Raw genomic sequence first — 60948 nt, forward strand, 5'->3', positions numbered from 1 at the left:
TGAAAGCTGTGGCGAGTGGCAACAAATCTCTAAACAAGAAGGTTTAGCCGAACAAAATGAGGATATCGAGTGATAACAAAACAATAAACTTTTTAGATTGAAGATAATTTTGTGATCCTGAAAAGGACCCTTTTTAGCCTGCATGTGAATCCAACGAGCGAAGAAATCGTAATGAATGTATTTTTTTTGCGCTCCCTTTTAACGCTCATTCGTTCGCCTCGTTGGACTCGTCCCTCTGGCTAAGTCTACCGATTTGTCTCTATCCTGTGAGTGTGTACCGCTAGAGTATAAAACACGCGGACCCCAAAAAATATCTTATTTTCTTTCAAACCGTAAACCCGTGTGGTTGTACGGCATCGGCATCGTGGACGTAACAAAGGAGGACAAGTTAAGGGAAAGGCAAAGTCTCACTCGAACCGTGCAGGTCTCCAGTTCCCTGTTGGTCGCATTCACTGATTGCTCCGCAAGGGTAACTAGGCCGAACGGATTGGTGCCGGAGCACCAGTATACCTAACAGCGATTATAGAGTTTCGGCCGTCGGAGTGCTCGAGTTGGCTTGCAAAGCTGCTCACGACAATCAGAAAACCCGCATCAAGAACAGAGCAGCTTCGGTTCGGCGCTCATCAAGGCAACAATTAGTTTCAGTGAGTGGCAAAGTGTTTCTCCGGCACGTCGCATTAAATGTAATTTACTGAACAACATGTCACAAGCTGGATGGGAATAAATTTTCCAACTGTGAAAGCTGTGGCGAGTGGCAAACGCAATAGCTAAACAGGAAGGTTTAACCGAACAAGATGGGAATATCGAGTGATAACAAAAACACAACACCAAAGGTTCTTTTCAGAACCATCAACATATTCATAAAGAGTAAACAGTAAACTAATCCATTTTTCAGGTAGATAGGTAGGTATTCACGTAGGAGAAGAAAATAAAACAATATATTTAAAATATATATTTAACAAAAGCTGTCCCCTGTGTATAGTCCTACGTCACTCGGGTTATGTCCCCGACATTACCCACCCGTCTTTTTCAATCCAATCAGACACAGTGTATGATTTTTCCGGAGCAAAACACGATACGTGTTTCAATTGTGTTGATGTAGTGATTCGCAAATGGAGATGCGATCAATCAAATGTTTTTGATCAAATAATATGTAACCCATCCATTGCAGCGTTTTACGAAACCATTCTTCACCAGGTGCTAATGAACGGGAGTTTTAAATATTTCCGTAGTGAATCTGTATTGCAAAAATTACTTAATTAAAAAAGAGCATCGCTTTTAGGAACACATCTCCAGAGATATTTCCCATGCATCAAAGAATGTGTTGTTCGCTTTCTATTTTCGCAAACCTCAATAATTAGAAGCGAAGGAGCGGAAGCTGAATCGGAACCCCCACCAAAAAGATAATGTCATACTTTTAAAACATTCGACAAAAAAAATTAGATACAGAGTGTGAAGTCGAAATTTGTAAGTAATTTTTGAAATTACTTGAAAAATCAACGCTCATGCGTTATACACTAACACTATACAATAAATAGAAAAAACAGTTTATGGCACTTTTTAAAATCGATGCAAAAAAGACGGGTGGGTAATGTCGGGGACATAACCGGAGTGACGTAGGACTATGCAAAGGGGACAGCTTTTGTTAAATATATATTTTAAATATATTGTTTTATTTTCTTCACCTACGTGAATACCTACCTATCTACCTGAAAAATGGATTAGTTTACTGTTTACTCTTTATGAATATGTTAATGGTTCTGAAAAGAACCTTTGGTGTTGTGTTTTTGTTATCACTCGATATTCCCATCTTGTTTGGCTAAACCTTCCTGTTTAGCGATTTGTTGTCACTCGCCACAGCTTTCACAGTTGGAAAATTTCTCCCCATCCAGCTTGTGACATATTTTACAGTAAATTACATTCAATGGCACGTCGCATTACCACCACTCAGTGCCGGATTGGAGGTAATTTTAACCTGTAATTGAACATTTGCGATGACAGTGGTACAGTGTCGACTTTCAATGTGGGATCATAATTTGGATCTCTATGTTTACAAAAATGTCCAACTAAATAAGTCACATTACATGTCCGTCCAATTAGCTAAATGTCGAATTAATTGTAGATTACTGTACTTTCAATCTGGAAACAATTTAAGAATTGGTGAAAATTGAATAATCAGGAAAGTCCCCAACTATCAATAAGCTCAGAACAACTGCCAAATTCACATAAAGTCTGCTTCATTTAATATTGGAACACAAACAATTGCGTGTAGTTCAGTCATTTATTAACGAATTCATAATTTGTTTTTCATACAAATGTAGCATTTTCTTTACTCTTTTATAAAAAAAAATTTAAAAAAATATTAATTGCTGTTTCGAAGAAATTCTCGTACTTTTCCCGTAATACGGCACATTAGGCGGCGCACACCATTTTCGTCCACCGTTTTGGCGATTTGATTCCACCAGTTCTTCATTTGAGTCATGTTCCTAACAAGTTTTCCCTTTGCCTTAAGCCTCCGCTTCGTGATTGCCCAGTATTTCTCTATCGGCCGGAACTGGGGGCAGTTTGGGGGGTTGAGGTCCTTCGGTATTACGCTGACCCCGTTCGTTGCGTACCATTCCATAACCGTTTTGCTGTAATGGCAGCTTGCAAGGTCCGGCCAAAACATTACTGGACGGTCGTGGGCACGAATAAACGGCAGAATCCGTTTCTGTATGCACTCTTTTTTGTAGACTTCTGATGTCATTGTCTTGTCAGTGAGAAAGACTTTGGTTTTCTGTCAACAACTGCATATCCCCTGCCAAATCATGTACTTGCGGGCGAATTTATCCGCAAACACGAACTTAAATTTTGCAGGTACATCCCCCCGAGCCGTCGCCAAATAAAATTTTTGACCTGGGATTTGCCCAAAGTCCGCCTTCACGTAGGTCTCATCGTCCATCAGAATACATCCGTCGAACTTGGTCAGCACTTGGTCGTACAGCTTTCGAGCACGGATTCTGGCCACATTTTTCTGCTTCAGCGTCCGATTTGGCTGTTTGCTGGCTCGGAATGACCTTATTCCTTCCCGGAGACGAATTCGTCGCACCGTACTGTGAGCGGCCTGGAACTTATTGGCCAAATCGCGGACTGAAAGATTGGGATTCCTCTTGACGGCTCTGATGACTTTCCCACGCAGTTTCCGGTCGACAGTTCCACTCCGACGCTTCGAATGCGGCTTCCGAGCCGTCGTCAATGTTTCCTTGTACTGCTTGATAACACGCCATACGATATTTCTGGGCATTTTAAGCTGTTTAGCTAGCTTAGATGCCGACAACAATGGATTTTCAAGAAAACTGTGCACAATTTTATCTCTCCGTTCGGCTTCCATGGCGGTTGTTTACAAAATGCTATCGTTTGGTGTTATGACATAAATACATGGTGAAAGGTAATGAATTTCCCGACACGTGGGTGAAAAAAGTTTCCAAATCCGTCCACTAGGAGCGCCACAATGAGCAAAAGAATTTGTTCCAATATTAAATGAAGCAGACTTTACTCATCAAATCCTGGCAAACAAATTATGAAAACATCAATTTGTGTTTTATTATTATTTTGGATAATGTTTTAAAAAGCATTGAACTTTATTTCCTAAACTCTTTTTTGGAAGGTTTAATGGCCCTGAAAAGCGCTTTGTTTTATGGAATGGTTCCAATTTAGAAAACTTAGTACTCGTGGTTTTGAAAAAAAACCATTTCGAACGCCTTCGATGCCGCCTTGTTCTGGATTTGCCACCAAAGCAGTTTGTATAAAGAACAAACTTTTTTCTTCTGCTACCTGATGCCGATTTGCGATTGCGTTTGCCACTCGCCATTTGCTACAACTGCCTGTTGTCTTGATGTCCGCCGAACCGAATGTGTTATGTTCCGAACGCAGGTTTTCTTATCGTCGCGAGCAGCTTTGCCAGCTAACTCGATCACTCCGGCGGCCGAAACTATATAACGCCGGCTAGGTGGACTGGTACACAGGTACTAACGCGCTCGACCTAGCTACCTTTTCCGGTGCAATTGGCGGATACACCTACGGGAAATTGCAGACCACCACGGTTCGAGCGAGATTTTGCCTTTCCCTTCTCTTTTCCTCCTTTGTTGAGTACACGATGCCGATGCCGTACAACCACACGGGTTTACGGTTTGAAAGAAAATAAGATATTTTTTTGGGGTCCGCGTGTTTTATACTCTAGCGGTACACACTCACAGGATAGAGACAAATCGGCAGACTCAGCCAAAGGGGCGGGTCCAACGAGACGAACGAATGAGCGTTAAAAGGGAGCGATGGCAAAAAAAATACATTCATTACGATTTGTTCGCTCGTTGGATTCACATACAGACTAAAAAGGATCCTTTTCAGGATCACAAAAAGTCTAAAGAGTTTATTGTTTTGTTATCACTCGATATCCCCATCTTGTTCGACTAAACCTTCCTGTTTAGCGATTTGTTGTCACTCGCCACAGCTTTCACAGTTGGAAAATTTCTTCCCATCCAGCTTGTGACATATTTTACAGTATATTACATTCAATGACACGTCGCATTACCACTACTCAGTGTCGGGTTGGAGGTAATTTTAACCTGTAATTGAACATTTGCGATGACAGTGGTACAGTGTCGACTTTCAATGTGGGATCATAATTTGGATCTCTATGTTTACAAAAATGTCCAACTAAATAAGTCACATTACATGTCCGTCCAATTAGCTAAATGTCGAACTAATTGTAGATTACTGTACTTTCAATCTGGAAACAATTTAAGAATTGGTGAAAATTGAATAATCAGGAAAGTCCCCAACTATCAATAAGCTCAGAACAACTGCCAAATTCACATACTCATCAAATCCTGGCAAACAAATTATGAAAACATCAATTTGTGTTTTATTATTATTTTGGATAATGTTTTAGAAAGCATTGAACTTTATTTCCTAAACTCTTTTTTGGAAGGTTTAATGGCCCTGAAAAGCGCCTTGTTTTATGGAATGGTTCCAATTTAGAAAACTTAGTACTCGTGGTTTTGAAAAAAACCATTTCGAACGCCTTCGATGCCGTCTTGTTCTGGATTTGCCACCAAAGCAGTTTGTATAAAGAACAAACTTTTTTCTTCTGCTACCTGATGCCGTTTAGCGATTGCGTTTGTCACTCGCCATTCGCTGCAACTGCCTGTTGTCTTGATGTCCGCCGAACCGAATGTGTTATGTTCCGAGCGCAGGTTTTCTTATCGTCGCGAGCAGCTTTGCCAGCTAACTCGATCACTCCGGCGGCCGAAACTATATAACGCCGGCTAGGTGGACTGGTACACAGGTACTAACGCGCTCGACCTAGCTACCTTTTCCGGTGCAATTGGCGGATACACCTACGGGAAATTGCAGACCACCACGGTTCGAGCGAGATTTTGCCTTTCCCTTCTCTTTTCCTCCTTTGCCATATCCAACCATGGCTGCTTGTGTTGGTTTGTTGATGTGAGGTGATGCGAAACGATGTGGTGTACGGTTCGGATGAGAATGATCGTTACGGCAGCGGAGAGGGGATTTTTAAGCTGAATGGCTGGCTCGAGAATTACGCATGTGTGAGACTGCGACCAATGTTTCCCTCATTTTTTTCTTTTTCCTTTCCAATCGTGCTTCATTCTATTTCGCTGCTGCTCTGGTTGCCCGTTTTGGTCGGTACGATTTGAGGAGCACAAAATGGACCAATCAAAAATGGGCACATAGTGTATTTGGACAATGCTTGATATTTCACAATTATTCAATTATTTATCTCAAGAAAAATGAAATGTTATTCATTATGATAGATGCGTAGATATATTTCCTATCAATTGATGCAAAAACCTTTGCGATCTATTGAGAAATGCTCGAGTTATAAGCGTTCCAAATCTTGCATTTTTTCCTACTTGTTCAGTGCCTAGATTTCCATTTCACCCCCTATATCTTCCGGTTAGACGTAGTCCTACGTCAAAAAAATAAATAAAATTTCGTTTGTTTTTCGTCGAATTAACGAACTAACTTTGCACACAATTTATTGAAGTTTTCAAAACTGCCTATCGATTAGCAGTGCGTTCATCATTTTCAGTGCGTTCATCAACAATTATTAATCGTCAAAGACGATGGAGCACTTTTTCATTCAAACAAAAATAACTTTGTATTGAAAGGTCCCACAGGAAAGTACTTGGAATCCAATGGAAGCTACATTCACACACACCAAGATAACAATGGGTCCGTTGTATATTCCAAAACTTGAAGCTTTGAAATGTTGCAGTTGAAGCTCTGAAATGATGTATTATACTTATGACAGACATACAACTGTACTAGCGTTGTACTTCGAAAATTGTATGTCTGTCACCATGTACAGCGCTAGAACCATGCAAGCAACTCGGTACAATCGCTGTACCTGTACCGACCTATTTTACCGCTGTACATGGCTACAGTTGTACTGTGCGCAGCGCCATAGATGGTTAGTGGTGGGTAGCATGAACAAATCGAATCAAAACATTTGGTATACATTCTTTTCATTGACTTTCTCTTGAGTTAATAATACCAGGGACAGACATACAGCTGTACTTGCGTTGTAAGAGTACAGCGTTGTACAGGTACTATCGTACCATGACAGACATTGTGGCTGCAGGGTATCGTGCTGATTACGCTGGAGGAAAGATCCTCTCTGGAGCCACCAAATGTGGCTGCAGGGTATCGTGCTGATTACGCTGGAGGAAAGATCCTCTCTGGAGCCACCAAATGTGGCTGCAGTTCGAGATCGTGCTGATGACACGAAGGGAAAGCCCTTTACTGGACGCTATGTGGTAGGCCAGATCACGTAGAGCGCATAACGAGTATGCGCCTACTGGTGCGATCCGGTAGTACCGCGTCACTTGGGAGTTTGGCCGGGCGGAGCCAAGGGAAGGAAAAGGGAGAGGAAGGGTGGTTGGAATTTCGGATCTTTGGAGGAGGGGTGTTCAATACTTACCAGCGCTTGTTGCGCTGGGATCTGCCGGCGATGATGTCCAGGGTGCTCCCGATGGTGTCCAGGATGCTCGGGCGATGTCCAGGGTTGTGATACGTTTATGACAAAAAAGAGGGGTTCGGTACTTCGCCACGACGCTCCTACGTCCGTGGTATGGTTGAGAGTGTCCAGTTGAGAGTGCGTTTATTCTGTTCAAGTTTTCTCTTATATACAGACATTGCCTTCTTATCTACCCCAGAAGGGCGTAGCATAAGAGAGAGAAAATTACAATTATTTATTCTAAGCCAGACGGGCGAACGAGGGATGATTATTAACACGCTCGCAGGCGTGTTATCTTTTCCTCTCCGTTTTATTACTTATTGTCCTAGCTCGGAGATAGGCTCCGTTTATAGCACCCATAGTGCTCTCTTTTTGGGATTTCTCCCGTCCTTCGGTATTTACGATCGGAGATAGGCTCTGATCGTAAACACATTACGTCGTTTTGCTTATTTTTGTTTTGTTCTCCTTCCCGGCGGGTTATCGCTGGCCGGAGGAGTTTTATGATATTTAGGTTTTCAGCTAGCAATAATCGCACTTCGGAAAAACCTCATTAGTTACGATAAAGCCACTGCGCAAGCTATTCTGTGTATTTAGGATAGAGCGCGATCTAAGCATCCGCTCTATCGTTCTCGCCATGAATCACGCTCTAAAGGCATGATCCGTGCGGCGACATACCGGCCCTCGTAAATCGCGTAAGGCAGATTTACCAATTGAGCTACGCCGCATCTGTTTCTAATAATTTTTTCTTCTATGCTTCTGATGCTGTATCTTTTATTACTGTATAATTCGCAATTGTTTCATCTTATATTCTCTTTTCAATATTATGTTTTTCTTACATTCAATTTCCTAACCTGAAGTTATACAATGCAATTCGTTTGCTATGAGCGGATGACTTCCGTTTATTCTTCATACATGGTGTGTTATAAATTCATTCTTTGCTTCGTTACAATTTATTAGCCACTTTGCCTTCAGATTCATTTACAATGCAAATCCTATTCATTTTAGCTTTGTGTTACACTTCATTTTACTCTCGCAGGAGTATTCAATTTTCAAATTCAATACTTCTTCTATCCATAGAAGAGTCTTCAACTTTATGTACTTTAATAGCCATACAACGGCGCCTAATTGCTTCTTTCACTGAACAAATTATATTTTTTTTTTTACTATTACATTAGACGACATATCTTCTCGTCAGTTTATGCAACCCTTTGTTGCTTATATTTCTTATTCATTGTCAGATTCCTCATTTTGACTACAATTATTTCATATTCAATTATTTTCTTCTATTTTACATTTTGTGTACTTATGGTCTAACAGAGTTTTAAATCACTTTTTCTCTTCAATTCTTCGGCATGCCGCCTTGCTTCATTGAACGTCCCTCCAATGCTTGGTTTTAAAGCGCTGTGTCTTCTAATTGTTGCCGGTTCAATAGGTTGTCCATTCGGATATGGACATCGGGTCCTGCTGTGGCTCTGGATCTGGTGCAGCATCTTCGTCTGCAGCAACGTAGATAAATGATCCCGATTATAATCATTAGTATGCTTACGAAAAGGGCGGCGTTCCTCCAAAGATACTTCGATTTCGGATGGAAGGGATCCAAACTGTTGTACACGGTTATCATAGCGTTGTTATCGTAGGGATTATCGGGCTTCGGCTCCACCACATCTTTTACGGTGTCATTGAATTCGTCCAATAGGTGATCGGCCACCTGGTATTTAGATTTGAAGTATGTTGCAATCTTCTTGTTCATGCCATTTAAACTTGCATGTATCGTTTTGTTGTTGGATTGTATACGGCAATCTGGCTACTGCTGCCTCATAAGGTGGTGACATTACCACGTTGTCGCAATGTATAACTATTGCCTTTGTATCGGATGCATAGTATAAAACGGTATTAGGAGTGGACAGTGTCTCCATCATAGCGTAAGGCGTGGTTAACAGTTTTGTTGCACATTTGCGGGTACTTGCGATATGCAGTATGACAGCCGCTACGCAATCCACTTCCTTACTCAGTTCTGGTTGAACCGTAATTAAATGCGTATCATTCAGTTTTGTTAGTTCGATCGATGGGTAGAAGAAGTCTTGGTTGTGGCCTACCGCGATGCGATCATGTTCTGTTACAATAATTGAGCCATTCTCAGCCCGTGGGATCGGTATTATCTTAAATACCTCGAACTCAACTTTGTTGATGACAACACTCGTCATGGTAATTATGAGGGAGCCGTTGACTACACGCGTGTTGTATTTTACGGCTGATGGGTGATCCAGGACAATGTAACCAGTCGGCAACGCTTGTGAAATGTTTTTTCTGGTTTGGGCTAGTTCGTCGACGGACAAAGGAAACGTTCGAACTTTCCTATATCTATTCAATGTTCCATCGATAACTTCTCGTGCCAATATCGTGGTTTCTAACATCGTTGTTCGTAACCTTTGAACCTTATCCGCAGAATATAATTGTTTTAATTGAGTCATGTCTTTGTACAATTTATAGTATCTCTCGTTAAGCTGTTCTCCCATTTTGGACGCCTTGGTATTCATTTTTACCATTGACTCCGATATTTGGTGAATTTTTTCGTCTTCATGAACCCTCATTGCCTGTAGCTCGTTTTCCATATCGTCGCTACCAAATATTAAGTCCGCCAAAAAACCGAAGAACCCTTTGCTTCGTTTAGTTCTCGTTGTCTGCTTGATCTCATCAATCGCATCATCGCATAAACGTTCAACAGATGTTGCAATTTGCTCTAGGAGAGAGTCTTCGATGACAAACTCCATGTCTTTCATCGCTACTGTCACATTATTCCGTATCGAGTTAATTACTTCAATGTCTTCATCGGGCACTACGTTGGTTTGTATATTCGTTTGCCATATGCCTCTATGTAATAAGCACGTTCCTTCGTGGTCGAACATTAGACCGTCTTTGTTAACGGGTTTTATGGATATAGCGTTGATCAACGTGAACGACATTACGAACAACATCATTATTTTCAATATACGTGAGATGTTGAACCAAGATTTAGAAATGCCTTTTGTTGTAGTCTTATTTCTACGTCTTTTTTTTCGCGTTGATTTTTTTGATTTATCTTCGGTCGAGGTTATCAGCATTACGTTGTTAGAACTCGCGGTGGTATACTTGTTGACCGGTTCTAAGGGCAAGGGGTTGTCGTTGACTCTTATTGGTTGTCTGATGCTAAATTCATCGATTGAGAAGTGCGCAGCCATCATATCTCGTAGTTCTTTATCGTGTTGCAATAGTTCATGATCGTTTTGATAAATTGATCTGACATTACCGAAAATAAACCATCCAAGCTTACTTCGGACTGCTATTGGGTCATTGTCACTTCCCCTTCTTGTTTCCATGGCGGTAAGCAAATGGCTTTGATTCAGCCCTATGAGAATTGTTGGCCTTGCAAGCTCGTAGCTTTCGATCGGAAGGTTTTCCAAATGCGGATATTTTGTAGCCATTGCTTTGTAGTTCATTGTCTGAGTCGGAAGTTGTAAGTTTTTAATGGTTCTTACACCGTCAAGTCGGTACGACCTTCTGGACGACCCCTGAATGCGAACTTGTACTTTTCTACTGTTCAGCTCGTTTCGAGACACGTCCTGTGTCCATTTTAATTGTAGTGGTTCTTCTCTGCCGTATAGGTCCAAGGAGTTTGCCATTTCCTCATCTAGCAATGTCAGGGAAGACCCTGTGTCTAGGAAGGCATATGTATCGACTGAATGCCTTCCGTGTTGAAGTGTTACTGGAATCACCTGGTAGTATATCTCGTTTGCTGAGGACTTGTGAATATTGCAGTTGGCTTCAAGCGGAACTGTAGCGGACGTATTACGAGGTGTTGGTTCCATGTCTGGATTCGAGTGTAACATTCTGTGGTGGTGCTTGTTACATCCACTCAAGCCGCACCTCCTAGATCGTCTGCAATCTTTAACCATATGTCCGGTGCCTAGACATCCGAAACATATTTTACATTGTACTGCCAATCGACATCTTTTTTGGATGTTGGAGTTCTTAAATTCCGTGCAATCGAAGATTTTATGGTTATTCGAGCAAACCGGACATTTCATGCGTGGCATCTCTTGATGGACATGTATCTGGCTTCTAACTGTAGAAGGTAGAGGAGAAGCCATATTCCTCATTATTTTGGCGTGAGGTTTCAGCCAGTTACTCATTTCTTCTAAAGATGGGGCATCACCAGTCGTCGTTCTATGGCGTGTCCATTCTATTTGCAGGTTATAAGGTAGTCTCTTAACTAGGTCTTCTATTAACCTCGCATCTAGTAGGTAACCTCTTTGATTTATGATCGTCATGTTTGCCACCATATTTTCTAAAGCATCTGACATTTCGATTATTATTGATCTACTTTCTCTTTTAAGCTTCTGTAGATCGTGCAGTAGTTCCTCATATATGAATTTAGGGTTTCCGAAATTTTCCTCTAGTCTCTCTATTATACTCGGAACATTTTCCGAGTTTATAAATAGTTGCTGCACGCTTCTAGCTGCGCGTCCTTCAAGGGCAGCTTCAAGTCTGGAGAGATTTTCATGATTGGAAAACGCACATTCTCTCGTGCTGACTTCGTAGATCCTTTTGAATTTAGCCCAATCTTTGGGCGACCCGCTGAATTTTGGCAAGGGAGTCAAAGCTTGCCTCTTCATTAGAATCGTAAAATCTCCATGCTGTGGAGCTGGCATCATTGCACTCTGCTCCCAGCCAATTGATGGACCGGATCTCATTGGTAGTGGTGTTTGAATCGTTGCTCGGTCACGTTGTTGCCCGGAGATATTGATTAGGGGTTCAGTTGACTGCGCTTGCGCCGGAGAGCATGGTAATTCTGTTTGTCGCTGTGTTGCTATTGTCGTTGCGCCCACGACTAAAGCGTTGAGTGATGCCTGCATTGTTACTATTTCCTTTTTTAATGTGGTTATGTTGTTGCGTTCGCTAACATGCATCTCAGCTAGTTGTGTAACTAGATTCGTCAGCTCCTCTATCTGTTTTTGTTCCCTCGAATTAGTTGAGGGATGAGACGCTGCAGGTGCCTGTGCCTTTCCCTCACTTTCGTTTGTTTTGGTAGGGGAACAAAGCGAGCATACTAAATAGGTTTCCTCTTCAGTGGGTGTATGTCCTACACAGGAATGATGATAATTCCTTTTGCACTGTCTGCATTGGACCAGATTGTCTAGTTCAATTTTCTTGCCACATGCATCACAGCACGGGCGTGATGATCTCGTAAAGCTTGATATCATTATTCCTGAGTGAGGAGCCTGGTTGCCGTCACTCGATGTTTAAACTGTGTTATAATGCGCAAGTGGCGAGGCGCCTGGTTGCCTTCGCCTTGTCTTAAACCAAGCGTGGCGCCTAGTTGCCTACGCTGATTTCAAACGTTGCACAATATTCGTCTTCCGGCCCTCGTGACCGGATTACAGTTGATGTTGACGAGGCGCCTGGTTGCCTTCGTCCAACTATGCCTGACTGGCGATCGGTCTGTTTATAAAGCTGGACTTGTTTCAACAAGATGCCGATTTCTACGGCCTAATTTGTCCGTCTTTCAGGACCTAATTTCTGTTTCTTGAAATGCGCAATTTGCCTCTTGGCTAAATGGTGATGTCCACAGACAACCTCACCTTGTTCGTCTTTACAAGACCGAACCTCTCCGTTCAACGACGGGCGCAAATCAATTTAACAGGATTCTCAACTCAACCGAGCGTGTTGTGAGTTCGTACAGTGTCTTTAGGAAAAGACTCCTCTCTGGAGCCACCAAATGTGGCTGCAGGGTATCGTGCTGATTACGCTGGAGGAAAGATCCTCTCTGGAGCCACCAAATGTGGCTGCAGGGTATCGTGCTGATTACGCTGGAGGAAAGATCCTCTCTGGAGCCACCAAATGTGGCTGCAGTTCGAGATCGTGCTGATGACACGAAGGGAAAGCCCTTTACTGGACGCTATGTGGTAGGCCAGATCACGTAGAGCGCATAACGAGTATGCGCCTACTGGTGCGATCCGGTAGTACCGCGTCACTTGGGAGTTTGGCCGGGCGGAGCCAAGGGAAGGAAAAGGGAGAGGAAGGGTGGTTGGAATTTCGGATCTTTGGAGGAGGGGTGTTCAATACTTACCAGCGCTTGTTGCGCTGGGATCTGCCGGCGATGATGTCCAGGGTGCTCCCGATGGTGTCCAGGATGCTCGGGCGATGTCCAGGGTTGTGATACGTTTATGACAAAAAAGAGGGGTTCGGTACTTCGCCACGACGCTCCTACGTCCGTGGTATGGTTGAGAGTGTCCAGTTGAGAGTGCGTTTATTCTGTTCAAGTTTTCTCTTATATACAGACATTGCCTTCTTATCTACCCCAGAAGGGCGTAGCATAAGAGAGAGAAAATTACAATTATTTATTCTAAGCCAGACGGGCGAACGAGGGATGATTATTAACACGCTCGCAGGCGTGTTATCTTTTCCTCTCCGTTTTATTACTTATTGTCCTAGCTCGGAGATAGGCTCCGTTTATAGCACCCATAGTGCTCTCTTTTTGGGATTTCTCCCGTCCTTCGGTATTTACGATCGGAGATAGGCTCTGATCGTAAACACATTACGTCGTTTTGCTTATTTTTGTTTTGTTCTCCTTCCCGGCGGGTTATCGCTGGCCGGAGGAGTTTTATGATATTTAGGTTTTCAGCTAGCAATAATCGCACTTCGGAAAAACCTCATTAGTTACGATAAAGCCACTGCGCAAGCTATTCTGTGTATTTAGGATAGAGCGCGATCTAAGCATCCGCTCTATCGTTCTCGCCATGAATCACGCTCTAAAGGCATGATCCGTGCGGCGACAGACATACTTTGGTTGTACATTGTACCGTATGTCAAACTGACAATCAGAATTTTTCCAATTTTCACCACATATTTCAATGAAAAAGGTTTTTATTTAGTGTCTAAACTATCAAACACAACAAGCAAATTTCCATTCTGAGTTATTAACTCAAGAGAAAGTCATGTTTGCCAAGTGTTTTGATACGATTTGTTCATCCTACCCACCACTAACCGTCTATGGCGCTGCGCACAGTACAACTGTAGCCATGTACAGCGGTAAAATAGGTCGGTACAGGTACAGCGATTGTACCGAGTTGCTTGCATGGTTCTAGCGCTGTACATGGTGACAGACATACAATTTTCGAAGTACAACGCAAGTACAGCTGTATGTCTGTCATAAGTATAACTCAGAGTGGAAACATATTTGTTGTGTTCGATAGTTTAGACGCTAAATAAAAACCTTTTTCATCGAAATATTGGTGAAAATACAATGCAATAAATTCAAACTTCTATTTGTCAGTCTGACATGCGGTACAATGTACAACCAAAGTACAACCATGCTATCGTGGTACCTGTACTAGAGGTGTGCAATCCAGCTCATCATGATGAACAGCTCAGATCAGCTCAGCTCATCTAGAAGAGCTGTTCTTTATGAACAGCTCTTCAGCTCAGTTGTCAGAGTCGACATCTGGTGGCGACTTTCAATTTGGTCTATACATTTCCGATATTTTTACTGAGACTTTTCATTATAATATAAAATTGTCTTCAAGAAGAATTTTTTGAGATTTTTTCACCGCCTACAAACAAAGTGTTTTAGACTAATTTAATACACAGATTTTAATTTTCATTCATAATTTGAATTTTAAAAACGTGCTCATTCTGCCTGAAAGTCAATTATTATTTTTGGCGCCCCCTAAAACAAAGCCCAATTCCGTCAACCCGAATATAACAGTTGAAAAGACAAGGAACAAATGAAACTGAACTGATATCATAACACGGAGAGCGAGAGACGGTCAGTTCATTTGAATATTACAGCTCACACACTCTCTTCAATTCTACAGCTCTTTTCTCTCCTTCATCATCATCAAAGTGAGCTGAAGAGCTGTTTGATTTTTTTTGCGAGCTGTTCCGCGTCAACTCACTTCAAAGAGTCGATTCTTCGGAACAGCTCATGAGCGGATGGCACGTCTCTAACCTGTACAACGCTGTACACGTACAGCGCTAGTACAGTTGTATGTCTGTCCATGGTATTAGGTAGGGGAAAAAGTTATCCATTATTTTATCGTTGGCTGGCTGCAGCGATCAATACCGATCAATATCGATCATTCAATCATACAGTGTTTGCCAAATGATCCACTCATTGAAAAAATCGCTTTCGTTCGTTCAAATATGATCTTTCAGGAAACATTTCCCCCAGCGGTATTCTATTGTTGTTATGTGCTGCAAATCACGACACAAAAGAGAACGAGACAACTCTGCATAGGCTCGCACTTCATTGCACACCAGCATGCAAGCAAAGCTATCATATACGCTTTCGGTGCAGAAAGCTTATTTTCTTCTTTGCATCTAACATATGCATACCGACCTCTCCATGCATCATGAAACAGCAGGATCGTACGGACAACGCAAAGCGAAAGATTCATATTCAGCTAATGTAGCAGATCCTGATTTTTAAGTCTCAGAGAGTGCAAACTATATGATTATTTAGCTCGATAGAGGCTAAGGGAAGGGTAGTCAGATTATATTTTCCTTTTTCACGCCTCTATCCCTTGAAATGTGTATATTCATATAGACCGCATAGTTTTACTAGCAACACCGCTCTCTTTCCCTATTTGTTGCTCTCCGGAAATGGTGACCGAATGATGACGTAATTTTTCTTGTATCATTTATTGCTTTGCACTTGCCTGTGCAGTAAGTTTCGCTATAGTAGAGCGGGACGATATATGCGGTTCAAACTTGTATCTTCTTCTTCTTCAATGGCACTAACGTTCCTAGAGGAACTTCGCCGTCTCAACGTAGTATTACTTGCGTCATTTTTATTAGTACTTAGTTAAGATTTCTATGCCAAATAACACGCCTTGAATGCATTCTGAGTGGCAAGCTCTAGAATACGCGTGATCACAGTGCAAGTCGGAGGAAATTTCTTTGACGAAAAATTCCCCCGACCAGAACGGGAATCGAACCCGAACACCCGGCATGTTAGTTATGACGCTAACCACTCGGCCACGGGTGCACTGACTTGTATGCAGGCTTCGAAAATGGTATGCGATGTTTGATACAGATCGGATATGCAATCAATAGTCTTCTTTCCTCTCTCAGTTTAATCACTAAATATTACACAAGTGATTACTGATAGCTGATTTACACATTGACCAGTAATTGGCGCCAGTTACTTGAACGTCAACGGCACGCCATATTTACAACACCAGTTGACTGGTGCTGTGCGTTTATACACATTTTCAGCAACTGGACAGCTTGGCTGTCACTTTATCCTCGATGACGAATGACAGTGGCGACATCTGGTGGCGATTACCATTTTGGGAGGCAAATTAATCTTTATCGGTTTTGTAGGCCCGGGGGCAGTTTTAAATTGTCAAAATTTGATTAAAAAATTTTACTTCTTGTTAGTTTACTAATTAAAACACGTCGTAATGAACCTTCATCAGCTGTTTTTATATAAATTTCCTGATATTTCCATGATTTCATTGTCTATTATCATTTTCGCTTCACAAATCGAACACATGAAGAACAATGCCGTCAACGCGAATGGAGATTCTACCATGTATACGTTGAGGGAATTGAATTTGATGTTCCTTGTACCGTCGAACCATCCAGTGTTGGCAAATGTACAGATTTATCCGGAAAGGTATATTTTTTCAGTTTTTTTTTGTTTTGTTCTGTACAGTAAGAACACAGATTTTTCTCATAAACATAGCACAGATAGGAACTGTTTTTAAACGGTTTTATTTAGCTTGCCCTGTAATTTGTATGTTTGTATGTTTGCACGTTTATATGTTTGTAACATGTTTGTCTGTAGCGCATTACCACATCGATAGAAATTTGAGCCCCTTCCTGTTGACCGATTGATCTGAAATTTGGAACACACCTTTATCTCTGCAGTCATTATAAAACTGGGAATTTCATGATTTTAAAACCCCAAGATGGCTGCCGCTACAAAATGGCGGATTACATGTTCTCCCAAACTCCTTCAATATGGATATCAAATGAAAGGGCTTGGCTAGTAGAACACAATTATTCATGAGAAATGCAAATCCAAAATGGCCGCCACCACAAAATGACGGATTACATATTTTCTCAAAACTCCATCAATATGGGTATCAAATGAAAGGGCTTGACTAGTAGTTATTCATGAGAAATGCAAATCCAAAATGGCCGCCACCACAAAATTACGGATTACATATTTTCTTAAAACCCCATCAATATGGGTATCAAATGAAAGGGCTTGACTAGTAGAACACAGTTATTCATGAGAAATGCAAATCCAAAATGGTTGCCACCACAAAATGGTGGATTACATATTTTCTTTAAACCCGATAAATGTGGGTATCAAATGAAAGGGATTGATAATTATTTATGAAAAATGCGAATCAAAAATGGCTGCCACCACAAAATGGCGGATTACATATTTTCTTTAAACCCGATCAAAATGGATATCAAATGAAAGGGATTGACTAGTAGAACACATTTATTTATAAAAAATGCGAATCAAAAATGGCCGCCACCACAAAATGACTGATTACACGTTGTCTCAAAACCCCATCAATATGGGTATCAGATAAAAGAGCTTAACTAGTAGAACACAGTTATACATGAGAAATGCAAATCCAAGATGGCGACCACTACAAAATGGCAGATTACACATTTTATCAGAACCCCATCAATATGTATATCAAATGAAAGGGATTGACTAGTAGAAGACAGTAATTTATGAAAAATGCAAATCCAAAATGACCGCAGTCCCCAAACAACTAATTACTTTTTAAATGGTTTCATTCAGCTTGACCTGTATGTATGTTTGAATGTTTGTAGGGTTGTCCCATATTAATAGAAAATTGCCCCGTTCCTATTGACTGATTGATCTGAAATATGGAACATACTTTTAATTCTACTGCCATTATCAAACTACGTATTCTATGACCTTGAAAAATTTATTTTGGCCTTCGCTAAAAATGGCTGAATGACTTGGCATGAAGAACACGAAACATAATAAACAACATAAATTCAAAAAGGTCGCCGCCACTAAATGGTCGACTATGTATTTTGCGCAATTCCCTCAATATCGGTATCAAATAAAATGATTTGACTAATAGAATACAATACATCATGAGAATATTCCGAAGAAAATTAGGTAAGAAATAAACGTTGGATTTCCATTATCCACAGTTAGTTGTTTCATCATGTACCCCACGATGTTATTTTCGTTTCATCATTGCCCTAGATCAATGAAAGAACGGATGTGATAATTACTAACAGCTACTTGTCCAATTATTTTCTAGCTCTTAGTACATTTAACCGTTTAACTTAAAAAGGTTTTTTTTACTTATTTTATTTCCTAGTTTCTCTACATTAAAAACATTTAAGAAAATTGTGTTTTTTCAATTTTTGTTTCTTACTTAACTTTCTTCGGAATATTTCGATGGTGTACTGTATTCTATTAGTGAAATCATTTCATTTGATACTAATATTGAGGGGATTGCAAAAAATACATCGTGGAACATTTTATGGCGGTGACCTTTTCGAAATTATGTTGTTCATAGTGTAGTGTATTCTCCAAGTCAAGCCATTCAGCATTTTTTAGCGGCGGCCAAATCAAATTTTCCATGAACATGGAATACGCAGTTTTATAATGACAGTAGAATTAAAAGTATGTTTCGATGTTTGTTGGGATTTTTCATGATCTACTGTGTTCTACCAGTCGAGCATCTTCATTTGATACCCATATTGATGGGCTTTGAGAAAAACATGGCGCCATTTTATGATGGCGGTCATTTTGGATTTGCATTTTTCATAATTTTCCATAAATTTCTGAAAATATGTAATCCCCCATTTTGTAGTGGCCGCCATTTTAGATTTGCATTTTTCATAAATAACTGTATTCTACTAGTCAAGCCCTTTCCTTTGATACCCATATTAAAAGGGTTTTGAGAAAATATGTGAACCACCGTTTTGTGGTGGCGGCCATTCTGGATTTGCATTTCTCATGAATAACTATGTTCTACTAGTCAAGCCCTTTCATTTGATACCCATATTGATGGGGTTCTGAGAAAATATGTAATCCGCCATTTTGTAGTGGCCGCCATCTTGGATTTGCATTTTTCATGAATAACTGTGTTCTACTAGTCAAGCCCTTTCATTTGATACTCATATTAAAAGGGTTTTGAGAAAATATGTGATCCGTCAATTTGTGGTGGCGGCCATTTCGGATTTGCATTTCTCATGAATAATTGTGTTCTACTAGTCAAGCCCTTTCATTTGATACCCATATTGATAGGGTTTTGAGAAAATATGTGATCCGCCATTTTGTGGTGGCGGCCATTTTGGATTTGTATTTCTCATGAATAACTATGTTCTACTAGTTAAGCTCTTTCATTTGATACCCTTGTTGATGGGATTTTGAGAAAATATGTAATCCGCCATTCTGTGGTGGCGGCCATTTTGAATTTGCATTTCTCATGGATAACTGTGTTCTACTAGTCAAGTCCTTTCATTTGATACCCACATTGATCGGGTTTAAAGAAAATATGTAATCCGCCATTTTGTGGTGGCGGCCATTTTGTATTTGCATTTCTCATGAAAAACTGTGTTCTACTAGTCAAGCCCTTTCCTTTGATACCCATGTTGATGGGATTTTGAGAAAATATGTGAACCGCCATTTTATGGTGGCGGCCATTTTGGATTTGCATTTCTCATGAATAACTGTGTTCTACTAGTCAAGGCCTTTCATTTGATACCCATATTAAAAGGGTTTTGAGAAAATATATGATCCGTCATTTTGTGGTGGCGGCCATTTTGGATTTGCATTTCTCATCCACCATTCTGTGGTGGCGGCCATTTTGAATTTGCATTTCTTATGGATAAATGTGTTCTACTAGTCAAGTCCTTTCATTTGATATCCATATTGATAGGGTTTTAAGAAAATTTGTGATCCGTCATTTTGTGGTGGCGGCCATTTTGGATTTGTATTTCTCATGAATAACTGTGTTCTACTAGTTAAGCTCTTTCATTTGATACCCTTGTTGATGGGATTTTGAGAAAATATGTAAAAAATATGTAATGTGTGTTCCAAATTTCAGACCAATCGGTCAACAGGAAGGGGGTTAAATTTCTTTTAATGTGGTAAAGCGCTACAAACAAACATGTTACAAACATACAAACATACAAATTACAGAGCAAGCCAAATAACACCGTTTAATAATTGTCTTCACCATAGCCGAAAAAGATTTTTCCCCTTCCAGTACAAATAAATATATGGCACCACTGAAACTGCCTGGCATTTCGATTTCACACAAATGTCTAAAATGACGCACTGTTTGGAAGAAATTGTCATTTATCTATTGGCGCCAGTATCTAGAAAATTTTCTATTCGCTGGCGTGGCCAATTACTTGTGCGATACTTGCGCAAGTAACTGGAGCCGGGTGTTTACATGGCTCTAATAACTAGACTCTAGTGATTGGATTCTACTAGCGCGTTGACTGGCACCGTCTAAATCAGCCTTGACATTCATACAAGTATCTGAATGATCCTCTCATATTTGGTTATATGTTCGTGAGAGTTTACTTGCATGACACATTGTGTATCATTCGATTTTGATCGAAATCCAAACACTGCAATCATACATACAAGTTTAGGCTCGATGTAAAGGTGACATTTCACACTAAAACAATTCTCTTGTTGTTTTTTATTTGTTTCATTCAGTTGTGAGTTACAGGGTGTTATCAATAGAGGTCACCAACGAGAAAATTCGATATATTTTACACTTTTTATTCTATAAATGCGGAAATGCAAGCCAGGTCGCTGAAATTGTGATTGATGTCTTTGGTGTCGATACTGCAACAGTAAAATACGTACAATTTATTTTATTTTCTAATTTTTATAATTTTTTTTTAAGATCTCTTCTGTCAACAAATTGACCGTTTGAAGCTAACTTTTTCTCGCATTGGAACATTCACAGAGTGATAAGAAATCCAGATCAAGAAAAGATTGTAAAAATCTATTGCTGTGGTTTTTTGCTAATAAGTTTTGAATTTCACCCAAAAATAATGGATTACTTTTTTCCCAACCTAATATGTAGGATTTTCAACAAGTTACAGCATTTCAGCTTAACACTCTGTGCTTCTAATTTTTTTGTCGAGTGTATTATAAAATTGTAATATTCTTCGATTGTGTCTTCATCCTAGTGGAATGTGTGATTCTCTCCTATCAATGGAAATAAGTCGATCGCTCTCAGTTCATATGGACGAATTTCAGGATACACATTCCAAGGAAGAAGTTCAGCCACATGACAAAATATGGATGTTTGGCGCACTCAAGCAGCTCAACCCTTTTTATAAACACAGAATACTAAGAGTGGGCGGAAAGTCCAACAATTCTTGAAAATACAGTGCATCATCGAAAAAATATGTATCCTGTCCACGTGGATATTATGTAAACCCCCTCCTACCCCACCGTGGACAACCGTGGACATTTTCACAACAATAAAAGTGGCTCCAAATTGTTTCTAAATACATACGAAAGGTTGATAATTCGATTGCAAAGTGGCAATATTTGGGTCGATCGTTGATATTATATTCGACCTAATTTTGGCAGGCAAAACGGAATTTGGATCGTCATTTTCTGCTGTACTAATAAACATATACAGTAAGTTACATCTAATTCGACATACCGAGGAACGGTCAGTGTCGCATTAGAGACGATTTTGACCTGTAATTGGACATTCCCAATGACAGTGGCACAATGTCAATAACGACTGGGATATAATTTGGGTCCCAAATTTGATGTTTACAAAAATGTCTGAAATGAGCCGAAAATGTCCAATTATTCGTGTCGCATTACAGCTCTGTCCTATTAGCTAGATGTCGAATTAGATAACTTGATAACTTGAATGGGTTTTTTCTCGTCAGTTTATTTTATTAGGCTCATTAGCAATTTTGAATAAGTTATCGAATAAAATATAGCAGGTGTGGGAAACCGGCCGACAGTTTTTCAGGCACAGCTGGTACATCTGCAATAATAGAATTTTTAACCCTCCTATACTTGCTTGCAAAGTCATAACACGTATACTCGCGCACGGTGACACAGACCGAAAATTGAACTTCTCTGTAATGTTGCCATTGTGTATTTTTCAGGCTTTATTGCCATTTATTTGACGAAGGTATGACTGAATGAAAAAACTCAAAAAATATGTTTTCTTCGTCTTTATTATGTTTTCATAGTCATCTAATTCAGCCTCCTCAAAATAGAGTATTTTTTGATACTCCAAAACAAATAACGAAATTCGATTTTTTACTGTTATTAATCAAAAGTAAGCCACTGAATATAATTCATGGAAGTATGAAAAGCTATAAAATAACATAAAAACGTATTAATCGATTGTGGTTTCATTGGAGTAAGAATCAGAACATAGCATAACTGCATGCTCGAAACAAACAATTTTTTATTCATTCAATGCAGTTGTTGCGTGTTTTTCGGGTCTTTTATCGAAGAGAAGAATGTATAACGACCTTCTAAATAATTACCAGATGGTAAAAGTTCTGGAATTTAAAGTTTGCATATTTCTAATATTCTTTATCTCTGTTTTCTTGGTAAACTAAGAATTAATGCCTTTTTTAGATGGGGCATAAAAAGATGACATAAAAGGATTTCTAGGAACTTCCTTTTCTTTTTCTTGTTTTCTTGTCAATAGTTTCAAGTTTTTTTTTCGGATATGCTACTATAGGAATCCGTCATACGCCAGCGGAGTTTTTTTTATTTCATATTCTTCGTGAGTGCGAAAAAGATAGCAGTGAAGATGGTAAAAAAACACAAACACAAAAAAAACAAATGTCTAAACTCGAGAAGGGAAAGAACAGAAGATTAGCTAAGTTTTGAGGCAGTGATCTATAACCAGAAACCGTGTATGTCAATTAATCATATTGTCGAGCAAAACAGTAGGAGATTTTTCAAGTGTTATCCAAATAAAACCGTATTTTCTAGAGATTCTAGAAGAAAAGATCCTCAAACATTGTTTCACAGTAATGTTTGAGTGGAAGGAAACGTCATTTGATCTGTTCGAATGGTTTATTAATGGTTTATTTTGCTATTTTCTGAACTACATATAAATACTATATGAAGCTTCGAAGGAGATAATATTTCTCAAACATTGGAATAAGCAATAAATCAAAGCAGAACTTCTTAAAATAAAACGATTTCACATGATCCAGTTTTCTTCCAGTTTTTTTAAGAGCAAACTTCCAGTTTTTTGAAAAATATTATTGGCAACCCTGCATGCGATATGCTAAACGATGACGAACGACGAATAACGAAGCTAGAGAGAATCGCAGATTCGTAATGTTGGTATTTTCTGATAAATTAACGAATTATTGATTTCTCGGTCTGACAGACCAATGCGCGAGTATAGGAGTGTTAAATGTTGTGCACCCGTGGCCGAGTGGTTGGCGTCGCACATTATCATGCCGGGTGTTCGGGTTCGATTCCTGTTCTCGCCGGGGGATTTTTCGTCAGAAAAATTTCCTTCGACTTGCACTGTGGTCACGCATATTCTAGGGCAAGCTCGGAATACATTCAGGGCGTGTTATTTGGCTTTGTATTAATAAATGACGCTAGTTAATGCATACGTTGAGACGACTAGTTAATGCATACGTTGAAACGGCAAAAGCTCCACATGGAACGTAAACGCCATTCAAGAAGTAGAAGAAATGTCTGCCTCAAAAGAAAATATAGACATGCTTACATGTGCATATTCTCAGACAGTCAAGGGGCACTTAAAGCTCTTTTACGGCAACTAAGTCAGATAAGTTCAGTACAACTGTACTGGATTCCTGGCCATTGCAGTATAGAGGGAAACAAGCGAACACTTGAACTTGCCAGGAACGGCTCAAGCTCACCTTTCACTGGTCCAGAACCATTCTGTGGAATTTCTGACTATGTGTTTAAAAGTGAGCTGAAGAAATGAGAAGGCAAAAAAATATTACGCCGAATATTAAAATAACTCAACAATTGCTAAGCCTTAATATGAAAGACTTCAGCACATTCATTGGTCTTATAACAGGACACTGTCCGAATAAAAAAAACATAGATTTAGCACGAGATGATATTAGTCACTTTTGTAACGCCGAATGCGAAAACTCGGAACATTTGCTCTGTAAATGCAGAGCTCCAACAAGACACAGACTTCAACACCTTGATAAAGTTATTCTGGAGCCCAATGAATTTTGGTCTGCGTCGCCGATCAGGATTATAAAAGCGACAGGGAAAGTGAAGTTGATCTCAAACGTCTCATATTCTGCATTTTCTCAATAATTTTGGTGATATTCGAGGTTCTGCAGCCACATGACCGCAGGAATTTCGACGTGTTGACTCATCTGATAGTACTCTTTCCCAAAGTGCCTCGCTTACTATAACAATTTCAAAAGCGCATACATATACACTAATACTCTCACAAAACCGTTGCGGCTGATCGTCTCCATCGAGCCACCGCAGCGAATTTGGAACGTTCAACAGTGACTTTGGAACCGTACACAGCTGTCCCGCTCTGTGTTTTTTTATCACACATATCCTTCTCGAGCCTTCTCGGCGGCCTGTCATTGCAAATTCCACGCGAGAGTCACCGCTTAGTGTATATGCGCTTTTGAAGGTTGCATATTATGCAAGGCGTGAAGTTGCCGGCCTACAATAGCACTTCGGTTCTTGGTCCCTGTCCCAGTCGTAGAACGCGTCTAATCGGGTGACAACGCGAGTAAGGGCGCGGTAAAGGGGATAGCTTTCTGCAATACAGGAAATCTAAGCTAGTTGAATCTGAGGAACTCTACGAGTACATTAAGCCTCACAGTAACGTTCACGTTGTCATAGGGACCTTGACGATTAAAATCAAATCGGCACTTGGCATCCGAACGCGAACAACAATTCAGGAGACCGCTACAACATATGCTGAGATTTTGCGAAAAGTAAAAGGGGATCCGTCCCTGAAAAATCTCGGAGAAAACGTGGCCAAAGTAAGGCGAACCCAAATAGGAGAATTGTTGTTCGAACTGAAGAAGGACCCATAGATTAAATGCTCAACTTATAAAGAGCTTGTCGAGAAATCGTTGGGCGAAACAGTGAAAGTGAGAGCTTTGTACCAAGAAACAGTGGTAGACTATAGAAACCTGAACGAGATCACTACAGAGACCGAGTTGAAAGAAGTCCTGAATGAACAGTTTGAGCTGGGAGAAGCCTTCATAACTATCCGATTGAGGAAAACATATGGAAGTATTCAAATAGCAACCTTAAGACTACTAAGAATCGCAGCACACAAGTTGTTGGAGGTTGGTAAGATGAAAGTCGGATGGAAGATGTGCTCCCTTAGAGCTACCTGGCAAGTGTCTAGGTGCTTCAAGTGCATGGATTTTGGCCACCCAGCAAAGTACTGCAAAGCACCTGATATATCGGATGTATAGGATGCGGCGGGAAGGGGCATTTGACAAAGAATTGTACTAAGCCTCCAAGCTGCATGCTCTGCGCGACGGAGGAAAAAACAGATCACGCTATGGATGGATCGAGATGCCCGGTCTTTGAAAGGCGCAATAACCAAATGGAGATAACACAAATAAACTTAAATCACTGCGACACGGCACAACAATTGCTACGGCAAGCTGCATCAGAAACCAAACGCGATGTGGCGATCATAATACCTCCAGATAACAGAAATTGGTTGACCGATAAAGCTAGAATGGCTGCAGATGATGAACGATAGAGCAGTTTGATCAGATGCTCCCCAGTCTGACATAAGAACTCATTGGAAGGAGCCCCATAGTCATCGGCGGGGACTTCAATGCCTGGGCAGTGGAGTGGGGTATCAGATTTACCAACGCGAGGGGCTTTAGTCTGCTGAAGCTCTGGCAAAACTGAATGTAAGACTGTTCAACGAAGGTTCCACTAGTACTTTCCGATGGTCGGGAGTTCATTATTGATGTCACCTTCTGCAGCCCTACCTTGACATCGAGTATCAACTGGAGAGTGTGTGATGACTATACCCATAGTAGCCACTTTAAAGCACTTCGAGAAGAACGATCAGTCAATATTATGGTGCCAGCAGTCTTGCTAATGGTCACCATAGTATGACTGTTCATGGAGACGTATGTGCTGTGTCACTAATGAACATCATAAAATGAACAGTAAAAAAAATGTCAAATGACATTAAAACTATAGTCATATTAGCCCGTATTAAAGGATGGTTATGAAGGAATCCTTTGCAACGGATGTGCGCGGCGGAGTACAACGGATTCGTAAATGAGATATACAGAGAAAAAGGGAAGGATCAACGCTAGTTAGCGTTGAAAACTCGTGAAGTGCATGAGCACAGCCGCCCCCTGAAGTAGTCGCCTAGATGTGGTCCCGGGGGGAATGAGGCTACGAGTAGAGGGCTTGGTTTTTGTGGGTGCGATCCCCACTCGACGTCTGGGTTATCCCTTCCCAGATAAGGCTGGAAGAGCGTTCCTCACCTCTATATAAAAAAAAAGGATGGTTATGAGCACGAATGGTAGAATGGGAATAGCATATTTTCACCGCTCTTCTGGGTACGTTCGACAGAAAGAGAGAACATATAAACGTTTATTTGATGGTCGTGTTTGCCGCTGTGCATTTACTTCTGATGTGACTGTTGGAACCGAGCAATGCATACTTGGTCACATTCGCAATACATATTGAGCCGAAACTCTTGAGCAAGATCAGTATGTGATGGTTGAGAGAAATGTCGACCGTTTACAACACTGAGTGCCAGTGAACTGACAAATATTATGGTGAGAGCATGTGACGTCATCATGCCGTGGAACAAAATACCGAAAACGAACGCTGCCCAGTTTTTTGGTGGAACAAGGTGTTAAGTCTCTTCGCTCGAATTGTCTTGTCTATCATGAATTGTCTTCGAGCGAGAAGGAAGCAGAGGGCTAGAACTACTTGCGAAAGAATAGAGCGTAGGGAATTCAAAACGGCAAAAGCCGCCCTTAACCCTTTCGTTACGAGCGTCGTCCATAGACGACATCCGTGCGACAACCTGTGTGTACGAGTATCGTCTATAGACGACATCCGCGCGATGAACTGTGTGTACGAGCGTCGTCGTTAGACGACATGAGAGTGATACTGCACATTGATCACATCAGCGCGATGTGCATACTTTTCGTGCATACAGTGCTCCGTACAGCGGTAGCACTCCGGCGGAGCACACTGCAGACTGCTTCAAATAGTTATACCGTGATGCCGATGCGAACCCTGGGGCACAGCAAATAGGGTAGTATGGCCAAAATCAGGAGCTCATCGATGCTCCGTGAAAGCTGTCCGGATAAGTTTAACAATATCGAAGAAAGGCTCTTCCAGAAGCATGAACGCGTCGAGAGAATGTCCTCCTCTATTGACAGCGAAAAAATTGAAAAATTAACAAAACACCTATCCCCGACGGAATCCCTAAGGTGGCTGTAGAAGCCGCGATACAAGCGAACTCAGATATTTTCAGAGCAACGCTGCAAAAGTGCCTGGATGAATTTTGAAAATAGAAATTTGACTGGTAAAAAGGGGAAATTCGTTTTCAAATCAAGGGTTGAAGGGATAACAAATTATCACTTTGAATATATTAATCCTAATTTGTATAATTATACACACTATTATATTACATTTATTCAAATAATGTCTTTGTTTATCATACTCATACTGATATAACCCTCTTATATTTTCTATTAGCAGCATTTGTTCTTCTTTTTGATATTTCCTCCTTTGCGTAAATGTACAGTGTCATTATTTTGATCTGATTGTACCTGTATAGTAAAAAGATGGGAAACGTATTTTGTATATGATTATTTGTCTATAGACGAATTTAGTTACACAAGCAGAGTGTACAAATCAATTCACTTCTTTAGAGTTCGTGTACATAGTACGCAACGCTAAAAATCAGAATTTTCTTCCCCCTCTCATAACGTAACGCAAAACATTACCCATAGTACTACGTTGTTTGTACACGAAGTCTTATGAATAAAATACCAAAGACTATACTATGCTTATGTACCCATGGTTACCTGTTTTTGCGTTTGTTTTTTATGTCTCAAAACTTGCTCGGTGATTGCTATAAACAGCTCCTCTACATTAATGTTGTCTTTGGCTGATGTTTCGAATAACTGAATATCCATTTGATTAGCAAAACGTTGTGCGTCCTCAGTTATTACCACTTTTCGATTGGGGTCATCATTTTTGTTACCAACTGGAATAAGGAGATAATATAATGCATAGAAAAAATAACTGTATCCCATATATAAATGTGAAGCTATCTTACAAATAATGTGTATTTTTCCAAATTATAGTTATATAATCATCCTTGAGCCTCAGTGAACTGAGCCATCGTAAGAAAATCACAAACATATGGTTCCGAATAGAGGCGAATGAACTGCAAAGTTTAAAGCCTCTTAAAAACAAAGAAACGTGAAAATATGGTTCCGAAAACGGAGGTGTCCCCAGATGTCCCCAGCAAATTGAGCCTGGCTTACGCTGATAAGTTTGCCAGTAACTTATTGATCTGACAAGGGATTTGCAGTTCTGGACAGAAAACCAAGGTTCTCGTCACAAACGAGACGATGGACTCGAAAATGTATAGGGAAGAGTGCCTACAGAAACGTCTCCTTAGATATATTCAAAGGATTCGGTGAAGTTTTGGCCAGATTTGACTGCCACTACAGTCGAGAGGTGCTTCAGTGGTACGGTGGCAATGGTGTCGATTACATTGAAAAATACCTCAATCCTTCCAAATGCCCCCAATTTCGTCCAATGGAAAAATAAAAATAATCCATCGGATGATAATGTAGACAAAAAGTAAAATTCCAACTAATCTACCGGTACCAGATAATTCGTCTGCGAGAACGTTATCGTGCCAACAAACAACCAAATGAAATGACAAAAACACGAACTTGGAATTTATTCAGCAATGTTCTGAACAAGCCATATGGACGCTCACTCAATTTATTAGAAAATGAAATTGTATATTGTAAAAAAAAACTGTGTATATATTTTCCTTTAGTTGCATTCCGTTTTATTTGTGTTCACTTCACATTCATCATTGTATTTTGCTGGGCGAATAAAGTTGTACAAATCCAAAAATATTAACTAGTTTTTTTAAGCAAATCATCACCATGATTCCACCTGTGAATCAATGACCATCCAAAAGAAGTGTTACAGGCCACTTGCGATGGAGTTGTTGCTGTTAACGGGCTTGTGGAACTAATTCGTCCTTTAAGGACACTAAGGGTGGGTTTAGACTAGGGATATATTCATGTGAAGAAATATGATGAGATTTATAGAAATCGCATCAATCGTTTACACTAGCGTGAACTTCTATAATGAATATATTCATATTTTCGGTGAATTTATTCACCTGAAGTAGAACTGCATCCAACTTTAGTGATTTCTCACCAGTGAGAAATTCACAAGCGTTTACATATGTTGAATTTATTCATGTTATATATACCTCGAATAAGTGTATCATATTTATTCTCACCCGTTTACACCTATTTTCAGGTGAATAAATCCATCTATAGCTATAGATCTCCCTAGTGTAAACCCGCCATAAAGCTAGTGATTTTCCACAAGTGCCTGAGTGGAACACTGTGAATGAGTCGATGGAACAAAATATAAAATCGTGATAGAAGAGGCGACTACATTACCAAAAGCATTACCGGCGTTCCAACAGTCCAGAAATTGCAAACATCACATAACATTGCTATGGATCAGGGGTTTCCAGATTTTTTTATGGCAGAGCACTTTTATAGCAAAAATATTTGAAGGAGCACCTGATTTTTTTGAATTAATAAAACAAATCCTATTTGCATTGACATTATCCAACTGGGAACAACTCTATTTCGGTTGCGCGTCGCAGTTAACGATTTCTGACTCGAAGTAAATAATATAAATCACTATGTGAAATTAAATTAAAGAATGTTTTATTTAAATTTTATTTCATGTGGGAAAATTTGCTATAGAATCGCGGAGCATCATTTGAAAACCCCTGCTATAGATAATGCGGCAAAAAATTACAACCTAGGAAACATCCGAAATACAATAACCGCTTACCACCTCCAATAATTGTGAAAAATCAAAATATTTTCTTCTTATATACAGAAAAATTACTTGCCTAATACTTTATTGACAACATCACAGTTGGATTCAATCTCTTGCAACCAACGTTTAACATTGGCAAATGATTCACCATTCGTCACATCGTATACCACTATGACACCGTGGGTTCCCCGGTAATAGCTGCAAATGAACACAATACATTAAACAATTCTGTTCGGGCAGGAATAAAAACGCACGTGTTGGTTATAGTTCTAAACCGTTCTTGTCCTGCTGTGTCCCAAATTTGCAACTTCACACGTTCCCCGTTGACTAGTACGGTTCGTATTTTAAAGTCCACTCCTATAGTTGTGATATAACTGCCAGAGAACGTGTTATCCGAAAAACGAATCAAAAGTGAAGACTTCCCAACACCTGTAAAATATTTTTTATGTAGAAATTGAAGAAAACACGAAAAAGAAAATAAAAGTATGGTAGTATTGTAACACAATATACATTTTTATGGGCAGTTTTTTCTTTTGAACATCACGTCACATTGAGAATCAATTTCGTACTAGCTGACCCGGCGAACTTCATCCGGCCTAAAGTTATTGTTTTGATATCAATTTTTAAGAACAAATTTCCCAACTTTCCTTCATAATAACATTGTTCTATGGGCAGAATACAACAAATACAACAAAATAAAGACGGCTTAAAAGGGACCTTTCCTTCTTCGGATTTTGCAATTAGCAACACATTTGGGCTTATATATATATATATATATATATAGATATATATATATATATATATATATATATATATATATATATATATATATATATATATATATATATATATATATATATATATATATATATATATATATATATATATATATATATATATATATATATATATATATATATATATATATATATATATATATAGATATATATATATATAGATATATATATATATATATATATATATATATATATATATATATATATATATAATGCGTTAATTCCCCCTGAAAATACATTTCCACCTTCAAACAAACATCAATTTCGTTAGCGCAAACATCGAATGGACTAACAACGCTTATCATGATGTAATTTTCGAACATATGGGTATTCAATTTACCGAATTTTCCGAACGTTCTTCAGAGCTTCCCGAGAATTTTCCGATTTTGCTATCCGCCAAATTGATCTATGTGCCAAGACAAATACAACAAAATAAAGATGACTCAAATCGGACCATTCCTTCTTCGGGTTTTGCACTTAGCAACACATTTGGCCTTACATTTTTATTTATATAGATATAGAACAGCTATACACAACCTGCGTCCCACCGGGCTCTTTTGGTTGGCCTACATGAGCTGAGGATTCTGTCGGCTAGTGACCATTCTATCCTGGATTACTCGAGTCGGGGAAGACGCACCACGCTAGATGGGGTACAAACTAGGTGGGCGTTGCTGATTAATGGTCAGCTGCATCCCAATAGGACGTATCCTGTGTCAGGTGCACGCAGAGAGAATTGCAGACTGCAACATCCCAATTATGAGAACACTTGTAATACTAACCTCGAGCCAATGGCAAGTAATCGGTTACATATTACTAACATAGTTGTAAGGCAAACATTGAAATATTGAATTCCTGGCCCTGTCGGGCTGACGCCATATGAGCCTTAATAAAAATATTTATTTTGGAAAAAAAAATCTTGCTTCAACTATCAGATAGCAGTCTTTCCCAATGCTAATGTCACACACAGTATTTTTGCTCCATTCTAAGGAAGAATGAAAGATTGATATTGCAATATCGGGCAATTTTGTTCGGTGGGGGCACCGAGTCGATTAGCATGCCGTCTGGTGAAGAGTGTCTCTGTGTTTTAGCATCACATCATAATTGAATCTGTATTGGGATAATAGTTGGAAATTTCTGGATCTTTTCGGTTGGGTTGCAAAGATTTGAGCGTCAATACCTCTTTGTCGGTTGAATAAAGTGTTATGTCAATCACTTCATTCGAATGACAAAAGATGTATGACCAGCATTTACCAGCATTTACTTATTGGCCCAAGAACTTTTACAATAATTCAAAACTGTTTCTAAAGCAAACAATTGAAAGCACAAAAATCTATAAATATGAATGTCTGACTAAGAACAAGAATGAATCATGAATCAACCATCTTCAGCTGCAAACGGCCGCTGTCGTTTTTGAAATTTCGATGCATTTTGAAAATCTATTTTATATTTATTTGAAGCTGAAGGGAGCTTCTATAGATTCAGTCGTATGTTTGGATTTTTATTGTTGGTATGATGTTGTTTTGAATTATACACTCTATCCAACTTCTATAAGACCAGGTGATGATCTTGCTGCTTTGTGTCATTGTAAACAAACAATGCTTCAATTTATATTCTAGTGTGTAGGTATTGGTGACTACGCTACACTGCATGATTTTCATATATGTGTGTAGCCGTGGAGTTGCCGGCCTAGAATAGCACTTCGGGTCTTGGTCCCTGTCCCTGTCGTATGAGGCGACTAATCGGGTGACAACGCGAGTAAGGGCGCGGTAAAGCCTATTGGAGATTGTACGGGGGAAATACCGTGTACAGGAGCCACGAAAGGAGTGCCAAGCACATCAGGATTGACGCCAGTAAGATCCTGATTACGACATACTGGTTACGACATAGAAAACGGACACGATACGGAAACGATTTCAACACGACGCTAAAGGCTGACAGTCGTACTATCCTGTTCCCTGAGTAAGGAAGGGTGACACCTTCCTGAAACGGCGTGTAGGCTAATAGTGCGATTGCCCCCGTCCCGGTAATAACTTGGCAAGTCTTCGGGTACGTTCGATGCTCGTCTAGGCTCAGGCACTAGGTACTAGGCGTCAGATGTCACATTCCTGACTTGCGCTGATCTGGCTCTGAACACGGTCCCTATGAAGGACCGTGTCAACCCATGCATGGCCTCACTGCTTGCATAGACAACCATGGGATCACTGATAGCGACTATGTACAACGAGCGGAGATAGCGGCCCGAAGTTGGGACCCAACAGACATGAATACCATCGAACAATTTAACAGACGAAACGACGGTAATGAAGACACACCAACGGGAGAGGCGAGCGTGTTCGCAAGGAGCGGTAAGCTCCAGAGATCACCAATTCGCAACCAGACAGCCATAGCGAATCCTATAGGACACCAACAGCATCCACAACAAGGAGAGACTAGCCTGATACAAGTGCTAACGCATAAAGCCAACACCACCACTTCTTTAGAAGGGCTGCAGGTCGGGAGGTCAAGCTTGATGGAGGTCAAGAAAAAAGTGAACGAGCTCTACGAGTTCATTAAGGACAAAAACAATGTCCATACTAAGATCAAACATTTAGTCACAAGCATCAAATCCGCCGTTACGGCTGCTGACCGCGAACAGAAGGAGATGATCACGCGAGCAGAGGTTGTTGAAAAAGCACTCGCTGAAGCAAGGGAGAAGATGTCCGTCGAGATACAGGAGACGCCTAAGACGCCACGAAACCCACGATCGGACAAAAGGAAGAGGGATACCCCAGGGGATGAAGAAGACCTGAAGAAGGTTAAAAATGACAACCTGGGAAACAAAAAGGAAGGTGAAGGCAGTGGATGGCGAACTGTCGAAAAACAGACGGAGAAACGGAAGAAGAAAGAAGAAAAGAAGAAAGGTGTGCAGGAGACAAAAAAAACAGGCCCAGACGCGAGCGAAGTAAGGGAGATGCTCTGATCGTCGAGGTGAAGGAAGGAGCGACTTACGCATCACTCCTGCGGAAAGTGAGAGACGATCCGGAGTTGAAAGAACTGGGAGAGAATGTGGTGAAAACCAGGCGCACCCAGAAAGGAGAGATGCTCTTCGAGCTCAAGAGGGATCCGGCGGTCAAAAGTTCAGCCTTCAAGGAACTGGTTGCGAAGTCGCTCGGTGAGGAGCCGAAGGTGAGGGCTCTATCCCAGGAATCAGTGGTCGAATGCAGAAATCTCGACGAAATCACGACAGACGAGGAGTTAAGGCGCGAGTTAATAGAACAGTGTAAGCTGGACAATACACCAATGACGATCCGTATGAGGAAGGCGTATGGTGGCACGCAGACGGCGTCGATACGGCTCTCAACAGTCGCAGCCAATAAGATGGTAGAAACGACCAAAATAAAAGTTGGCTGGTCGGTTTGCTCGCTGAAGATGGTGCCCCGGGTGGCCAAGCGGATGGAGAGATGCTTCCAGTGCATGGGCTTTGGACATCAGGCAAGAAGCTGCACAGGCCCCGACTGAACTGTGCAGGAGATGCGGTGAGAAAGGGCATGTTGCGAGAGACTGCACGAAGCAACCGAAATGCCTGCTCTGCAAACCAGAGAACGGCAGCGACCATGCGACAGGAAGCTTCAAGTGTCCCTCGTATAAGAAGGTGTTAGCAGAATCGCAGTAACGGAGATAATTCAGATCAATCTGAACCATTGCAACACAGCTCAGCAACTGTTGTGGCAGTCGACAACAGAGACAAAATGCGACGTTGCAATCATAGCGGAGCCGTACCGAGTACCCCGTGATAATGGCAGCTGGGCGACGGATAGCTTAGGGATTGCTACAATACAGGTGATGGGCAGATATCCTATCCAGGAAGTGGTTGGAGGTTCACATGAAGGTTTCGTAATCGCTAAAATAATGGAATCTTCATGTGTAGTTGCTACGCACCCCCGAGATGGACAACTGAGCAATTCCACCAGATGCTAGACGCAATGACCGAGGAACTAATCGGTAGAACACCGATCGTCATTGGAGGCGACTTCAACGCCTGGGCGGTGGAGTGGGGAAGTAGATGCACCAACATCAGAGGGTACAGTCTACTGGAAGCTCTAGCAAAGCTGGATGTAACGTTACTGAACGAAGGTACCACCAGCACTTTCCGGAAAGATGGGCGCGAATCCATCATAGACGTTACTTTTTGCAGTCCGTCGCTGTTGGCGAGTACGGAGTGGAAAGTGTGCGAGTCGTATATGCACAGTGATCACCAGGCGATCCGGTACAGAATCGGTCAACGAAACCACGTGCTAGTTCGGAGGACAACAAGCGGTGAGCGGAAGTGGAAGACGAATGCTTTCGACAATGACCTTTTCGTCTAGCTAGCGGAGCTTCAGATTGGAACGCAGAAAAGTTGACAGATCTACTGGTGAGAGCATGCGACACTACCATGCCGAGGAAAGTTGTACCAAAAAATGGAAGACGCCCAGCTTACTGGTGGAACGACTCTCTTCGCAACCTTCGCGCTAGCTGTCTTCAAGCCAGAAGACGCGTTCAGAGAGCACGAAATAGCGCTGATAGAGAGGAACGTAAAACGGTGTACCGAGCAGCTAGAGCCGCCTTGAAACGGGGAATTACACTGAGCAAAGCGAACTGTTTCAAGGAGCTGTGCCGAGATGCAGATGCCAACCCATGGGCAACGCGTATCGAGTCGTGATGGCGAAGATCAGAGAACCTGTGACGCCCGTCGAATCGTGTCCCGAGAAGCTGAAGGTCATTGTGGAGGGTTTATTTCCGATGCATGATCCTACGATATGGCCACCGACACCGTACGCCGAAATAGCTACCGAACGTTCTCAAGTTTCCAGTGAAGAACTGGTAGCAGTGGCGAAGAGACTGCAGGTAAACAAAGCGCCCGGCCCCGACGGAATCCCCAACGCGGCCTTGAAAACGGCGATTCAGGCGTTCCCGGACATTTTCAGGATAGTGCTACAGAAATGCCTGGATGATGGTCACTTTCCTAAGAAATGGAAGATCCAAAAGTTAGTGTTGCTGCCAAAACCAGGAAAGCCCCCGGGGGTACCAACATCCTATAGGCCTATATGCCTGCTGGATACTCTTGGGAAACTCTTGGAAAGGATTATCCTCAACAGACTGACGAAATGTACGGAGAGTGACCATGGTCTGTCAAAGATGCAGTTTGGATTCCGGAAAGGCAGGTCCACCGTTGATTCTATCCGGACAGTGGTTGAAAAAGCAGAGAAGGCATCACAGCAAAAGCGGAGGGGCGACCGACACTGTGCTGTAGTAACGATCGACGTGAGGAATGCTTTCAACAGCGCTAGCTGGGAAGCCATTGCCGAGTCCCTACACCGTATGAAGGTTCCTGGGTACCTGTGCAGAATTCTAGGAAGCTACTTCCAGAACCGCGTCCTAGTCTACGAGACGAGCACGGGGCAGACAACGTTGAATATAACGGCCGGAGTACCACAAGGCTCTATCCTGGGCCCAACGCTCTGGAACGTAATGTATAACGGAGTACTGAATCTGAAGCTTCCCAAAGGCGTGGAGATCGTGGGCTTCGCGGATGATATCGCTCTCACAGTGGCAGGCGAGACACTCGAAGAGGTGAAGATGCTTGCAACCGAGTCCATCGTCTCAGTAGGGAACTGGATGCAAGCAGCGAAACTGCAGATTGCTCATAATAAAACGGAAGTATTGTTGGTGAGTAACTGCAAAGCCGTGCAGCGAGCGGAAATCACAGTCGGGGAACACGTGATAACTTCTGAGCGTAGGTTGAAATACTTGGGAGTTATGATCGACGACCGGCTGAATTTCAACAACCACGTCGACTACGTCTGCGAGAAAGCAGAGAAGTCCATTAGCGCGATAGCGAGAATAATGCCGAATAACGCAGGACCTAAAAGGCGTCTCCTGGCTGCTGTATCCTCGTCCATACTGCGGTACGGAGCACCAGCCTGGTCGGCGGCTCTCGAAACCCACCGGAATCGTAGAAAACTGGACCGTACGTTTCGGCTCATGGCGATGCGAGTTGCGAGCGCGTATAGGACGATCTCGTTGGAGGCAGTCTGCGTTATCGCCGGCATGATCCCTATTGGCATCACTCTGGCGGAAGACAGAGAGTGCTACAGACGAAAGGAAATCAGGGGTATCCGGAAAACAGCGAGAGTAGAATCACTCTTGAAGTGGCAGCAGGAATGGGACACGGCGGAGAAAGGCAGGTGGACGTATGGGCTCATACCGGTACTATCGACCTGGCTGAACAGGAAGCACGGGGAGGTGAATTTTCATCTGACACAGTTCCTGTCTGGACATGGCTGCTTCAGGCAATATTTGCACCGGTTCGGGCACGCAACGTCGCCACTCTGTCCGGAGTGTGAAGATGTGGAGGAAACACCAGAACACGTGGTATTTGTGTGTCCCAGGTTCACCGCAAGACGCGAGGGGCTGCCTGCCCTTCATGCCGGGAACATAGTAGAGAAAATGTGTCGCGACGAGGGCACCTGGAACGCTGTGAACAGTGTAATCATACACATCATGTCCGAGCTACAGCGGAAGTGGAGGGCCGACCAGCGTAGTAATAACCCCTGACCATAGAAGAGGAACTAATGCGAGGGCTGTTGCAAAGTGTAGTACCCCACGAGAGTCGTTGTGACGGAGTGCGCGTTATGTTGGAGGGCACTGCCTAATCGGCGCTCCGTTGGGAAGAGAAATCCTGCGAGGGTGGCTGTGACGGGGCGCGCGTCAAGTTGGAGGGCGCTTCCTAATCGGTTCACGTCTCGACAGGTGAGAAACCCCGCGAGGGTGACTGTGACGGGTTGCGCGTCAAGCTGGAGGGCAATTCCTAATCGGTACACGTCTCGACGGGTAAGCGGAATCTGGAGAGCAGGGTCAAGAAAATGCTGGCAATGCCTGTTGGTGGATTGAGAGAGGAACATTGCGAGGGTCGTTTCGGCGGAGCGAGAGCCTAGGAGAGCATCATCAAATCGGTGGGTACCCCCACGAGAGTTGCTGTGACGGAGTGCGCGTTATGTTGGAGGGCACTGCCTAATCGGCGCTCCGTTGGGAAGAGAAATCCTGCGAGGGTGGCTGTGACGGGGCGCGCGTCAAGATGGAGGGCGCTTCCTAATCGGTTCACGTCTCGACAGGTGAGAAACCCCGCGAGGGTGACTGTGTCGGGTTTCGCGTCATGTTGGAGGGCAATTCCTAATCGGTACACGTCTCGACGGGTAAAAGGAAGCCTGTGCTGCGGATGTGCGTGGCGGAGTACAACGGAAACGTAAATCAGATGTATAGAGAAAAAGGGAAGGATCAACGCTAGTTAGCGTTGAAAACTCGTGAAGTGCATGAGCACAGCCGCCCCCTGAAGTAGTCGCCTAGATGTGGTCCCGGGGGGAATGAGGCTACGAGTAGAGGGCTTGGTTTTTGTGGGTGCGATCCCCACTCGACGTCTGGGTTATCCCTTCCCAGATAAGGCTGGAAGAGCGTTCCTCACCGCTATAATAAAAAAAAAAAAAAAAAATATATATATATATATATATATATATATATATATATATATATATATATATATATATATATATATATATATATATATATATATATATATATATATATATATATATATATATATTTATATATATATATGTGTGTGTGTGTGCAAGCGCTGAGCGTAAACGACTGTTTTTGTATTTATGAAGTGTCAAGTTTCTATAAGACCAGTTACATTTTCCATTGTTTTAGTTGTTTTGATCAATTAAATCTGGAAAATGCCGAAGAGAAAAATGCTCACGGAGAGAGAAGAAAGACAAATCGATGCATTTCACCAAGAAAATGTTGGTATTAGAGAAATTGCTCATCGGATTGAACGATTCCATCAAGTAGTGCTCAATTATTTGGCGAATCCTCAAGGATACTGTATGAAGGAGAGACCTCCATGTAAATCGAAGCTCTCTGACCGGAATAAGCGGGAAATAAGTAGAACAGCTACTCGTGCAAATAAAGCAATATTTCAATTTAAATGTGACTCGGGTGACAAAGTTTCGGTGAAAAAAAAATAACATAAAGAGGGCTTAAAAGGTTAAAGTTTCCCATCATACACCATCTCACATCGGAAGACGTTTGCGTTCCAAAGCTCATATGAACCGACAGTGGGACATGGCATGTTGTGACAAAGAATGTTTCCGAAAGAATACATCTTGCTATATACCATAGCGAACAGTTCTTCAATGTATAGGTTATCTTAACTGACGAAAAAAAGTTCAATTCGGATGGTCCTGATAGTTTCAACGGGTACTGGCGTGATTTACGGAAGAAGAAACAGTATTCTTCAACCAGAAATTTTGGTGGAGGCCCGTGCATGGTTTGGTCGGAATTTAGTGCAACCGGAAAGCTCAAGATAGCTTTTTCATCATTGAAGGATTACATACGTGTTCTGGAATCCTCTCTCCTACCGTTTTTGCGTGGATATCGTCACAAAAAATTCACATCTTAGCAAAACAATGTTACTATTCATTCTAGTAAAGAAAGTAAGCAATGGATTAAGGACAAAAACTTATTTTTTTGGACCGGCCGGCTCGCTCTCCAGACTTCAATCCTGTTGAAAATCTTAGGGGGATCATTGTACGCAGAACCTACACTGAGGGATAAAAGGTGCACAACGATTGAAAGCTCAAGGTAGCAATTTCGTAAACATGGAAAAATATCGAGAAATCTGTTCAGCAGAATTTGGAAAATAGTATTCCAACACGAATTTTCCAGGTTATTAGCCGAAATGGCAAGGTTGCCAATTATTGACATGTAAATCAGATCGATTTAAATTTTTCATTGATAATACTTATGAATTTTGAAATGATCTTATAGAAACTGGACAGCTGGAATTATCATATTTAAGCACAATAAATAAACAAACAACTCTTTTGAGCGAAATTGACGTTAAATATACTTTATTCTAAGTACTCAACAATGTATGAATGTATCTTGTTGAAATTCTAACTGTTTGTGTTGCAACGAAATAGAATCAGGGTGGTCTCATAGAAGTTGGACAGAGTGTAGATGCTTTAAGCTTTCTCAATTAATTCACTTCTAGCATAGGGCAAAAAAAAAGAAAAACTCAACTAAACAACGCCTTGAGAAATACCATTTGGAAAGATTTGCTGCCGTCCGGTCGCTAGCAAACAACTCTTTTGAGCGAAAAAAATTCTGATAAATCGTTAATTTGTGATTTTTCTTCAATCGTTCATTAAATTTTGGAGATTTTAATTATTGTTTCCGGGTTGAAAGTTGTGTTCTTCGGTAGAGAACTGAAGATGAAATTTTTTTTTTAATGCTATTGCTTTCGTCTCCGCTGCCACCACACAATAGATTCGGTTCGGATTTTCTGTTGCTGTTCTGCGTCTTCTAAGATGTTTCGTTCTGCGTTGGAGATGTAATTTGGCTAAGAGATACTGAAAAACTACTTGGATATTCATCGAAACATATATTTAGAGAATTCTCTACAGTATATATTTTATTTTTTTGGCTTATTTCTTGTGTGTCGTTCGTTACGTGGTTGCAAAGCCCATGGTCATGGAAAACACGAATTCTCTACACAATGATATTCAATAATCTTGACTGCGCAAATTGGTTGGCAATTTTAATGTGTTACCACATAAAATGAAAATGCGAAATGTACAAAAAATAGAATATGTAACAAAAGATGAAAGTCTTCTAATGCTTTTAGCTCGACCGATAGATTGTAATAATGTTTGCATCCATCGATTGGAAATATTACAGTTGCTACAACAAGGAAGTCATAAAAAAAAAGATGTTGAAATCGATGGTGTCATCACCGACCCTAGTCTAACGTGTGATGAAATTTTACACGAAGAAAGAGCTCGATACAAGGATGCCAATATTGATCCTCTTAAGATACTCGCTTACAAGAAATTGCATTCGATATCTCATTCTGAAAAAGGGAAACAGTACTTCGAAACAGGTTCGTTTCGAGTCACCTTTTCCAGAAAAGCTCTTCCACAATCCGTGGAAATTGAAAAAGTTTTGCTTCCGGTGCGCCTTTACGTACCTAAAGTGATGAGTTGTATGAAATACAAGCAATTGGGGCAGACTCCCACTGCAGCAACAAGATACGTTGTGCAAAATGTGGGGGGATGCATGATGATAAATCATGCTCTGAAGATGCCGATAACTGCATTTTTTTCAAAGGAGAGATTCACGATCTTTCTGCGTGTCCAGAGTTTTAATCGCGGGAGGCAAAAGTTAAAAACTCTTTCAAACAACGATCCAAGACGACTTATGCTGAAATTCTCTGTTGTATCGTTGGCGCCTCAGGGTTGGGATTTCCGGCTTCGATAGCTTGGGTTGGGCCAATTTACAACACTGCGTTTATTCAAATCCACACTGGACGAAACCAATTTCCGTTTCCGTTTATTCGGTTACTCAACACAAAATTATAACTCGCAAATTTTATAAGACAAACTCTACACAAAACTACATTTATTCTCTTACAAAACTATACAAATTTATTGGACTTAAGACTAACAATTATTTCTCGACCATTTTTGCGCAACACAATTACTTCCTTTTTAGTAGGATTCTGGCTTTTATATCTCGGCATACAAAGGTCCCTTGTTCGATTATCGTCGGTAATAGTGTAGGTGATGACGATGACGGTTCATTCAGTGAGGACACTCACTCTCTACTCCGTTCTCTCCGTTCGCTGTGTAACAACCGCAGGAGCGCGTTTAGGGGTGCGTTTCTACCAAACATTCCCACCCACCCTGAAATTCCACAATTTCTGCAAAGAATCCTCCTCATTTGGATGGGAATACTGGAAAGAAATGTAAACAGTCTTCGACTACATATGTTCTTGTGCTGAATCGGCATTGCAGTCAACTATCGGAAGCATACATATTTTCTCTACCGGTCGCTTCAAAATTCCTGTGGCAGTTTTTAATGTCACTACTCGAACAACACCATCTGGGCCTGGGTGAGTGGCGATGATTCTGCCCATTTTCCACCGCATGGGTGGCTGATTGTCATCTTGAATGACCACTAGTTTGTCAACATCGATTTTCAATGGAGGTTTCCATCGTTTGTTTCTCCCTTGAAGTTGACAAAGGTATTCTCTGCGCCACCGTTTCCAGAAATCCTCGAGTTGTCGTTGTACCAACTGCCATCTATTAAGCCGGTTGATGGGAATATTTTCGGTGCTTGGTTCCGGCAGTGCTTGGAGTGAGGAACCAATTAAAAAATGCGCTGGCGTTAGAGGATCTAAATCGGTTGGATCATCACTTAATGGAGTCAATGGACGTGAGTTGAGACAGCCTTCCACCTGAACCAGTAACGTTGACAAATTTTCTACCAACACCGGATGTTCTCCAACGACCTTCAGAAGATGTTTTTTCGCAGAACGGACCGCTGCCTCCCATAAACCTCCGAAATGGGGAGCACGTGGAGGATTAAAATGCCATTGGATACCATATTTGGTGCATTCCTTGGAAATCGTATCACGGTAATCGTTGCTCTTCATTCTTATGAAAATTTCTTTTATTTTATTCCAGGCTCCGACAAAATTTGTCCCGTTGTCAGAATAGATGTGTGCACATAGCCCCCTTCTTGATATAAACCGGCGTAGAGCTTGAAGGAATCGGTCAGTCGACAGGTCAGACACCAACTCTAGATGCACGGCCTTTGTGCATAGGCAAATGAAAATGGCAACATATGCCATCGTTGTGGTACGTCGAGGAGCTACTCGTACGTAAAGAGGTCCGAAGTAATCAACTCCGGTATTCAGGAATGGACGAGATGGCGTGACGCGTGCTGCTGGCAGTTCCCCCATAAACAACTGACGCTTTGCTCGAAAACATTTCAAGCATTGGTGAACTACATTTCGGGCGACACTCCTTCCTCCTAATGGCCAAAATTTCAACCTGACTGTTCCCAACAACAACTGTGGACCAGCATGCAATAGTCTTTCGTGATAATATCGCATCAGCATACGAGTAAATACGTGTCGAGCCGGCAACACCGCTGGATGTTTTGTATCCTCTGTTTCGTTCGAATTCGATAGTCTACCTCCTATTCTAATCAAATTTTCTTTGCAGATGTATGGATTATACCAACGCAACGCTGATTTTCTCGACACCGGTTCTCCTTTGGATAGGCTCTTCCACTCATCAATGAACGTTTCCTGATGAACTCGACGAATTATTGTGTTTTCTGCTTGTCGTAGCTCTGCAGTGGTAAGGAATGTGTTTGGCTCCTTAGTCTTGCATGTTGATTGAAGACGATTGATCAACCTCAGCCAATATGCGGTGCTTCTTATTAATTTAGTGTAAGTGGAAAATTTTTCAATGTACCACTCACTGAACTCCTTGATTGCGGAACTGGTGTTACTCATGATTTTTCTAGGACGTAGTTCCTCTTCTAGTTCAGCAATGCTGTTTAAGTTGAAATCGGGCCAGGTACTTTCTTCTTGTTCCAACCATCTTGGTCCATGCCACCAAATCTTGGACATTGTGATTTCATGGGGTGAAATTCCTCTGGAAATCATATCTGCTGGATTGTTGATACCTGGAACATGTTTCCATTGACAACCTTCAGAAACAGCTTGTATTTTTGCCACTCTATTGGCCACGAAGGTGGTCCATGTCGTTGGAGTTGCTCTTATCCAACGCAGTACACATGTGGAGTCCGTCCAAAAATAACCTTTTGATTTAAATCGCGTTGATTCGCGTACCTTCTCGTACAGTTGTACTGCCAAAAGTGCGATGTGGAATCTCGAGCCAACCTCCTCTCAATTCCCTGAAGACGCCGGAATGCGATGTCCCTTGACTCGCCCAACCGTGGATAAACGCCTTCATCTTTCGGTAGTGACACTATGTACCGTCCATTTGCTTCTCGCCGAACAGTCTGCTGGTAAAATAGTTCACAGCGTGTTTCTTCCGGTGAATATTTCGTTGATCCAATTTCCTCGCAGAACCAAAATCGAGCAATTAAATCGTCCAGTTTTTCGGAAGCAGAAACGTTGCAGTTGATGTGGATGCCATGGTTTGGAACGGATATTCCTCCACACACTATCCACCCAAAAACGGATTCGGTGAGTATTGGTAAATTTTCTCCTAATGTTTCTCTTTTTCCAGATTCAAAAAATTCAAAAAATGCCTCAATGCCAAGAACCAGGTCCATCGCCTTGGATTCGAAAAATGCAGGATCCGCCAACTTAATTCCATTTGGGATGGACCAACCTTTGGTATTTACCGTTGCTGTAGGAAGATTGACCGTGACCTTGGGTAGGACTAGGAAATTCATCTCCCGCATGTAGTTTGAAATCCGAGACTTAACAGCTGTATGTATCCTATGGTGAACCTTGGTTGCAGCTTGCCCAATTCCAAGAACTGAAATATCCACTTCGTCTCGTTTCAGTTTCAACCTTTGACATAGCCGCTCGGAAATGAAATTACTTTCGGAACCAGAATCTAAAAGTGCGCGAGCTGGATACCAACTGCCTTCACAGTTCTCTATCAGCACCACCGCCGTTGCCAATAAAATCGATGATGAAAATCGCTGCGCACTTCCAGACAGTTGAACATCGCTTGCTGCAGTGTTTGACACACGGGAGGAATTCGAACCTGATGAACAGCCAGCGTCTTCGGAGTTACAATCATTTCTCGCGACTGATGCTATTTTGACATTCGAATCCTTACCAGGTTTAAAACACACAAGCGTATGATGACGACCCTTGCAGTTTCTACAGCTATATTTGGATTCGCAAGTTCTTGCTTGATGTCCGGTTTTAAAGCAATTTCTGCAAAGCGAATGCGTTTTTAGCAAAGTATCCCTTTCTGATACTAACATAGACCGAAATCTCGAACATTGGTATAAAAGATGATTCTCCTTGCAGGCAACACATCGTATCGTGGCAGTTGGGAAACTATTGAAATTAGCCTTTCCCGTGCCGAATTTCTGCTTGTTTTGGGTTGGGAATTGTGGCACACCTCTAGTGTCCACCGGTTTTGGCGGCAATGATTCCAATACTCCTATGCGTCGATGCAGGAAATCAGTCAGGTCTGCAATCGTATCCTGTTCCTTGGTTGAAGATACCTCCTCCCAACCTCTACGCGTGACGGGGTCGAGACGTGTTGAGAGCATGTTTACCAGTAGCAAATCCTTATAATCTACTGGTCGTATGATTTGGTCGAGTGTTTGCACTATTCGTTCGAAACTTTCCAACAGATTGTGTAGCTGGGGTACAGATTCCTTTGAAAGAGTAGGTAATTTAAACAAAGACAATACCTGCCGCTTTTTGAGTTGCTTGCAATTATTGTATCTTTTCATAAGCATATCCCATGCTATTTGATAATTGGCTTTGGTTATTGGAAGTGGATCGATCAAATTCTTCGGTTCTCCCATCAGACAGCCTTTTAAATAATGAAATTTTTCAACTTCAGGTAGGTCTGCCTTCAAGTGGATCAATGAGGAGAATAAATCACGAAAACTTAGCCATGCGTCAATATCCCCATCAAATGTTTGTAGTTTGATCTGGGGTAAGCGCACGTGGTCTGGTGGTTCCTGCATAGTCATGTCACCAACTCGAATGGACTGATTGGGCGTCAATGGTTCACGTCGTTCCTTGATCTTATCCATTAGGAATGCCTTGGTTTTGTAATAACGGGTGCTGAATTCTTGCCTTTCCTCGTCGAAATCGTCCTGCTCGGCAACAAAATCATCATGAGCCCTAATCTCGATCAAAGTATCGCCAAATTTTTCCCACAATTCATCCAATTTTTCTAAGCGTATATCTATTTGACTATTTGTAACCTCCTCCTCAAACTGTTCGGTAAACTGCCAAATATCATTAAATGTTACCATAACTTCCTTCAGCCTTGTTTTCAGCAATTTTAGGGACGGTGAACGTTTGCTGGATGACGATGTTGATGGCGGCATGGTTGCTCACAATAAAACGCTGACACAGTACAATATTTTCTTAACCAATTCGAAATTCTGGTGTAATGTTTTCGTAATGTTTCGAAACTACGTTGATGCTTCTCCGTTGGATATTGATGGTCCACTTGATTGTGTCCGTCAACAGCACCTCGCGGTTTCCCGATGGTTGGTTCAATGGCTCATACGATGTATAGAACACGTTGAAAGATAACGGTTAGTATTCCGAATTGTACGCTTCGACTGGACATACACTGAACTATGTATAGTTACCTTACAAAAAATAAATCTGCTCCGGTTCAGTGTGTCCGCCCACGGTGCACGATGCGACAACAACGTTGCCTAAGGTAATGTTGCGCTCCAAAATTGAAATGGTTGAACTAAGCTTTCTATCGATTTCTTCCAAATGCACTTCCTTTGTATTGTCGCCGTTGTTGAATTGCATTTAAGCCTCCATTACGATGCGCGCACACATAATTTAAAAAATACGAGTGTTAGAATGGTATTTGTCACCTAGCTTGGCTGGACATATACTGATCTGTTCTACTAACCTGACCAAACAAATCAGTTGACCGTTGTCCAACTCAAGTATTCCGCCGAACCAGTATAGATGTGGAATGACGAATTCAAAAATCCTTTTGATTGTCGATCCTTTTTGTTCGCTTCTGAATTTGCGATGGCGATTTCTTTTTTGTGTTGAGCCTTGAATAGCTTAATTCCTTTTCCTGGTTATCCTGTCCGTCCTGCCGGTTCCTCCAGAATCCGGTTCGAAGGACCAAAATGTTGTATCGTTGGCGCCTCAGGGTTGGGATTTCCGGCTTCGATAGCTTGGGTTGGGCCAATTTACAACACTGCGTTTATTCAAATCCACACTGGACGAAACCAATTTCCGTTTCCGTTTATTCGGTTACTCAACACAAAATTATAACTCGCAAATTTTATAAGACAAACTCTACACAAAACTACATTTATTCTCTTACAAAACTATACAAATTTATTGGACTTAAGACTAACAATTATTTCTCGACCATTTTTGCGCAACACAATTACTTCCTTTTTAGTAGGATTCTGGCTTTTATATCTCGGCATACAAAGGTCCCTTGTTCGATTATCGTCGGTAATAGTGTAGGTGATGACGATGACGGTTCATTCAGTGAGGACACTCACTCTCTACTCCGTTCTCTCCGTTCGCTGTGTAACAACCGCAGGAGCGCGTTTAGGGGTGCGTTTCTACCAAACATTCTCAAAAGGGCTGTGGCAAAAGAGTCTCCTAATCCTGGAGCACAAGAGAACACTTATGCAATGCTGCCCGATCATTGTGAAAATTTTTATTCCATTGAAGAAGCATTCATGTCAATACCGGGACGCTCAAGTAAAAAGAAAATTCCGCTCCTCTTACACCTACGACTTCTCGTAAGAAGCAAGAACATGTTAAACCAATTGAGAGGTCCTCTGAAAATGATAAAATTCCAAAGCAAACGCCTCTTGGTTTTACTTCTTTGAGAACACAAATAGACGTGAACACTTCGTCCGGGTCTTCCAAAGCTGGGTTATTTTCCCTACCAAGTATTGCGAGTCACATTCTATATGCTCTAAGCATTCCCGAGCCCCTCAAAAGTATCATCGATAGTTTGATTCCTGAACTGTTTGCATTCTTGACAGAAAAATGGCCCCTCCTTGCAACCATTTTCTCTCTCGATGCCTAATTGTTCTATAAGCGATATACAGGTAAACCTCGATATAACGTACATTTCACTTTCAAAATTGTACATTGTATCGAATTGTACGTTATATCGAAGCATAATAAAGTACTCACAAACGTAGTCTATAATACATTATTGTGTTGCTGTTTTAGTAAAGTTAATGAATAACTTCAATCAGAAGACGAAGCCAGCCTTTCTCATGATGTTTTCCTTCGTACTGTTGATTAAAGCTTGATTCCTTTAGAATCCGGAATCACAAAACCAGCTGTATTTCGGGATTTATTGAAGGCACAAAACTTGTTTTAGCATCACAATACAGGTAATTCATTGTTCTATCAGAAAAAAAAATATTGAAAAAAAATTTCCTTTACACTTTGGAAATGTGTACGTTATATCGAGGTAAAATGTACGTTATATCGAGTGACGTTATATCGAGGGTACGTTATAACGAGGGTACGTTATATCGAAGTTTCCCTGTAGATACAATTCAGGTTATTCAATGAAACTGCAGAAGTATTAAGCCCAAAATCGAATCGCTAAAATTTTTAGTCAACAATATAAATTCTGACGTTTTTGCTCTTTGTGAAACATGGCCTTCCCCTGATGAGGAATTTTCACGATTTTAACATTATACTTTTAAACCGAAGAGACTCGACGGCGTTCTTTTGGGGATTAAAAATGCCATTCCTTCTATAAAATCCTATTACCATCGCTTCTAAGAATCAAGGTAGTCGCTTGTCAAACAACAATAAGGGGAGAAGACCTATGCATTCCTTCTGTGTATATTCCTCCCAGAGTTGGAATTTCACGCAAACAACTCGATGGAATTATCAAGATTTTACCTGAACCAAAGGAAATATTGGGTGATTTCAATTCAGATGGTGTGGCACTCTACGATGATAACCGTTCCTCAATCATCTATGATCTATGCGATAATTTCAGTTTGTCAATTTTGAACACTGTCGAAGCCACAAGAGTACTCAAACCCCCTGCAAGAGAAAGAAGACAGCACTTGTCACTACGTTCGTCCAAGATCCTCACTGTAGCGATCACTTAGCAATCCTTGTTTCTATTGCCAATGAGATGTGCCCACAGAAAATGGTCGAAGTTGTATACGATCTTACCCATAATATTCACTGTGAGAAATTTGTTAGTATTATATCAAAGTGCATCAACTCGACTCGTGATCTCCCCACTCTCGAAGAATATGATGTCATTGCTAGTTTAATTTACCACACTGCCATTCAAGTTCAAACGAGACGTGGGACAGAGTGCTCGGATGCTTATTCCAATAAATATCTCTGTTTTCAAAAATTTTCGCAAGAATGGCTCAATGGAAAATTTTGATAAGTATGAACTTTTGGAGACCAAATTAAAAAATCTTATTGAAGCGAAAAAAATGCAGTTACTGGCAACGATATGTCAATAGTTTGTCAAGGGAAACATTCATGGGTACCCTATGGAACACAGCCAGGTGTATGCTAAACAAAAACCATACAAACGAAAACAAAGAGTATTCCAACCGATGGATTCTTTTTTTTTATTAATTCATTTATTCAATTACATAAGGAGCCAAATTCTTAACTATATTTTTATAACTATATATAGACAATTTCCTAATTCTATGGTTAGTGTGGATAACCGAGCTCTTGCCCCGGTACTCGGTAACACATCTAACCTCTGCTGCAGCTGGAATTAGAAATAGGCCGATTTCCTGTGTGATGTGTTCACATCAGCTGTCAGGCCGAGCTCAAGGTTTGCTCATCAGGTTGCTGTGATCGGGATATGTACGAATTGTGGGATGAGAGAATTGGCGATCTAACGTACAAATCTACACCTAGGCGGCGCTGCGGTGAAAGTGATGATGGTTTTAAATTTTGCCATGTGAGCTTATGGAAGGTTTGTAGTTCTTTCCATAAATTACAATGTTATAATCATAAAAGATTATTTGATTGCGATGAGTTTTTAAGAAATTTGATTCTGCGCATTTTTATATATGACATGTTATTTTCTTATCTCTTTCAGTAGTGAAAATTGTATAAATATTGACAATGGTTGAATCAAAGACGGAAATTCGAAAGCACCATCAAAAACAAGTAGAAAAATGCATGGTGCATGTGAGAACTACCTTGGAAAGTCCGGAAGTAAAACATACGTGATTTGTTTCTCAATTTTAGGTTACCTTGTCATCATTTTCTTAGTTCAAAAACAGAATCCAGATGTCTCACCGATCGTTTACGTGTTGCGTTAGACCGCCAATAAGGTAAGACAGTTATAGCTGGCAGTGGTGTCAATGTGCATTCTGGAATCCACACAGGTAGTATGGTAGAAAACCGATTACTCACGGTTGACTCGAGTTTAGAAGGGTGACATTTTATTTCAGGACAAGGATGGGATATAAGGAGATTATAAAAATGTTGATGATCAAACTCAATTCTTAAATCTATTCGTATATCTATAGTGTATTTACATTTCAACTTATTCTACTGTTTATAGCAAGGGGACCAATTACTCGCAAATGAAGAAAAGGAGGGTATAAGGATATAGGGACAATCACACACGAAGATCAATAGCTTTAAGGAAAACATATATTTGGGACATGTAATCCGGTCTAACCGAGCCAATACATTTCTCACCGGCACATTGGGTTGTCTTCCTCGGGCCCGAAGGGAGTTTTCTAAATTCGATCTGGCGACCAGATACACCTCACACGACCAAACAACGTGCTCGATATCGTGATAACCTTGACCACAAACGCAGAGATTGCTGCTGGCAAAATTGAAACGGAAGAGTAGTGCATCCAACGAACAGTGATTGGACATAAACCGGGAGAAGGTGCGAATAAAGTCCCGACTCAATCCCATGATTTGAGGCTAACCTTAGGAATAATCGAGTGGAACCACCATCTTCGTTCCACTTGCGCTGCCAGTTAGCGATTGTATTTTTGCGGACTAAAGAATAAAATTCATCTAAGGTGATTTGACGCCGATAAATATCGCCTTCAATTGCACCTACCTATGCTAATGAGTCAACCCTCTCATTACCCAAAATTGAGCAATTTGAAGGGACCCAGACAAAGGTGATGACATAACAGCATCTGGATAAAGCACTCAAAATTTCTCGTATTTTCTCAAGGAAGTACGGCGAGTGCTTTTCCGGCCCCACTGAACGGATAGCTTCGACAGAGCTATATACACTGAGCAAGGAAACTGAAGACTATGGGAGGTGCTGAAAATTTTGTTGCGAACTCCAAATCCTGTGGACTCGTTTATAGTGGACCCATCAGTAAAGTACATATTATCACAATTGATACCCCCATACTTTCCATCGAAGATCGTTGGAGCGATCTTCGATCGTTGATAATCTGAATATCCATGGATATTTTGCTTCATGGACAGATCAAAATGCACAGAGGAATTAATGTAGTCAGGAAAACAAACACGGTTGGGAATATACGAAGAAGGATCAACCTGCATGGAGATGAATTCATGATATGGACTCATGAATCCAGAGTGAAAATTTAGCTCGATCAGTTGCTCAAAATTTCCGATCACCAATGGGTTCATAACCTTACACCGGATGAAGAACCGAAGAGATGATAAATTGAAGCGATCTTCTAGATGGAGTACGAATGCCAAAACCTCGAGACTCATGGTATGCGTTGAGGGCATACATCCCAAAGCAATGCGGAGACAAAGATACTGAATTCGCTAGAGTTTAATGAGGTGTGTTTTGGCAGTTGATTGAAAACAGAAACTGCCATACTCCATCACTTAAGAATAATTGTTCGGTACAACATTCTAAGATCTTCTGGATGGGCTCCCACCAGGTGCCAGTAATACGGAGAAAGTTTATTCTTTGTTGACATTTTTTACTCAGATACCTAATATGGGCCCCCTATGTACATTTGGAGTCGAGACCAGATAGGATGAGCGGATTTGTCCCCGGAAGAATTATCTTCCTCAGAAGGGACTCGTTTATGTTTTTTCCCAGGTCTTGTATGGGATTCAGTATTGGAGATCTCCATCTCTGGAGATCCTCCACAATTCTTCATTTTGAAAATATTTCTGTCTTATGTCTAATTTATTTACGATTTAAAAAATAATTTTAAAAAATAGCAAAACAAGAAAAAGTTATGATAATAATATTAAACAATGAACAAATGAGTTGAATAATAATATTAATAATAAATATATGTACCCTAATATACAAGTTGTCCGATAATGCGCTCTACTACATTATTCAGGAAGAGACATAGGCTATGTGCTACGGAAACAACACAATAGCGCAAGTATAGCTTACGCGGTCACGTGATGATGAATCCCGTTTGCTATAGCCACGCGATGGCGATCCCGTTATGCCGATGTTCAACAGCCGCCAATAGCTGCAAAAGGTCAGTTCGAAGCGGACAGCAATGAGCTCCACTAGTACACTATACCAATAGCACAATAGCAAAAGTGATAACGCACAATACCGACACTGAACTTTACTCGTCAAAAGCTGGATAACGAATTGACCAATGGATCCTTGATTTTGCCAAAAAGTCCGGATTTCGTCCCTGCAGAAGACATATCTCGTACTACATCGTCTTCCAATAGTAATAACGAGCCTCTGTTTTCAATGACTGAAATCTCACTTGCTCTTTTTTCGTGCATTCGTTTAGACGAATGGGTCGAAACGAACAACTTTTTATCAGATACGCAGTTCGAACAAATGATTGACAAATGACTTGCTTCCGAAATTCAGACGCACTTTGGTAATAAAAAACAGATGGCTTCTGTTTTCCTAGACTTTAAAGAGGCATTTGACTCAGTATCTATAAGAATTTTATCCGACAAACTTCACAACCAAGGGTTTTCACCATTTTGAACAACTTTCTGTTTAATCTGTTATCCGAAAAGCACATGCACTTCTCTCATGGAAATTGTGCCGTTTCCATGATTAGCTCTAGGCTCTTGCTTAAGTCCTCTTTTGTATAATTTCTATATTATTGATATAGATGATCATCTTGCAGATGGATGTACTTTGAGGCGACTGGCAGATGGTATTGTTGTATCTATATCAGGTACTAAAACTATTGATTTACAAAGACCGCTGCAAATGTCCTTAAATAATTTATCTATATAAGCTGTGAAACTAGGTATTGAACTCTCAACTGAAAAAACAGAAATGGTCGTATTTTTAGGAAGCACCAACCTCCCGAACTTCAGCTTCAATTGTTCAACAAAACCATCGTTCAATCCACAAGCTTCAAAAATTTCGTTTGGTTTTGGAGTTTCGTTTGATTCTAAATGCACATGGGGAAAACATACACTGGAGTCGCTTTTTACACGGGGGATACGTGCCGCATAAACGAAAACCGCGTAAAAGAAAACCGCGTAAATTCCAAAATCCGCGTAAAATAAAACCGCGTAAATTCAAAAATTCGCGTAGAAATAAAACGGGTGAATTTAAAATCCGTATAACAATTTAGCAAATAGTGAATCATTAATTAAAAATGCAACCCATATGTTAACAATTGATTAACTGATTTTTTTTTTGTATGCTGCAATCATCATATCTGTGTTTCCTTTTATTTCTCAGCTACTAATCAGTGATACAATACAAACGTATTTCGTGAAAAGTCACATCAATTAGCACATTGAATTTGTACGCGGTTGATACGTGCGTAAATGTCGAAATCCGCGTAAATTCCGAAATCCGCGTGAAAATAAACCGCGTAAATTCCGAAAACCGCGAAAAAAAAGCCGCGTAAAATAAAACCGCGTATAAAAACCCGCGTAAAAAGCGACTTCAGTGTATTGCGTATCTGAATAAAAAATGTCAACAGAGAACAAATTTTCTCCGGACAGTTACTGGAACATGGTGCTCATACAGAAGACCTAATACGGCTGTACAAAACTACTGTCCTATGTACTGTTGGAACTGTCCTATCGCTTCTTAATCCGGATCGAAATCATGAACCCATTAGTAATTGAAAATTTTAAGAAGCTTCTCGAATTGAATCAAAGGTCGAGATCCATGGATCTGTGATCTCATTACATTTCCCAAGAAATAAAACTTTCAGCAAACATCTTCAATAATGTTGGCTTTCCGAACTTCTGCAGATCTTCTGTTGATTTCGATCTTTCAATGAAGGAATCAATTCGTGACATTTTAGATCATCTTCGATCGTCGACAATCCATCATATTTTCGCTTCGAAGTATAACCATATCAATTCTTCAAGAATGTTCTTCACTGATGGTTCAAGAATCAACGGATACACTGGTTTTGGTATCTTTAATTAACATCACACTTCCATAAACTTGAAGGCCATTGTTCAGTGTGTGTTGCCTAGGGTGGCAATGAATGTATGGGAAAAAAATTATCATCGAATTTCAAAAACCGACCATGTACATTTTGTTTATTGTTAAAATGATCTGTGCAAAGTTCCAGCTCGATTGGACATAATTTAGGGGTGCCTCAGAGCGCTCAAAGTTTTGATTTTTTGATTCTCGAAAATCTATCTTCCAATCGAATGAAAAATCGAATTTTTTGACGTAGGACTACGTCTTTCATTTCTATACCGGGGTGTAAAATCAAAGTTTCGAAAACGAAAGCGTTACGCCGGAGACCGAGATTTTGAGCGTTAATAGCTCCTAAACAACTGAACGAAATGGTATGATAAACACTTCATTCGAAAGATAAAATGTCTACGCGTTATATACTTGTTACTTTTTGATCCAAAAACTTGTTTCAATAGTCTTAAAATTGCTTTCAAAACAGGCTATTGAAATCACCAATCGGTATATAAGCGAGCGGCGCTCGGAAATCCACTCAGTTCTAATTGAACAGCGATTGGAGCATGTTGTCGCTGTTGCGGTGAAGCTCTTTATTTATCATGAAAGCGCGGATGAACGGTGTCACCAAGAGCCTGTTTGTGCACCCTAGGCCAGAAGGGAATCTATCAGGAGGAGAGTGATGCCACAAACGGTTCCCTGGGAAGACATCGCTACACACACATACACGCGCGGCTATTAACAGGTGGTTATCGAGTTGGCATTAACCACTGGTGGGCTTCCAGTATCGAGGAAAATGTGGAAATATCTAATCGTTACTGAAAATAATCTGCCAGTTCCTCTGGGAATTTTCAAAATATATTCATGTGAAAGAGTTTAATTGAATGTTTTCTATCCATGTTACACTGTGACCAAATATGTTTCAATCAAGTGCTATTAACAGGTGGTTATCGAGTTGGCATTAACCACTGGTGGGCTTCCAGTATCGAGGAAAATGTGGAAATATCTAATCGTTACTGAAAATAATCTGCCAGTTCCTTTGGGAATTTTCAAAATATATTCATGTGAAAGAGTTTAATTGAATGTTTTCTATCCATGTAACACTGTGACCAAATATGTTTCAATCAAGTGCTATTAACAGGTGGTTATCGAGTTGGCATTAACCACTGGTGGGCTTCCAGTATCGAGGAAAATGTGGAAATATCTAATCGTTACTGAAAATAATCTGCCAGTTCCTTTGGGAATTTTCAAAATATATTCATGTGAAAGAGTTTAATTGAATGTTTTCTATCCATGTTACACTGTGACCAAATATGTTTCAATCAAGTGCTATTAACAGGTGGTTATCGAGTTGGCATTAACCAATGGTGGGCTTCCAGTATCGAGGAAAATGTGGAAATATCTAATCGTTACTGAAAATAATCTGCCAGTTCCTTTGGGAATTTTCAAAATATATTCATGTGAAAGAGTTTAATTGAATGTTTTCTATCCATGTAACACTGTGACCAAATACATTTGGTTTTGTGGTTTTTCAATCAATCGCAATTAACAGGATAGCTTCAGAAGATTATTCTTCCCCATCAGTAGGATATTTCCGTATCCAATATTGTATGCGCCCGCAATCGATTATTGCTCAGTCGCCGAAAGTTCCGAGCTCAGAGAGTTCATTCCCCTCTAGTTTGCCTTCCAAATTTCCATCGTAAACCACACCTTCTCTCGATTCAATCACACACAAAAAGCATACTTAAGCGATATTCTGGTGGTGAGACACATTCATTTTTCGTGAGGACATCGACAAGACAACATCGTTGCCTAACGTGCTGGAGGAGGTGGACGGCGAAGGATCGACACATACACGCGCAGAACTCTTTCCGTTAGGATGCCATTCAGCATCGAGAAAGTTCCGGAAAGATCTAATCATTGCTGGAAAATAATCTGCCAGTTCCTTTGGGAATTTTCAAAATATATTCATGTGAAAGAGTTTAATTGAATGTTTTCTATCCAGGTTACACTGTGACCAAATATGTTTCAACCAAGTGCTATTAACAGGTGGTTATCGAGTTGGCATTAACCACTGGTGGGCTTCCAGTATCGAGGAAAACGTGGAAATATCTAATCGTTACTGAAAATAATCTGCCAGTTCCTTTGGGAATTTTCAAAATATATTCATGTAAAAGAGTTTAATTGAATGTTTTCTATCCATGTAACACTGTGATCAAATATGTTTCAATCAAGTGCTATTAACAGGTGGTTATCGAGTTGGCATTAACCACTGGTGGGCTTCCAGTATCGAGGAAAATGTGGAAATAACTAATCGTTACTGAAAATAATCTGCCAGTTCCTCTGGGAATTTTCAAAATATATTCATATGAAAGAGTTTCATTGAATGTTTTCTATCCATGTAACACTGTGACCAAATATGTTTCAATCAAGTGCTATTAACAGGTGGTTATCGAGTTGGCATTAACCACTGGTGGGCTTCCAGTATCGAGGAAAATGTGGAAATATCTAATCGTTACTGAAAATAATCTGCCAGTTCCTTTGGGAATTTTCAAAATATAGTCATGTGAAAGAGTTTAATTGAATATTTTCTATCCATGTAACACTGTGACCAAATACATTTGGTTTTGTGGTTTTTCAATCAATCGCAATTAACAGGATAGCTTCAGAAGATTATTCTTCCCCATCAGTAGGATATTTCCGTATCCAATATTGTATGCGCCCGCAATCGATTATTGCTCAGTCGCCGAAAGTTCCGAGCTCAGAGAGTTCATTCCCCTCTAGTTTGCCTTCCAAATTGCCATTGTAAACCACACCTTCTCTCGATTCAATCACACACAAAAAGCATACTTAAGCGATATTTTGGTGGTGAGACACATTCATTTTTCGTGAGGACATCGACAAGACAACATCGTTGCATAACGTGCTGGAGGAGGTGGACGGCGAAGGATCGACACATACACGAGCAGAACTCTTTCCGTTAGGATGCCATTCAGCATCGAGAAAGTTCCGGAAAGATCTAATCATTGCTGGAAAATAATCTGTCAGTTCCTTTGGGAATTTTCAAAATATATTCATGTGAAAGAGTTTAATTGAATGTTTTCTATCCATGTAATACTGTGACCAAATATGTTTCAATCAAGTGCTATTAACAGGTGGTTATCGAGTTGGCATTAACCACTGGTGGGCTTCCAGTATCGAGGAAAATGTGGAAATATCTAATCGTTACTGAAAATAATCTGCCAGTTCCTTTGGGAATTTTCAAAATATATTCATGTGAAAGAATTTAATTGAATGTTTTCGATCCATGTAACACTGTGACCAAATATGTTTCAATCAAGTGCTATTAACAGGTGGTTATCGAGTTGGCATTAACCACTGGTGGGCTTCCAGTATCGAGGAAAATGTGGAAATAACTAATCGTTACTGAAAATAATCTGCCAGTTCCTTTGGGAATTTTCAAAATATATTCATGTGAAAGAGTTTGATTGAATGTTTTCTATCCATGTAACAGTGTGACCAAATACATTTGGTTTTGTGGTTTTTCAATCAATCGCAATCAACAGGATAGCTTCTGAAGATTATTCTTCCCCATCAGTAGGATATTTCCGTATCCAATATTGGATGCATAAAACCTTGTGCCTCCAACGTAACGCTCTCGTTTTCGAAGTTCTTCAAATATTCATTCAGAATGAATTCAGATTCAACTTCATACAAATGATCTCTAAATCAACGATAGTCCTACGTCACCCTTGCGGTTATACCATAGATATAACCCACTTCCTGTTTTTCGATGCCAAATGGCTTAAAAATGCATGAAACGTCGAGATCTGGTGTCATCTCGAAAAAAGTGGCATTCGTGGCATTCGAATGTAATTTGAAATGTTATGAAAATTGACATTATTTTCGAATGACAAAAACATGAATTAAATTACAGAAAAATAATTTCCTCAAATTATATTATATACTGGTTCCCTTTTCGCCCAGTTAGTGAATGTTTACTGTATGTAGGTCGCATCTCTCTCTTCACATTATGTTATTTAATTATTAGAAACACGTATTTCTGACTTTCATTCATCCATATGGTCATACAATTCCAACATTGTTGCTGATTTTTTTCTCTATAATATAAAGTTGTCTTCATAAACAATTTTCGTATGAGACTTTTTCCCCACCTGCAAACAAAAATGTTTTTAATTTAAACAGAATACTAATTTGATATGGAAAAACTAATTTTCATTCATAATTTTAACTTTGAAAACGTTCACTACGACTGAAAATCAGCTGTTCTTTGACGCTCCCCTAAACTAGTAAACGAAGCTCACTGCCGTCAACGCGGATCGCTGTTTTGAAGAAAACAAATACTTCTGACGTGTGAGATGTTGGCACCAAAAACATGGCGGGTGCCATACGGCTGAATTAGACTTAAGTTAATGATTATGTAATTATAATATATTCAAACAGTTCCAAAAGGAACTGCTTGATGATGGCTCTTTATCCACTTGAGCTTAACTAAATAAAGGGAAAAAACTATCCTCCGGGTTCCCATGACCGAGTGGTTGGCATCACGCATATCTTGCCGGGACTCTCGCTCGATTTTTGTTAAGACCGTGGATTTTTTATTAAACAAATTGCTTCTGACATGCACTGAACACGCCAATACATTAAAGACGTGTTCTTTGCCATAGTGAAATCTCAACCAAGTACTAATAAAAATGATAAAAAAGATACAACGTTTGAACGACGAAACTTCTCTAGGAACGTTAGAGCCTTTGAAGGAGATTCTGAAGCACAAAAGAAAAATGTCAACTGCCTTTGTTAGAGTTGAGAATTTCAAAGTTTAAGCTAAGCATGATACATTACAACACAATAGCAAAAAGAGAATGAGCTTGTTTTTTTGTGGATTTGTCGCGCTCGATATGCATTAAGCCGAACCAGAGTATAATATATTTTATAAGGATTCAGGCGAATAAATCGTGTAGTAGAAAACCTCTATAACAGACTACACTTAGAGTGCTTGCACCTTACTCTATGTAAAAATGAAGAATCTCAGCCTTACCAAGAACCTGAATGTTCCTGAAATGATCAATATTTTTGGACAAGCTCTATTACCGACTGGTAAACGATGTTCCGTTCTAAACGGAAGAATTAAAATATACATTGTAAGGTTTTAGCAGTAAGGTTCCTCGGTAACATTTGTAGCGCAAACGTGGCAACATTGCTTTCCTCATTAACCGATGGTAGCATATCGAATAGGTTGCGAAAGCTATATAAGCGAGTTAGTACAGACGTAAGAGTTGAGTTTTATTCCAACCTTTGTAAAGACAACAACAATTAAATAAATTTGAAACAAGTCCGAACAGTGTCATTCATTTCCGACCAAGATTGTAGATCCACACAAGAACCCCACCCGTGGTAATTCTGTGTGGACACCTACATTCGCCAAGGTCTATGGAATTCCATACATACCAAATACAGTCCACCGTACAATTGCCCGAGCCCGAACAAACGATATGCGAAAGAAAAATCAAGGGCTAGATCCAAAACTACACTAAATCTGAACACTTCTATCGGCTCTGACTGAATAATATTTTCTCAATAAATCGCCTTGAACAGACGTCCGATATTCAATTTAAAACCTTAAAGTCTAGATTGAGCACGAGTTCAGAGGAAAACATATCTTTCGAAATTGATTTATTCAGAGTGTATTTTGACGAATACCCTGAAGGAAGACATTTGTTCGTCGTAGTTTTTAAGCGATTGCTGGAGTGAATTGATTGAGTTCACGATTGCTATTAAATCACATTTTTCTGGAATAATTAAGTGAAAATAGTTCTAACATGTAGTATTTCCACTTTACATAAACATTTCGTCCAATCATGCACACTATCTCCAACATTTAGAATATGAAAATTCTGTCTATCGGAGGGTTTTTTCAGTTCATCAGGAATGGAATATTCAAGAAACTTCGATCCAGTTGAATTACTGGATAATGCTAAAACAGGAAATATATTTACCAAAAACTAAAACTCATCATATTAATGTCAAAATCTACTCGCATCACAAACTATCACTCACCGCTATCTCCAATTATGAGGAGCTTGAACAAATGATCGTATTCCCGAGCCATGGGTGCCTATTTTAACAAACAAATTTTGTAAAATATTCACTGAAACTATCCAGCTTAAAAAAGTTTTAAGATATCTGCATTTCTAATGCACCTAGCAAGTTATTTTAAAATATTAAACGATATCTATTTAATATCTTGAAAACAGAAAGAAGGAACTGTCATATAGAAGAACATCAACATTAACTTGTTGACAGTTAGCAATTCATACATTAAATACAATGAGAACATATGAGGTGGAGCAGTAGCGAGATGAAGGATAGAAGGTGGGAAGATTCACAGGTTTTAGTCGAGATGAAGAATAGAAGGTGGGAAGATTCACGGGTTTTGGTTGTGTTAAATTTTGATTGTGTTAGTAGCCAGGAAGATAGGAAGTTCACATATCAAGCATTCCAGTCAGTTACTCAAATGGTACAAAATTGAATGTGTCATCGGATAACGTTGAAAGAGGATATACAAAAGCTAAGTACAAATTTCCAATTCATATTTCTCGCATTATGGGAAAAATCAGAACATATCACGAACTAAAATGTTTAATTTTTTCTTTGATTTCAGAAATAGTATTCTAATGTCTACTAGGTATGGATTCAAGAGCATCTTCATGGAAGTTTGACTTTTGTCAGCAATTGTAATTACTTTTTCACAATTAGGGTGCTGAAAACTTCAGTCGTCTAAAACTAAGACGCAAGCGGAAAACTTTTTGTCTCAATCTAGGTTATACGGAGTCAATTAAATTTATTTTTCAAGTTAATTTTACATGAAATAACTTGCAACCTTTTTCCCATGCTCTGTCAAATGTTTATCCGTCAAAGGAACAAAAGATTGTGTGACTCTGACTTTGTTCGTTAACGTTTTTGGTCGACGTAACGAGAAGTAAAATTGAATTGAAATTAAGTTTAGAACACTTCAAAAATATTGAAATTTCAGTTTCTGTTAGAATGTCGGAACCTTATGATTTTGAACGCTAGCATTGATTTAGGGAATCGGGA

The 60948-nt window shown here is 40.5% G+C and overlaps 1 protein-coding gene and 2 pseudogenes across 1 annotated transcript; all 3 read right to left on the bottom strand.

The window, feature by feature from the left end:
• Window positions 1-7472: 7472 nt before the first annotated feature.
• On the bottom strand, window positions 7473-7601 carry LOC129780803 (U4 spliceosomal RNA; annotated as a pseudogene).
• Window positions 7602-13614: 6013 nt separating this feature from the next.
• Window positions 13615-13743, bottom strand: LOC129780804 (U4 spliceosomal RNA; annotated as a pseudogene).
• A 13938-nt stretch (window positions 13744-27681) lies between these two features.
• On the bottom strand, window positions 27682-60142 carry LOC129774668 (ras-related protein Rab-35). The gene is made up of 5 exons (XM_055778500.1): window positions 59911-60142; window positions 30380-30554; window positions 30199-30323; window positions 28097-28278; window positions 27682-27838 (listed from the first exon to the last, which is right to left on the bottom strand). The coding sequence occupies exons 1-5, from the start codon at window positions 59960-59962 to the stop codon at window positions 27761-27763; spliced, it is 612 nt and encodes a 203-aa protein (XP_055634475.1). The 5' UTR covers window positions 59963-60142; the 3' UTR covers window positions 27682-27760.
• Window positions 60143-60948: the final 806 nt, after the last annotated feature.

This window comes from Toxorhynchites rutilus, chromosome 3 (genome assembly GCF_029784135.1).
Source record: "Toxorhynchites rutilus septentrionalis strain SRP chromosome 3, ASM2978413v1, whole genome shotgun sequence".
Taxonomy (NCBI): Eukaryota; Metazoa; Arthropoda; class Insecta; order Diptera; family Culicidae; genus Toxorhynchites; species Toxorhynchites rutilus.

Excerpts from the sequence above, each read along its gene's own strand:
- LOC129774668 (XM_055778500.1), bottom strand. The coding sequence starts at position 59,962 with ATGGCTCGGGAATACGATCATTTGTTCAAGCTCCTCATAATTGGAGAT. Across the intron at positions 30,555-59,910 it reads CCTCATAATTGGAGATAGCG|GTGTTGGGAAGTCTTCACTT; the intron begins GTGAGTGATAGT and ends AATATTTTACAG. Across the intron at positions 30,324-30,379 it reads TTTAGAACTATAACCAACAC|CTATTACCGGGGAACCCACG; the intron begins GTGCGTTTTTAT and ends GTTCATTTGCAG.